This window comes from Xenopus laevis, chromosome 8L (assembly GCF_017654675.1).
Source record: "Xenopus laevis strain J_2021 chromosome 8L, Xenopus_laevis_v10.1, whole genome shotgun sequence".
Taxonomy (NCBI): Eukaryota; Metazoa; Chordata; class Amphibia; order Anura; family Pipidae; genus Xenopus; species Xenopus laevis.
In genome coordinates, this window is record NC_054385.1 from 112,025,990 (window position 1) to 112,098,078 (window position 72,089).

Genomic DNA, 72,089 nt, shown 5'->3' on the forward strand with positions numbered 1-72,089 from the left:
AGATGTAGTATGAGTCAGTGTATGGCCATTGTTAATAATTGGGAAACAAGATCGAAAATGAATGAAAAGGTGGCAAGATAATATGGTACCTGAGGCTATTTTGCACTGCACAATGAGGATGGTGAGGTTAGAGAATACACAATGGAAAAACAGCGGCACAATCCCCTTAAGTTAATTATTTACAACTTTACCGGGTGGCTCACCCTGTACAAAGTAGGACCGTGTGTATAGGCCCTGGGTCTATCGTGTTTGGGTGCATCCTTAACTAGTTTATAGCATATAGTTGAAATTCACGAACTTCTTGCATTAAATAGCTTCCAAACTCACAGAAGGTGCCGGGTGGTTTGGGTGCAGCGCCTTAACCCGTAGCTGGGGGAGCAATGGCAACAATCTGTGAAGAAGCACGCACCCGAGGAGTGATTAAAAAGCCTTTATTCCAAACAGCTAAAACAAATGATTCTTACGCATTTCGTATCCGAAGATACTTACTCATAGGCATAATTTAAAACAGCCGTAACCAAAATTTAAACAAGTAAAAAGGATGTGACTTACAAAGTCAATCACCCTAATGTTAACCCCAAAACCCTTTTGTTTTAGCTAAAGTGAAAAATCTCTTTTTTTTACCTTTTTTAATCTATAAACAATGAACAATGAAATGCTGAAGAATTAGAGGTTAGAGAATGCAGAGACAGATGGCAGATTCCCTTAAAGCCTTTAAGAAAGTCTTCTTGGACAGGTATAACATCAATCTCTACAGTTAATTTTGTATTTGGAGGAGAATATGTATATGTATGTCGGTATGTGCATGTATATGTATTCTATACCAAAAGTATTGGATACTTGGCTTTCCAACATCACAATCCCAAACCAAGATAATTAATATGAAGTCGGGCTAACCTTTACCCTTCTAACAAGGCTACCCACCATATGTTGAAATATTGTTGGTGGGATTTACTACCATTCAACCACAAGAGCATTAGTGAGGTTAGGCACTGATGTTGGGCAGGTGTTTAGTTGTGTTGATGTCAGGGTTCAGTGCCGGCCAGTCAGTTCTTCCGATTCATTTCAGCAATTTTCCACAAGGGAATATACAGTACGTTAAGAATCAGGGAGTATCAAAAACATATTCAAGCACCACCATTAAAATTATTCATTTGGTTTGACATTTACGTCTATCATGTACATGTATTGTTTCTGCACATGTATACACTGTCTGGGGAACTTAACAAGGTGCCCATATAAAATATCCCCTAGTCTGCATTAAATTGTCATTATACCCCTTTGTTCAACTTGAGTTCAATGAATAGGAGTTGTGTTGAACATACTTTTTCCCTTTCGTTTTAATTACAAAAAAATCATCTCTTGAGCTAAACAGGGCAAACAGGGAGACTGAAGCTACTCCATCTTGGTTCTTACATAATTAAAACAAGAGGCACAAAGTATGTTCAGCACATGCCCTGGAAGTATAATACCTGTTTAAGTGTACACTTGGACAGCCTGCAAAAGCATTTTGGACTGAAGGGGGCACTTTACAAAAGTCTAAATACTGTACTCAGTTGGGCACTGTCACTTTTCTCCTCAGCATTGCTGGGAACCACTTCATAACTACCCAAAATAGATTGACAAAGGAGGTATGACATGAATTATTCTGTAGCTCTAGTCTTGCTCTCCATAGACAGATAGTATAGATATCTGCTAGCAGAGTCAGACCCTCAAAACAGCAGTTTGGGGACTTTCATTTCATCCATTTGCCACCTCACGCTTTGTTCCAGTTCAGCTTGCTCCAAAAACTTTTGTCAGCAGTTCAGCTAAGGTAACAGGTGGAACAGTAATAATTTATAATACTAATTAATTTAATGACTTCTCTGTATCTGAGTTGAAAGGAAAACTGGTAGGTGTCCCCATAAAAGTATGGGAAAATTCAGCCCAACGTTGACTCCAATAAATATAGGTCAACGTAAATGGTTGGTTTTTGTGCCAATCTCTTGTGCCTATACAGTCATTCCTACCCTGCAGGCTGCAGAAATATCACCGAAGATGGATGCTGTTAATAACCTCTACAGCTTCCAAACATTTAGGTTTCCATTATTTATTACTAGTTCATCCACCCCTCAGATCTAAAATATATGTTCATAAACAAACAATAATGATGTTTTTGACAAAAAATAGACTAACTGTCATGTATTTTCATTTAGTTATAATTTCTCCCATGGAAAACTGGAGGTGACATTTCAGGAAGCCTGGCGCCTTATGAACTCTTATTACGGACATTTTGTGGTTTTCTAGGACTCTCCTCATTCTATAGAAAGAGAGGACAAGCATCCAGGACTGCCGCAGGCTTATTCACAGTCTGCTGCGCAACTACAACATCCGCGACTGCCTTGAGGAAGAAGTTGACTGAAAACCCTCTCCTTGTCCCTATCCTCCCCTCACTGTCTGTTTAAGTGGAAATAAAGCTTCGGGCAAATCAAACTCCACTATCCCCTTCCTACTCCCGCTCTCCCTCCCCTCCCACTACCCCTCACCCCCGTTACTTTATCTGATATACAGTATTGTACCACGAAACAGAATTCATGTAAATCGTTTGTTTTTTATTCATTTATATTATATATATAATAAAAGTATATTTTTCAATAAATAAAAAAATTGATGCTTACCATATAAGTGTGCATTCTTCCATATACTGTATTTTTCAACATTTTTGAGCAAATAATAAATTCTATCTCTGAACAGCTTGAAAACTAACTTAAATTATTGTTAATGCTTTACAAAGGACTCCATGTTCCATCATTATATACTTTTCATCAATTAGGTTTAAATTTGCTCCAATAACCCATGCATAGCAATTGAACTGAAAAGATTCTGAAAGATTCTGAAAGATCAATTACAGGGTGTGGTGTGAAGTGCAAAAATACAGAAACAAGCAGCCATATTATTTGCCTCTCTATCAGCACCTGTGGTCATGTGGGCATCTCACCTTTGACCCCTACCTGGCTCAGTTCCTAATGGACACCCATGTGCCCCAAAATATATATATATATATATATATATATATATATATATATATATATATATATATATATATATATATATATATATAGCGTTCCGATGAGTATCCGCACTCCAATGCACTCCAATGCAGTTTCTTCAGCTGGGGTGCGCGGTTAAAAGGTATATATATTCAAATTCTGCGAAGAACCAGCACTCCCATATGTAAAAGATAGTTTTTTATTTCTGTTGCATTCCAACGTTTCGGTCCCTATTGGGACCTTTCTCAAGGATAATTCAGAAACATGTGACCAATCTTAAATAGCCTTACAAATTCAAATCTTCCAATCAGTGCTAGTTATCCAAACATGATTAATTACGTGACTTAACCCATTGTGACCATCTTTGCTTTAGTGTCATATAAATACATTTCTTTTTGGTAGTGCTTATTATTGCAAAACACTCATCCCTTGTACATCATAAATATTATAAATATTATAAATAAGTGCATTAAAACGTGCCAAAAAACAATTTCAACTATCGCATGATAACAATCAGTGTAAAATTTCATAAAAATTATGTGTACTTGTAAAATTCATTCTGTCCACTAGATGTCACCGCTGAGTTTCATTTGCTCGTGTTACAGTGATTAGTTAAAATCCATAAGTTACAAAAGTATCCTACAGGAAAGAAAAAAACAAAATTGTAACTGGTAATTGTTTGGATAACTAGCACTGATTGGAAGATTTGAATTTGTAAGGCTATTTAAGATTGGTCACATGTTTCTGAATTATCCTTGAGAAAGGTCCCAATAGGGACCGAAACGTTGGAATGCAACAGAAATAAAAACTATCTTTTACATATGGGAGTGCTGGTTCATCGCAGAATTTGAATATATATATATATATATATATATATATATATATATATATATAGATATATATATATATATATATATATATATATATATATATATATCCACCATTAAGGTCCGCACTCGTCGTTAAGAACTGAACTCGGGTGCTGTGTGTAGATCGTGAAATCCAAAAGTCCAAAGGTTTACACGCACACCGATGTTGATATAAATGTTACTTTATTAGGAAGTCATTAATTATATTGCATCAACGTTTCGGTTCGGAATCTAGAACCTTTCTCAAGATGCTTTTCCCTCTAACAAGATGTGTTCCAGTTACAAAATTTAAAACTTACTTACTCCGCCCAGGTACTGACATGGCAGCTCCTGATAGGAGCAGTATAATATAGCAATAGTTAAAGTGTTCAATACATATATATACATGAAATCAAAATAAGAAAACAAAAAGAAACAAATAATTCACAATAAATAAACACCATGTAACATATTTAGGAGGACAAAAAAATATTAAGGTTGCAGAGAACTATCGTTTATCAAGAAAGCAATTAAATGAACAATATTCATTTAACCCTCGTGGTGCTAGTGTATCTAAAGTTTTAATCCAAAAGCATTCACGCTGCAGCAACAACCGTGAGCGATCTCCTCCCCTACGTGGCATGGGGACATGATCAATCCCCATATACTTAAAGGTGGGCAAACCATGCCCCATTTCAAGGAAATGTTTAGCAACAGGCTTGGAAGTTTTATTGTCCCTGGACGCCGTATTGATGGCCGACCTGTGGCCATCCATACGGAGTCTCAGCGCCATGTCTGTCTTGCCGACATACGACAATCCACAAGGGCAAGTAATCAAATAAATCACGTGAGTAGTGGTACACGTGATATGATGGCGAATCGAGTACCGCCGTCCCGTATGAGGGTGAACAAAACTTTTACCTGGGGTCATATATCGGCAAGACAGACATGTAGGACACTTAAAACAACCTAATGTTTTTGAAGGAAGCCAAGTAGGATCAACATTTTGTGTAGAGTAACATTGTACTGGGTCACTTAAGACTAGCAAGTCTCTCAAATTTTTACCCCTGCGGTAACCAAACATCGGGGGCTTAGGACTTATTTTATCAAGTTTAGGGTCTGCTTTGATTATCTTCCAATTTGAGCGCATAGCACGACAAATTGAAGGTGACAGGCCATTAAATTGAGTAGATAATATTAAACTATTCTTATCCCCTTGATTAGTATTTACTGAGGAAACTCTCTGTCTAGCAAGACTAAGGGCTTTATCCAAATCTTTTTTATTATAGCCCCTTTCCTGGAACCGTTCTGTCATTTGTGACAGTTGTATCTCACATTTGCTGGAATCAGAGTTGTTTCTTAACACTCTACAGTATTGTGATAATGGCAAGGATCGTTTTAGGGCTGGAGCATGACAGCTCGAGGCATGTAGTAAAGTGTTACGATCGTTTTTTTTTCGAAACAACGTGTATTCCAAACGAGATCCGTGTAAGGACAAGAACAGGTCCAGAAATTTCAATTCACTACCACATTTAGATGTAAATTTGATAGTATCTGAACATACATTAAGTTCACTTATCATATTATCAAAACTCTCTGTGTTACCCCTCCAAATCAACACAATATCATCGATAAAACGTTTATACATAACAATATTATGATGAAATTTAGACAAAATGTGGGTCACCTCAAATTGAAACATGAATAAATTTGCATATGCGGGGGCCATTGGGGCCCCCATCGCTGTGCCAGATATTTGTTGAAAAAATTTATCTTCAAATCGAAAATAATTATAATTTAGGCACATATTCAATAATTCAATGACAAACTCTATCGGTGGACCCACATAATTGTCTACCTCTTTCAATGTTTTTTCAACCGCAGCGAGACCCTCTTGATGCGGTATGCTTGTGTACAAGCTGACCACGTCAACAGTGGCCAACAGCAGGGACTCATCATCTGAAAAAGTCAGAGAATTGATATAAGCAAGAAAATGGGGTGTATCCCTTAGATAAGATTGTGTCGACTGTACAATAGGTTGTAACACCTGATCAATGTAAATCCCTAATGGGTGCAGTAAACTATTTCTTGCAGACACTATAGGCCTCCCCGGGGGTGACACCAAACTTTTGTGCACCTTGGGGAGGGCATATAGGATTGGACAAATTGGAAAGTCCTGTTTTAGAAATTCATACAATGGCAAAGTGATCCAACCATTATTGAGAGCAATAGAAAGATAATTATCAATGACCTTCTTAAACAACTTAACAGGATCTGAATCTAGGCGTTTATATATTCGATCATCAGAGAGCTGTTTTAAAAGCTCCTCTCTATTATCATTATAATTAAGGATCACGATTCCTCCGCCTTTATCCGCAGGGCGGATTACTATAGATTTATCTTGACTTAATGTATTAATCGCCAAAGATTCAGCCCTAGTTAGATTGTTATAAGACTTGTTATGCCCAACACTTAATTGATCCACTTCTTGATCAATCGCCTGTTTGAATAATTTAATTGCCACATTCTGTGTAGGCGGACAAAAAGTACTTTTAAGTTTCAATGTATCAATGTTATGAGTTTCATTCGGTTGAACATCACCAAAAAATTCATGCAAATTAAGCTTTCTTATAAATCTAAAAAAGTCTATGTCCCATTCAAATCTGTCGAATTTCGTAGTGGGCACATAAGATAAGCCTTTTTGCAAAAGAGAAAGTTCCGCATCGGTCAAGGTGTGTGCTGACAGGTTAAATACTGATGTTGTTACTGCTGGCCTGATCTCCCTCTTCTTACCCCTCCTCGTGGGGTACCTTTTCCTCGATTTGTGGAGGGTGGAATTGGAGGGCGAGTTTGTATCGTAGCTTGCTCTAAAAAACCTTGAGAGGCTTGTGTCAGGCCACTGACAACCTCATTGCTTCGTGTATCGCTGCCCGTTAATACAGGGTTCTCGTCAGGTTCTGAATCGCCAGAACTGGAATCAACTGTTTGGAGAGTACGTGGCCTCACACGGCGGTCTTTAAACCGTCTAGGTGTATATTTAAACATGTGTGATTTATCTCCACTGAGCCAACGGTAGACCCTATGGGTAGCGTAATCCTCATTAACCTTGTTTAACTTTTCCCTTTTAAAACGCAAGATGTCTGTTTTATACGCATCAACTTGCGCATTGGTAGCGGACAAAATGTCCTTAGAGGATTCCGACATTATCAAAGCCTGATGATCGTGTTCAAAGGATAAAAGGGACTTACGTGCCTTAGTGAGTTCGCCCGACACCTCCTCAATAACCAGCACCATAAGATCTAACGAGCACCGATTCAGGACTCCTGTCCATTTTTTACAGAAGTCTGGATTCCATCGGCCGATTGTCGGCATGTTGCGGATCCGAAAACCTTGCGGTATTTTTTTGGCTCTGTAGTAATCGGAAAGAAATAAGCCGTGTAGATCTAAGTCGATCACGCGTTGTTTCAACCGCGTGAGTTCTTTGCCGACATCTTTGATATTGGTGCTGGTAGGGAGTTCCGTCTGTGTGCCTGCCCATAGAACACGATCCGCATCGGCTTCAGATACATGCCAGGTTTCAGCATAATCTGACAACAAGCCTGCTCGCTCTGCAAAGTCCTCCATTCTCAGCCGAGAAGTATAGAGAAAATTGTAACAGATTAAATTCAAAAAACGAATAAAGAGACGGTGCTGGGCCAATCCATCCAATCTCTGACAGAATAAATATCCACCATTAAGGTCCGCACTCGTCGTTAAGAACTGAACTCGGGTGCTGTGTGTAGATCGTGAAATCCAAAAGTCCAAAGGTTTACACGCACACCGATGTTGATATAAATGTTACTTTATTAGGAAGTCATTAATTATATTGCATCAACGTTTCGGTTCGGAATCTGGAACCTTTCTCAAGATGCTTTTCCCTCTAACAAGATGTGTTCCAGTTACAAAATTTAAAACTTACTTACTCCGCCCAGGTACTGACATGGCAGCTCCTGATAGGAGCAGTATAATATAGCAATAGTTAAAGTGTTCAATACATATATATACATGAAATCAAAATAAGAAAACAAAAAGAAACAAATAATATATATATATATAGAATTGATTATCAGATGCATTTGATACAAGCATCAAATATGCCCAATGTTGGGCCCTCTACAACCAGGGGTTTATTTGACAGGTTCTCACTTTGACTCATGGGACACATTATAAAGAAAGTAACCCCTGGAAACTTCAAGGACAGAGTTTTCTTTTTTTTTTGTGTTGGGAAGTGTGATCCCACTCCACCACCCCATTCTGAGTGCAGGAGAGGTAAGAGTGCTGGTGTGGGGTGGAGGAGGCATCAGATCTACTGCCTCAGAAAACAGAAATCCTAGAAGTGTCTCTGGCTAACATTCCAACATCCTCCATCATGTTCCAGTGTGACAAGAGAAAACGCTCACACTGTATATACAACACTTTTTATTTGTCACAAATAGCATTATCCTACAGACTAAACGTTGCCCACTCATTCTGTTCACAAAGTCATTTGTACAATTACCCAATTCCCCTCTAGTGACTTGCAGCAGCTTCTGAATGACTGTTACGTTCAGTTTTATTGGAGGCTGAAAGACACCTTATCTGTCTAAAGGAAGCCTTTTTCTCATGTTAGCTAGTGCAATGGCCACCTCCATTGCTTGACGTTTTTTTTCTCTTACAACATCATAATTTTCGTTGACATCAAAAACTGATTCACGAGGAATTATTGGTGGAGAGCCTAAAGAAAAAGAAATTATAATTATCATGAAAGTAAGTGTTTTGCAATTGTATAACATCAAAGAAGGTGCTTTATCCGGTTAATTTTATGCAAGTAAAATAAAATATCGCTGTCACGGTATAACAGTAGGGACACAGAGCCTTATGTGGTCCCCTAGTTACTCCACTGTTGAGAATGTTATTGTTCTGAGGGAGGGATAATTAAAAGTCAAATGGAATGGGGGAGAGGAAACAAATATGGAGGAAAGACAGAAAATTAAAGAAATAGATAACAAGGCAGGAATGGAGGATAAAATTAAGGAAGCGTTAAAACGTGATTGAAAATCACCGCAAAAGTTAAAAAAGAGAAATTATTTCATGTGATGGTGGTTGTAGACATTTTTTGTTGGAACCTGGTCCAAGTATATAATTACCACAGTAGTAAATCTGTGCTGCTAATAAATAAAAGCCTACCTGCAGATTGAATAGGTTTTGCAGGTTCCTCATTTGGATTGTGATTAAAATTTGGAATTGCTAAAGAGGAGGAAATACAATGGTTAACATTTGACTGTATATATTTGGAAAAAGATTGCAGAGGTTATTTATGAGACCCAAGGCAAAAGTACAAGAGCACTAAATGGAGCGAGAGTGAGGGGGGTCCCAACAACAACCAGTTATCCCTCCCCATCTGTGTTCCCATGTTCCTTCAGCAGGGGTCCCTAACATTGTTTTACGGGTGAGCCACAATCAACTGTAAAAAGTGTTGGGGAGCAACACAAGTATGAAAAAAGTTCCTGGGGATGCTGAAAATATGGCTGTAATTGGCAATTTGGCTGCCCCTATTTGGATTGGATTGGATTTGATATGGATCTAAAGGAGGCTCTGTTTGGCAGTACACCCAGTATAGTGGAAATGAAGATAAAACCTCAATAATTTGCAAGGAGTTTCCCTATGAGGGGGGGGGATACTAGTTTTAACTCTAAGGGGGGGTCTTTAATAAAACTCAAATGTTTCTCATTTTTTAATAGAATAAAATTCGACCCATCCACGAATTGCCTTCATTTATCAAAAATTCTGGTTGGGAAAAGTCAGTGCAGCAATTCGACATTTTCTAATTTGACGATCAAATAGTATGACTATTCCGAATTGTCGCCCGATAACCTTGATTTTTTGGATTATTGATGAAAACCAGGGCAGATCACAATGGCAAGAAACACCTTTAAATAGTAAAAGGGACATCTGCCATTGACTTCTACATGACTTCAACAGGTTTTAGCTGGAGTATTTTCAGATTTGGATTTTTAGCAGCTTCTGAGTATAATAAATCTCAAAAATGTGAGTTTTCCCTTTAAAACTCACCCAGAAAATTTTGAAGTTTAATAAATAAGCCCCTAAGTGACTGCCCAAGTAGTACCCGAATGGTACTTAGCGATGGTGGATGTTACGCAAGTGTGAGCAATACAATACAGTGATACAAACAATATAGAGCTAGTTATACATTTGAGGGCTAGAAGGACACCAGGGGACAATAGTGTTGCACTGGTGTCTTGCTTCATTTTCCCGTAGTGAGCAGGGTTGGACTGGGTTGGCGGAACACTGGGAAAAAACCCGTTGAGCCCCGACTCTTGTGGGCCCTACCAGACCAGATCCGTATCCTGCACGTCTTCCGCCTGCCACGACCCACCTTCTTCTGGTCTGGTCACGGCAAAAACACAGTGCGTGAGCATATGCACATACAGGGGGGATAGAGGGGGGCCCTGAGACAGAAGCCTCGGTGGGCCCCTGGGCACCCCAGTCTGACCTTGGTGGTGAAGCAGGGATAGAGGTGAAGCTGAGCCCCTCTGACTCTACCTTGCCCCAGATAGCTCAGTTTTTTTTACCAAGGCTTGCTGCAATAATTGCTTTACATATGATTTGTAAAGGATTTTTAACTTATGGGATTTCTGTTTGGTGTACTGGACTGAATAGCTTGTTGTAATTCAGGTCATTAAAAGTTAGATTTTATAGTACTATATTTTGTTTTCTTAATAAGTATCTAGAAATCACTAGAGTGGGGGGTGCTAGTATGGATTTTTCTTTTTCTCTGGCACACCAATATTGTTGAGCTGATTTTTATTCCCTGATCTTGGGGATCTCCTGAGTGCACCCACACAGAAAGAATTTGCTTCAATATGGCACAAATTATGGGTTCAAAGTAAATGCAACAACCAAATGGATGATGTATTTTCCAATAACATTATGATGATAGTGGCTGGGAATTGCTTCTGCACCAATACCAGGCTGACCAAATTATATTGACCAGGGGCAAGCCCTCACATGATTCTTTAATGTTTAAGTGGGCGTAGATCTAGAATCCTTTTTTTTTGGGCCATACCTGGAGGATGTACTGGGTAAACCTAAGAACATTGGGGTATACCGTATATTTCAATTTTCTTTCATTAATGGGCCAAATAAGGGAGTTGCTGTGTCTGTGTTCAAACATATTTTTCACGCAGCCTTGTGTAGCCGATGCCACTCATATGCCTCGTAACATCTGAATAAAAACCATTCTATGGTATACATGCCACAGAACCTACCCTGATTCCATTAGCCAGTCTTCTCTTTCTCCCCTTCTCCCTTCTCCCTGCTACTGAACCTGATCTCTATGCTTTAACCTTGCTGCTTACCATTCAGTTGTGTTGCCACTGTTTCCACTGTAGTCAACAGACCTCCTACAAAGTCTGCAAAAAAAAAAAGACAAGCTCACGATCCAGTCTAAAGAAGCTTTTGGTAGCTACTGGGAATATACTCACTTTGTATCATGTTCACTTGTTCTACCTGCTCATATGAGCGCAGTTGCAGACTGGAAAAAAAAACACATTGTTTTATTTCTCTCAAATTAAATCAAGTACTTTTCTTTTAAATTGTTACTTACTTCTTCAATTGGGCTTCAACACCTGTCAAGAAAAAGAAGTATAGTGCTTAAGACACATTTATAACATTATTCCAGGTCTGATGTCTGTGGTTCAGTTCCATCAGTCTCCTGGTTATTTTCACTGGCCAAGGGACACCAGCTACATGAGTCCCATCACAGACATGTACAGGGCCGTACTGGGCTGGCTTGACTCTGGGAAAAAACCCAGATCTGTTCCCACCTGCCTGACAATCTGCGCTCCTTGACGTCTCCCCACCTTGACCAATGGAAGAAAAGAAGGTACGTGCTGGTCGGGGCAGGAGGTGGCTGGAGGAGGTCTGTGCCTGGTGAGGGGGGGGCCTTGAAGTTGGTGGAGAGGGGGTTGGGGCCCTGAAGTTGGTGGATGGGGGGTCAGGGACTCGTTGCAGGTGTGGAAAGCCCCTGATTTTACAGCCCTGGTGGGCTTACACTGGACATGTATAGATTGGTTAGATATAGTGCAACACTGAGAAATCTTGCTTTTCTGCACTTTACTAACTTTAGCAACATTAGCAATAAACAAGAGAACCCACATCACAGTATACATTTTGCAGTACAATAAAATGAAGACATGAGAAATTAATTGAATGGGAACCAGTGCTGAAATAGTTGGTTGGCTCTGTATATTGACTTCCAAAAGCACCTCATTGACCAAAAAAGTTGAAAAACGTTCTAGATCAGCAATATACACCTTCATCCCTAAAGAAGGCGTGAAACTCATGATATCTTTAACCAATAGTGCAACTAAATGCGACAGTAAAAACAAAAATATTCAGTAATTTTTGTAAATGTAAATGAAACTGGTTAAAATATGGCAGGGGGATCTTTTTTGCACATTCAAAAGAAGAAAGAAGCAGAGGTCACCCCTTTAGACTTGAGGAAGTGAACTTTTATTGGAAGCATTAATGGTTGTTCTTCAAGGTGAGGGCAGTGAGGTTGTGGAATGCCTTCCACAATTTGTGTGTGTGTTTGTATGTATGTATGTATGTATGTGAAATTAATTCAAATGAACACATATCCATGAATCTGATATTGATAGTATTAGAGCATAGGTATGTACTCCACTGAACTACACCTAGGGGGCCGATTCACTAAGGGTCGAATATCGAGGGTTAATTAACCCTCGATATTCGACTAGGAATTAAAGTCGATATTCGAAGTCGAAGGATGATTCCTTCGATCGAACGATAAAATCCTATGAATTGAACGATTCGAAGGATTTTAATCCAACGATCCAAGGAATATCCTTTGATCAAAAAAGCAAGCCTATGGGGACCTTCCCCATAGGCTAACATTGACTTCGGTAGCTTTTAGATGGCGAACTAGGGGGTCGAAGTTTTTTTTTAAAGAGACAGTACTTCGACTATCGAATGGTCGAATAGTTGAACGATTTTTAGTTCGAATCCTTCGATTCGAAGTCGTAGTCGTAGTCGAAGGTCGAAGTAGCCCATTCGATGGTCGAAGTAGCCCCAAAAAAAACTTCAAAATTCGAAGTTTTTTACCTTCGAATCCTTCACTCAAAGTTAGTGAATCGGCCCCTTAATATTTCAATCAGACTTCTCTTCTTCTATTTCTCCCCACTTCTAAACCCAATATCTGTATATTTATCTTGCTGCTTACCTCTCAACTGATTTATCAGCATTGGAACTCCCTTCAACACACTTTCTAGTAGGCCTGCAAAAGAAGGCAAAGTCAGAATGCTGCCTACAGATGCTTCCCTTGTTACCAGGAATATACTCACTTTGTAACTTGTAGTTCATTTGTGCTCCCTGCAGATTTGAGTTCTGTGGCTGACTGCAGAAACAAAAAATGTTTTATTCCCCCTGTCTGCTAAAAGATGACTGTCAAATACTTATCTCATAAATTGTTACCTATTAAAAACAGGTCCAGCTCCTATCAAGAGAAAGAGGTACAGTTCTTGTAAGACAGTTAAAAATGTCCCCTTGGTCCCCTGTAATTTAAATATTTCTATAGTGATTTTGAGAAAAAGAGGCTGTAAAAGGAAGTATGGTTGGGGTCAGTGACCCATTCCCCCACCATAAAAGAATGTATTTGCCCAGTGCAGATAGATGTTGCCTAAGATTTTCTGTGTCCCTCCTCATGCTGATGTAGTACTTACCCATTGGTCTTCCCATGACTAATCTAGAGCTCAGGACAGTGATAATGATGGAGTATAGAATGAAACAGTTGGGAGCCCTCATCTTGCCGTTGGGTTGCTGTCTGCCAGAACATCTAACTCAGATGTATATATATGAGATACAGCCAGGGAGTTGGCCAACTCAACAATAATGCTACTCCCTTTCTGTTAAAGAAAAACTCTTGAATCTGTTATTGAAAATTGATTATTAAGCATATTGTATAATTGAATTCAGAAGTTCCCAGCCCAGAAGCAATGGAACCACCTGTATTGATATTTAGGGAGTTGGCCACAAATTCTCACAAACTGTCCTGGACTTAGGAGTTAAATAATATAAAGTGTGAATGAGATTATGTGAGGTTTTGGCAGGGTGCAAATGTTCTTAACAACATGGAACTAAATATTGCCATCTTGTGCACCAAGTACATTATAGTATTGTTCCCATCAGTCCCCATTTCAGGTAGACATGTCCCATTTTAGTAACTTGGTTCCAGGGGAAAAGTCCTCTTCCTATGCAACTCTTGGCTCAAGCATGTCCCCATTGTTAGGCAACATGAGGCTGGTAGGACTGTAAAATGTCATGCCAGCTGATTCCCTTAAAGGAAAACTTTACCCCTACATTTATACTTAAGCAACAGGTAGTTTATATCATAGTGTCATATTAAAGAATCTTACCAAAATGGAATATATATATTTAAGTAAATATTGCCCTTTTATATCTCTTGCCTTGAACCACTATTTCATAATTGTCTGTGTGCTGCCTCAGAGATCACCTGACCAGAAATCCTACAACTCTAACTGTAACAGGAAGAAGTGTGCAAGCAAAAGACAGAACTCTGCCTGTTAATTGGCTCATGTGACCCAAAAAGTATAGTGTTTGTTTATGTTTGTGTGCACCGTGAATCATACGAACCCAGGGGGCAGCCCTTATTTTTTAAAATGGCAGTTTTCTATTTATGGCACATCCTACTAAAAAAGTATATTATAATGACAACTGTTTATTTTCATGAAGCAGGGTTTTATATATGAGCTACTGGGACCATACATGGTTTTCCCCCTTTCTATTGTAACAGTAGTAAGTACTTTCTCATCTGCCAATGCACTTTATACTAGCTAATATGGTCTATTGGTACATTATGTTTTCCAAAGTGACCAATGTCCACAGTCCATGGATACTGGTTAGGACTTCAGGTCATCATTTACCCCTTGTCTTCCAGAGCCCTCTGCAATGTATTGGACCAGTGCTCTTGTTGCGGTGGATATAAAAGAGACAACAGTTCTCCTCCTGCCTCTGAAACAGACCCAGCCCTTGCTTGAATAAACTCGTGTGTGACTGATTAAAGTAAAAGTGGACAAAACCTTAACCCTCCCAAATTTACTTATGTACACATACTTATGTTTAGTAGTGGGCTGGCACAAACCAGATTTCACTCCAATACTTGATGCAGTTAAAAAGTAATTTATTTAACAAAAAAAATCTCAAAAAGTATCCTTATGCGTTTCGTGCTGTGTGGGCACTTAGTCACAGGCTAAAGATCTTCTGTACATACAGTGGTATTCAAATGAAAACAAGCCAATCAAAAACGTGTTTAGGACAACCAATCAGAAAGGTTGATACAAATGAAATAAGGCTGGCAAAAGATACAAGGTTACACATAAAAGCTTAAAAAGTACATAATAGAGATATTCTTATATTTAAATAGTTGTATACGACTTGTATATAAATTAGGGTGATAAAACTTTGTGTTATACATATTTTTGTTATACATATTGTGTTATAAATATTTTTTAACACAACAGGACACATTAAAGTCTAAATTCATTCCCAATCATTGTCTAGTTCGTAGAAAAAAGATCCATTTGACTTCTCGTTTAAGAAGTTTATCCAATGTATGTCCAATGTATGACCTTTTCTATGGCAATTAAAAAAGTTAAGAGACCTGTTTGTACAATCCGCAAAATGTCTAGCTACAGTGGTTGAACTATTTACATTCTTTATGCTAAGTATATGTTTCCTGATTCTCTTCTTTAAAGTACGACTAGTTTGGCCGACATATTGCTGGGAACATTTTTTACAAGTAATGAGGTAAGCAATAGTGATGGGCGACTTTCTCCCGTTTTGAAAAATTCATGAAACACGAAAAATTATGCCGGCGTTAAAGTCATTGGGCGTCCGAATAGTGTTGCCGCACGACGATTTTGATGTGAGCGACTTTTCAAAATCCAATTTCAAAATTTTTTTACGCCAAATTTTCTCAGGACTTTCGCAAATTTATTCGCCAGCGGCAAAACATAGAAATTCGCAGCAAATTCACGCCAGGCGAATTTATTCACCCATCACAAGTAATCAACACTGCACACATACAACACCTCCTACAAATACTTGACAGGGTGTGAACTAAGGTTAGGCAACAGAAACATGTGTCTAGGGTGCAACATGGGGTAAGTGAGCGGGGATGAATGGTTCGGTTGCAACAGAGCAAGGTGCCAGGCAAAGTTGAAGTGCCTTGGGCAATAATACTACTTGACATGGAAATGATATTTACATGTTTAATGAGTGATATAATTGTGGGCGTTTGCTCCATCTTTCGTCAGTAGCTAGCATTGCCTGGATTGCTGGTGCAGGGGGATTATATAAACTGGTGGCCCATTACTGGAGAGCTGGCAGCACTGTACAGTATATAATGTGTGTGTATGTGTGTGTGTGTGTGTGTGTACTTCTGGGGCCAGTATCAAAAAAGGAGAAAATGCACAGGTTACAAATCACACGTCCAATACAATGTTGTTTTATCTGTAAACTGCTATGTAACCTGTGCCTGTTCTCCTTTTTTTCCAGCTTGAATGACCACCCCCATGGCTACACAGCAGCTTTTTTTATATAAACTATAGTAGTCAGTAGTATGAAACAAACACACAGCTTTTACCAGTGCAGAGCAACAGTACTTTATATTTCAATTACTTTGATACACTTTTGGTTTTTGGTGTTATTGTTCCTTTAAAAACAGAGGAGTCGGAGTCGGAGGTACCATTAACTGAGCAGTCAGAGTTAAAGGATTTATGTACTGACTCCACAGCCCTGTTGGGAAGTCATTTTTCCCCGTTAAACATGTGTATACATTCTAGAAACCAAACCCCTCTGTAGTTTGAATGAAATATGAGATGGTTATGCACACCAGTTCATCCCTAAATATTTAAGTCGGGGTATATCAACCCTAAATGTTTAATTTAATGTAGATCTAGAACACCTTGCCTTGGGCCATGCCTGGAGGATGTACTGGGTAAACCTAAGAAAATTGGGGCATGTTTCAGATTTTTTAGTGGACCAATTGAGAGAGTTGATGTGTCAAGGGACACCAGCTACACGAGTCCCCATCACAGACATGTATAGATTGGTTAGGTATAATGCAAGCCAGAATACCCTTTACCCTTTTAAGCCTGATTTTCTGCATACTACAAATTTTAGTAATATAAGCAAAAAATAAAAATAAATTAAGAGAACCCATATCAAAATATACATTCTGCAGTACAATGAAATTAAGAAATAATAAATAAATTGAATGGGAACTAGTGTTGAAATAGTTGGCTTGCTCTGTATAATGATTTCCAAGAGCACCTCATTGACCAAAAAGTTTGGCAAATGTTCTAGATCAGCAATGTACATCTCCATGCCTAAAGTTGTGAAACACATGCCATCTTTAACTTGTTTCCTCTTCTTCATTCTCTGAATGTTTTCAAATTAAGTTATAAACAAAAATGATCAGAAATGACAGGGAGATTTTTTGACATAGGATAGAAGAAAGGCCACCCCTTTAAATCAGGGGTCCCCAACCTTTTGCACCCATGAGCAACATTCAGATGTAAAAAGGGTTGGGGAGCAATGCAAGCTTGTGGCGCAAAATGAGTGCTGTGATTGGCTATTTGTTAGCCCAATGTAGACTGGCACTCTACAGTAGACTTTTTTGGCAGTAAACCTGGTATTTTTTCAACCAAAACTTGCCTTCAAGCCAGGAATTCAAAAATAAGCACCTGCTTTAAGGGCCACTGGGGAGTTAACTGTTGGTTAGCAACATGTTGCTCACAAGCCATTGGTTGGGGATCACTGGATTAGAGAAACAGGACTTGCATTTGAAGCAGTGTAGGCGTTTTTTCATGAGGACAGTGAGGTTGTCGAATGCACTATTGGGTGATCTTGTAATGGCTGATTCTATAGAGCAAATTTACTTACCTCTGAAATTGCACCAACGACGCCTTCGCTGACGTCGAAACACTTCGCCAGGCATAAATTCGCCAGGACAACGCTAATTCACGAAAATCCAAAGTTGTGTCCAGGGTTCCGAATGCTTGCGAAGTTGCGCTAGCGATAATACGATAAGCAGTTCGAAGTTACGCTAGCAATGCCTAATTAGCATATGGCGTGAAGTTAAAGTACAATGGACGTATATGTTGCAGTACTACACAAGGCCAGGGAACCTTAATAAAATAAAATAAAGTTGTTATATTGCCCTACACATGAGCCCAGTGTATAGTTTATGTGCCATATGTTAGGAAATGTAGGGGGGAAAGAGGGAACCCAAAAATAAAATTTACGATCTTTTTCAGCCTATCACCCTGTAAAAAGTAAAAGACACCAGCGTTTTTGGGACGTAGAAACATTTTCAACTAAATTTTGAGGAACTCCTATCTACTCTATTGCACTTCGCCGGGTCTGAGGTGGTGAAGGCAAGTCTGGCGCAAGAGGTAACGTTCAGTAAAATCCGCATCTTAGTGAATTTGCGTAGTAACGTCCATTGGTCAGGACTGCAGGCCACCATTTGCCCCTTGCCTTCCAGAGCCCTCTGCAATTTATTCCTCTTAGAAAGTCATTGTACCAGCCCTTGTTTCCATGGAAGTAAAAGGGACAATGTTAGGCTATGCTGGTATTTGAACCAGAGATCTTCTGTCTGCTCTTCCCAAACCACTGAGTCAGGAAGGGAGCTGAGAGGGTTCTTGTAAATATGGGGTTACCAGGCTTCCTTGTTACCTTTTTGCAAAAGCCATTTAGGTCCATCCAATCAAAGCAGAATCCTTCTCTATAGAATACTTTCACCTACTTAATAGAGTACTTCCAAAGGCAGGCAGGTCTTTTGCTCCATTTTAAAACTGGACCTGTGCAGGAACGGGTCAGGCCCGGATTTGTGGAAAGGCTACCAAGGCCCGGGCAAAGGGTGGCAGAATTTTAGAGGGGTGGCATGCTGCCAACCACACCCACATTGGTTCAAAAACACTGGAGATGTGCAGGAGATACAATCTCCATGAAAATTTGCATGAATAAAGGGGAGGGGACAGGGGCGAGGAGCGGCAGTGGGCCTAGGGGTACCCGCTATGTAAATCCGGCCCTGGAAAGGGTGCGACTGTTCAAAAAACAAGGAGCTTTGTGCTCTTCTTTCTGCACTGTGTACCCTGCCCTGCACTTTGTGAAATATAAAGCAGCTTCTTAAACCCCCCCCCCACACATGTGCACAAATATTCCCCTTCTTTTTTTCTTATGTGGAATCGTTTGTGGATTATCTATTGCAGCCCTCCAGCTATTGCTACACTACAGCTATCAGAGAGTAGAAGTTCGGCACAAGAAGGAGGTCTACCGTTTACCCCTCCCTTACTTGTGCCCTGATTTCCAATGGTGTTTACAGCACAACGTATGTGAGATCTGCAGAAGAACATGTTGTGTGGTTTGGAGGGGAAACATGGGATGAGCTTGTGGTGGGGGGTCAGTTACATAGTTACATAGTTAAATTGGGTTGAAAAAAGACAAAGTCCATCAAGTTCAACCCCTCCAAATGAAAACCCAGCATCCATACACACACCCCTCACTACTTTTGATTAAATTCTTTATACCCATATCTATACTAACTATAGAGCTTAGTATCACAATAGCCTTTGATATTATGTCTGTCCAAAAAATCATCCAAGCCATTCTTAAAGGCATTAACTGAATCAGCATCACAACATCACCCGGCAGTGCATTCCACAACCTCACTGTCCTGACTGTGAAGAACCCCCTACGTTGCTTCAAATGAAAGTTCTTTTCTTCTAGTCTAAAGGGGTGGCCTCTGGTACGGTGATCCACTTTATGGGTAAAAAGGTCCCCTGCTGTTTGTCTATAATGTCCTCTAATGTACTTGTAAAGTGTAATCATGTCCACTCGCAAGCGCCTTTTTTCCAGAGAAAACAACCCCAACCTTGATAGTCTACCCTCTATAATCTAAGTTGCAGTGAAGCACAACTGATTTCAGCATGTGTATCTTTATTCCCTTTTATTTTATTGATATATTTTTCTGTTTACATCATCTTAGATTATTACAAAAAAGACACATGTCGACCAACTCCAGCCTTTTATCACCATATAACCTGCTTAACTGCTAGTTAATCCAGGGGAACTTGTGACAGTCTTTAACTCTTCATGGCTGTAATGTTGGATATTGAAAGGCACCTTATATAACTATTTTCCCTCTTATGTTGCCCATTGCATTGGCCATGTCCATTAATTGACGACCATATTGAATGACAAGTGCAGGATCGACATATGAGTTATCAGGATTTGATGGTGGAGAGCCTTAAGAAAAACAAATGATAATTATTAGAAAAGTAAGTCTTTTGCAATTGTATCACATCAAAGAGGTGGCTTTATCTGGTTAGTTTTATGCAAGCAACATACAATGTCGCTATCAGAGTATAAGAACGGGGACACAGAGCCTAATGTAGTCCCCTGGTTACTCCACTGTTGAGATTGTTACTATACTAATTAGGGAGGGAGAATTAAAGGTAAAATGGAATGGATGAGAGGAAACAAATAAGGACGAAAGACAGATAATAAAAGGAGAGGACAAGGAAGCAATGGAGGGCAAAATGAAGAAAGAGTAAAAGTATTAATGAAAATCACTGGAGCGTTAAAAAAAGAGAAAATATTTATGTGATGGTGATTACAGACATTCTTTGTTGGAACCTGGTCCCAGTATATAATTATTACAGTTGTACATTTTTGCTGCTAATAAATAAAAGCCTTGCAGAGGTTTTAAGCGGAAGAAGTGTAAACACTATAAGGGAAGCGAGACAAGGCCCAGTGTCAACTGGCTATCCCCCCCACATTCCTGCTTGGACATCCATACTTACCTGGTCCGAGTGTAACAAAAAATTATTATTTTTACTACAGTGAATTATACTGGGGAAAAGCCTTTGTTGTTAAGAAATAAAAGCCTAATAGACTAACCTTGAGACTGTTCACCACTATTGTCTGAAACAGAGAAAATCAAAAAGTGATTATATTTACTGCAGTGTATTATCCTGGGGAAAAGCCTTTGTTGTTAATATATAAAAGACTTTGGGGGAAATGTAATTAAAGTCACAAAGAGAAAAACAATTCGCACCAATAAGAATAAAAATCCACATCTTTCAATGTAATATTGTTCCTTAAACTGTTATTGCATTGCAGATTTTAATTGCGCACTATTAAGAAGTTTTTGGAGGTGTCCTAGTCTTTTGGAGCAAACATAACGACTTTTTCCGTAAGAAGTTTTATTACATTTACTGCGCATTGGTGCAAACGTTAAAATTCGCAAACGGTCTTCCACTGTAATCAGTTTCCATGTTTGCAAAAACGATATTCAATTCGCACAAAGCAAAATTTGTTCACGCAAAGGCATAACTTTTCACATTGCGAATAGTTTTTCCGTTACCGACTTTCATTACATTCCCCCGTAAGTGACCAACCTTGAGACTGTACACCATTTTTAAAGTCTGAAATAGAGAAAATAAAAAAGGTTAACCCTCTGCAGCATACTGTATATTTATATAAAAGCTCTCATATCAAATACATAGATCTGTTTTTCTGTACCAGAAATTAACTAACAGCGATGATCGGAGATCAGTGGAAATGTATATAAAACTTCAATAATTCACAGCAAACAAGCAGGTGATTTGAAAATATCTGAGGCCAACTTTAAGTTGATGTTACTTTTGTTACACACTGTTACCATTTCTTCTCTCTTCAAAACTCCTTCTACTTCGACAAGTTATTGCTAAGGCTAACATTAGATTAAATTCTCACAGTCATATATACATGTGTATGCATTCTAAAAACCTAACTCCTCTTCACATCTGCTGCCTTGCTTATGCCACTCCCATGCCTCCTAAAATTTGAATATTGAAAATTAACAAATTGAGGCACATCTCAGATCCACCCACATTTAGAAGTCGTGCCACCTAAATTAGGACCATTGCATTCCACTAAACCTACCCTTTATAGCTGATTTATCAGCCATTCTCTTCCTCCCCTTCTCCCTGCTACTGAACTCGATCTCTATGCTTTAATCTTGCTACTTACCATTCAGTTGTGTTGCCACTGTTTCCACTTCCTGCAACAGACCCCCTACATGATCTGCAAGAAAAAGATAAACTCAGAATCCTATCTAAAGAAGCTTTTGGTAGCTACCATTAATATACTCACTTTGTATCATGCTCACTAGTTGTGCCTGCTGATTTGAGGTCTGTTCCAGACTGCAAAAAAAAAAAAACCCACATTATTTTACTTCTCTCGAATTAAATCAGATACTTCTCTTATAAATGGTTACTTACTTCTTCAATTGTGTTTTAATACCTGCAAGAATAAGAGGTACAGTGTTTCAGAAACATTTATAACATGATTCCTGTTCTGAGGATCAGTCCCATTAATGTAAATTTTTATTGGCAAAGGGACACCAGCTACAGGAGTCGCCATCACAGAAATGTATAAATTAGTTACAGTTGCAAACCTGAAAAACCTGAAAAAATCTTGCTTTTCTGCCCATTAATAACATGTAAGCAATAAACAAGAGAACTGATATCATAGGCGTATACAGTACATTCTACAGTACAATGGAATGAAGAAACAATAAAATTAATTGAATTAATTGGAACTAGTGTTGAAATAGTTTGTTGGCTCTGTAAAATGATTTGTTTGATTTGCACATCATTGATCAAAAAATTGGCAAATGTTCTAGATCAACAAAGCCTAAAAAAGATGCAAAACCCATGACATTTTTAAACAACAGAGCAACTAAATGCTACAGTAAAAACAAGGAAATGCAAATTCAGACGGCTCGAGTTTAGAAGCCAAAACTTTGAAATAGTCCACTGAATTTTTCATGAAAGACACTTGAGTGCAGTTTCTTCCTTTTTTTGTACCTCTATATATGTATGTGTGTGTATATAAATTAATGGAAATTATGTTTTTAACTACATAACAATATAACTATGAATCTGATATTGGAAGTGCACTCCACTTTTTACAGATAATACCTTGATATCTCTAGCCAGATTTCTATCCCTTCTCCCCACTACTAAACCCAATATCTGTGCATTTATCGCTCTGCTTACCTCTCAACTGATTTATCAGATTTGGGACTCCATTTAACACATTGTCTAGTAAACCTGCAAAAGAAGAAACATCAGAATGTTGCCTACATAATCTTTACCTTGTAACCAGGAATATACATAAGGTGGCCATAGACACACCAATAATATTGGATATATAATATCTAGACGAGCCGACCAATATCGGTAGAAGACTTGGATATCGGTCGGCTCGTCGATCGTCCTGGTCAGAAAATTTTGATCTGCCATCTTTGAAGGCAACCGAACATTGGCTATTGTTAGTGCTGAATCGTCAGATACAGGAAGAATTGTATTGTTTCTACCTATATATCTGACAATTCAGAAATGAACGAGCTTTCTTGGAAAAATCTTTTCCAGGAAAGATCTTAATCGTAACGTTTATGGCCACCTAGTTATTTTGTAGCTTGTTCATTTGTCCTCCCTGCAGATTTGAGTTCTGTTACATAGTTACATAGTTACATAGTTACATAGTTAAATCGGGTTGAAAAAAGACAAAGTCCATCAAGTTCAAGCCCTCCAAATGAAAACCCAGCATCCATACACACACACCCCTCCATACTTTCACATAAATTATATGTACCCATACCTATACTAACTATAGAGTTTAGTATCACAATAGCCTTTGATATTATGTCTGTCCAAGAAACCATCCAAGCCGTTCTTAAAGGCATTAACTGAATCAGCATCACAACATTACCCGGCAGTGCATTCCACAACCTCACTGTCCTGACTGTGAAGAACCCCCTACGTTGCTTCAAATGAAAGTTCTTTTCCTCTAGTTTAAAGGGGTGGCCTCTGGTACGGTGATCCACTTTATGAGTAAAAAGGTCCCCTGCTATTTGTCTATAATGTCCTCTAATGTACTTGTAAAGTGTAATCATGTCCCCTCGCAAGCGCCTTTTTTCCAGAGAAAACAACCCCAACCTTGACAGTCTCCCCTCATAATTTAAATCTTCCATCCCTCTAACCAATTTAGTTGCACTTAGTCTCTGCACTCTCTCCAGCTCATTTATATCCCTCTTAAGGACTGGAGTCCAAAACTGAACTGCATACTCCAGATGAGGCCTCACCAGGGACCTATAAAGAGGCATAATTATGTTTTCATCCCTTGAGTTAATGCCCTTTTTTATGCAAGACAGAACTTTATTTGCTTTAGTAGCCACAGAATGACACTGCCCAGAATTAGACAACTTGTTATCTACAAAAACCCCTAGATCCTTCTCATTTAAGGAAACTCCCAACACACTGCCATTTAGTGTATAACTTGCATTTATATTATTTTTGCCAAAGTGCATAACCTGCATTTATCAACATTGAACCTCATTTTCCAGTTTGATGCCCAGTTTCCCAACTTAGACAAATCACTCTGCAAAGTGGCAGCATCCTGCATGGAACCTATAGTTCTGCACAATTTAGTATCATCTGCAAAAATAGAAACAGTACTCTTTGTAGTCTATCTACAATTTCCCTTTGTCTTATAAGAGATCACTGTCAAATATTTAAATTATAATTTGTTATTAACCTATTGAATTCAGCTTTAGCTCCAGTAAATATAAAGAAGTGCAGTTCTTAAAATGGTCCCTTGTAATTTAAATGTTCTCTTGTGATTTAGAGAAAAATCATTTTTAAAAGACAGTATGGTGGCTAAACGGTTAGCACTATTGTCTTGTACTCATATCACCTCAACTTCCACACTCCCAATTATAGGATAGAAAAACTGACAACTCTGGCAGAGAATGGCACAAGTTACTAATACTGCCCTTCTCTATTACACGATTTTGATTTGGGTGGCAACTACGAGAGATTAGTCGTTGTTGTTTAATTTTGTTGCACCAAAAAAAGGGGGCAATAACTCATAGCAATCAATCGGCAGGTAGCTTTTACTGGTCACCTGTTTAAAAGCAAACATTTTATTGGTTGCTATGGGTTACTGCTCCTGGGCAAACTTAGTGCCTTTTATTACACATGGGGGCATATCATTCAGTTCAGCCTTTCTCTAGCCTGAAATTGAAAATGATATCTTATTTTTGGGGTCAGTGTCCCCCACCATGGTTTAATTTGTCCGGTGCAGAGATATGTTGCTTGAGATCTCCTATGCTGCTCCTCATGATGATGTAGTACTTACCAGCTGGAACTCCCATGACTAATCCAGAGCTGAACAACAGTTCAGTGATAATGATGGAGTATAGAATGAAGCAGTTGGAAGCCCTCATCTTGCCGTTGGGGTACTATCTGCCAGAACTTCTAACTCCGTTGAATATATATATGAGATACAGCCAGGGAGTTGGCCAATACAACAATAATGCTGCTCCCTTTTTGTGTCATGTTAAAGAAAAATTCTCCTGTCCTTGAATATTAAACCATTATTGAATATTCATTATCAAAAATATTGTGTAATTGTATTGTATTCAAATGTGCAGAGCTCAGAAGCAGTGGCGCAACCATCTCTATTGAATTTTGGGGAGTAGGCCATAAATTCTCACAGACTGTCCTAGACTTTGGAGTTAAATAATATAAATTTAGACTGTAAATGAATGTATGTAAGGGTTTTGGCAGTGTTCCATTTTTCTTAACAACATGAAGGTAAAAATGGTCATCTTGTGCACCAAATGCATTATAGCAGGGCTCCAATCAGTCCCCATTTTTAGTAACTTGCTGTCAGGGAGTTGACCAACACAACAATAATGCTACTCCCTTTCTGTGTTATGTTAATGAAAAACTCCCCCGTCCTTGAATATTAATCCACGATTGAATATTCCCTATCAAGCATATTATGTAAATGTATTCAGAAGTGCCCAGCCCAGAAGCAGTGGAGCAATCACCTCTATTGAATTTTGGGGAGTTGGCTGTAAATTCTCACAGACTGTCCTGGACGTTGGAGTTAAATAATATAAATCTGGAGTGTAAATGAGTATTTGTGAGGTTTTGTCAGGGTTCCATTTTTCTTAACAACATGGTTAAGTAAAAATGGCCATGCACCAAATGCACCAAATGCATAATAGTAGGTCTCCCATCCGTCCCCATTTCAGATAGACAGGCCCCTTTTTAGTAACTTGATATCTGGGTAGAAGTGTCTCCGTTCAGAGTCCCCTTCTGCAGCTATTGGCTCAAGCATGTCCTGTTGTTAGGCTCACCTGCCCCATGATTTTGCTGCTTTCGTGTGACAGGAAAACGTATATGTGAACATATAACAGCTAACATATTTATCCTTGTTTTTTATTAAATAGAAATATGTAACCTTGATTGGGGGACTAGCATAACAGCACCCCAAACACCAACCAACACCCTCAAAACAACTTGCTGCCACCACTCTCAGACTTCACACTGGCATTTAGAGAAACCAGGTACTCAGTAGTAAAAAGGGTTAATGCAATTTGAAACACACTTCCTACCAAAACTCAAATGGTTAACAAGCATACACACACACACACTCATACACACACACACGCATACACACACAAAAAAACCAACACACACAGACTAGCATTTCAATTCAGCATGATATGGCTCACAGTTACTCTTTCAGGCTAGGTTCTTTATAGCATCAAAGACAAATTTATTTAATTATATATTTAATAGTACAGGTATGGGACCTGTTATAGAGATTGATCAGGGTTTTCCGGATAAGGGATCTTTCTGTAATTTGGATCTCCATACCCTAAATCTAATACAATATAATTTGAACATTAACTAAAACCAATAGGCTGGTTTTGCTTCCTATAAGGATTAATTATATCTTAGTTAGGCTCAAGTACAAGCTACTGTTTTATTATTACAGAGAAAAAGAAATCATTATAAAAAAAATTTGAATTATTTGATTATAATGGAGTCTATGGGAGACTACCTTTCCATAATTCAATGGGTTCTGGATCACGGGTTTCCGGATAAAAGATCCTATACCTGTATAAAAGGTATAACAGTACATTAATAATACAATTACAAGCAGTTGTAAAGTAAAAAGGGAAAAACATAGAAATGTATACTTTTACCAAAGATATAGAATTCCTGGTCCTGGAGGCGAGGGGTACAAATGGAATAACCCACCATGGAAATGGGTCAGAAGAGCTGACTATCATTGATTTTAGGAGCATCAGATAACTGGCCCCTCCCCTCCCTCAGGAATGTAAGGGGACGTGGCCTAGCAGGACAGATTGAGTTTTTTATGACCTCCTGTGAGTAAGAACTGGACAAAGAACATAATGACCATTTATGACTCCTTATAGGAACGTAGGAGAGAGATGATATTCTATTCATTGGTTATTAATTCCCTCATGGATTCCAAAGATACTAAACATCAAAACTGTGTGACCTGACCCTGCCCAAACGAGTCCAAACATGACTAGGTTTATCAGATTCAGATTCAGATATCTGATCAACATGATAAGCCTAGTCATGTTTGGACTTGTTTGAAAGCTGATATTACCTTGAACCCATCACCAGTTGTTTTTAATGTTGTTACAACAGGTCTGGGTTCTGTGAGAATAAATATGTTTGCCTATATATTATGTGTGACCTTCCCTTCCCCAGTGAGGGGCCCTGCTGTGAACTTTATGTTCTCCCTCCTTGCGCTTTCCCCTCCACATGGAATGGCTCTTATCAGCACGGGCTTAGAGAAGGGCATCCCAGGCTGTGACCCCTTTACACATGGTTGACTCCAGACCTTAGTGAAGTGAGGCCTGTTATGTGTCTGATTTAGGTGAAGAAATGTTTTTTCATGATACCTTGGCCTGTTTTTACATGACACCCACTTTATTATATTCTTTCTCCAGCTTCAGGATGGTCCTATTACAAATATCTTGAAGGAGCCATGCGGACCGTTGTCCTACTGTTTCTCTTGCTTAAAGCTACCTGTCTGCACCTGCTGAGATTGAATCTCAATGTAGGGAAAACAGATGGTCTGGGGTGATGGAAACAAACAAGGACTGGGGCCCACTGGGGTTTCTTCTGGTGCCCTGTGGGCCAGTTTGACACTGCCTGTGAATCTACCAAACTTTTTTTTTTTTTTTGCTTTGATTTCACGCATGTACTGTATGTCAGATCCAAGAAAATTCAAAAGCAATTTAGGTCCACTCATTTAACACGGAGTCCTCCCCTATAGAACCCCTTCACTTACTATAGACAGCACTGCCAATGCAGGCAGGTCTTTTGCTCCATTTTAAATCTGGACTATTACCTGCCGATATTCTGCAAAGTGCATGGTGCAACTGTTTAAATAAACGAAAAGCAAGGTGATTTGTGTCCCTTTTCTACACTGTGCATCCTGCCCTGCACTTTGCGAAAGAGGCTTAGCGGCAAATTCACTAACCTCCGGAAATTCGCCAGTGACGGCTTCACTCACATCGCCACACTTCGCTAGGCGAAAATTCGCCAGGACTACGTTAATTCACTAAAATGCAAAGTTGCGTCCAGAGCGCCGAACGATGGCGAAGTTTCGCTAGCCTTAATTTGGCAAGCAAAGTGAAGCTGCGTTACCATTGGCTAATTTGCATATGGCAGGAAGTTAAATTTCAATGGACGTATATGTTGCAGCAAATACATTACACTACACAAGCCCAGGGAACCTCAATAAAATAAAATAAAGTAGTTATATTGCCCTACACATGAGCCCAGTGTATAGTTTATGTGCCATATGTTAGGAAATGTAGGGGGGAAGCCGGGTACCCTTAAAAAAAGTAAATTGGTGAAGTCCCGAAATGACGTCACGTTAGTCACTTCTCCCTTTAGTAAATTTGCCCCTTAAAGTCTTCATTAAACTCCCCTCTGTGCTTAAAGGGGATGTTCACCTTCCAAACATTTTTTTCAGTTCAGATTGTTCCCCAGAATATTATTTATTTTTTACTGTTTTTTCAATATCTAAGTTTAAAGTTGAATGTTCGTGTCTTTGGTGTTTCAGTCTGGCAGCTCAGTAATTCAGGTGCAGACTCTTAACTGTTACAATTTTGCTACATTTAGTTGATACATTTCCCAGAAGCTGGAATATTAGCAATGATTGTATCAATTCTAACAGCTGCCTGTAATGAAACCCAGAGATTCTGCTCAGTAGGGACAAACACAAGAAATGTATCAACCAAATGTATCAGTTTAGAACAGTTTACAGGGTCGGCGACCCCCCCCTCCCAGAGTTGCTTTAGAAGGTGAAATATTACACTTTACACTTCAGTATTAGAAAAACGGTGACACATACAAAATAGAAAGCAATTGCAAAAAGTTGTTATTTCCGATGTTCTTTCTGAAAACAACTAGTTGAAGGTGAACTAGCCCTTTAAAGTTCTCCTTGCACAGAATGGGTGTATAGCTGGACGTGTAAACCTTACACCACTGTGCACTGATACAAAAAGTTCACAAGATGGCAGTGTTGCTCAACGTTATCATACTAATACATTATTTAAAAAGTTAAAATAGCAGCTTGAGTGAAACCACTTCACAGTGAACAACAACATTGTCATATCCATGCGGGCATCTTGGGGAAAGATCCAGACAATTATGTGTATGATCAGCTTTATTTCTTCCCTCAGCTGAGTGAGTGTGCCAGGCAATAATTTCTATTACCTCCCATGTCATCTACTGACTCTTCTCTCTTGGCTTCCAGCATGTGTGTAGTATGGAAATGTTATTATGTGCAAATCTTTGCTTGCGTCACTGGTCACCCTCAGTCTTCCCTCGCCTCCTGTTTTACCTATGCCTATTCCCACAGTTGCTAATGGCAAGTTATGTTCAGTTGCTTTGTTCCCTGCTGGAGAGGCACTTTTTGTGCAAGTAACAAAATGCCCCATGTACAAAAATTGAGCATCTACACGCAGTGTCAGTTTGACAAAATAAAAATTCAAAAATACAAAAGCAAAAAAAATTTTTTGTTTCTGTTACATGTATAGGATCCGTTATCCGGAAACACTTTATTCAGGAAGTTCTGAATTACAGCAACTCCCATAGATTCCATTTTTATCAAGTAATTTAACGTTTTTTTACATTTTTTCTCTGTTATAGTAGAACAGTCCATTGTATTTGATCCCAGCGAAGATACAATTATTATTTTTGGTGGCAAAACAATCCAATTGTGATTATTTAATAGTTTATTGATTCTTTAGCAGACTTAAAGGGATACTGTCATGGGAAAAAAAAAATTCAAAATGAATCAGTTAATAGTGCTGCTCCAGCAAAATTCTGCACTGAAATCCATTTCTCAAAAGTGCAAACAGATTTTTTTATATTCAAATCTGACATGGGGGTAGACATATTGTCAATTTCCCAGCTGCCCCAAGTCATGCGACTTGTGCTCTGATAAACTTTAATCACTCTTTACTGCTGTACTGCAAGTTGGAGTGATATCACCCCCTCCCTTTCCCCCCAGCAGCCAAACAAAAGAACAATAGGAAGGTAACCAGATAGCAGCTCCCTAACACAAGATAACAGCTGCCTCGTAGATCTAAGAACAACACTCAATAGTAAAAACCCATGTTTAACTGAGACACATTCAGTTACATTGAGAAGGAAAAACAGCAGCCTGCCAGAAAGCATTTCTCTCCTAAAGTGCAGGCACAAGTCACATGACCAGGGGCAGCTGGGAAATTGACAAAATGTCTAGCCCGATGTCAGATTTCAAAATTGAATATAAAAAAATCTGTTTGCTCTTTTGAGAAATAGATTTTCGTGCAGAATTCTGATGGAGTAGCACTATTAACTGTTGCATTTTGTAAAAAACATGTTTTCTGATGACAGGATCCCTTTAAGGTATGGAACTTCAAATAATGGAAATATCCCTTATTCAAAAAAAACCCCAGATCCTAAGCATTCTGGATAACAGATCCCATACCTGATCTATGTTTATATGATGTTAGTTTTACGAAGAGTCAGGATCACATTGGTGACAGGTGTATTATTAATCATAGAGCCAGGTAACCTCCAGCAGTAAACAGTAGAATGTAGAATGAAGAGCTCAGTGACAACACGGCACCATCGTAGGATATCACCATTTCAGCAAGTCAGTTTGTCTCATTTATACCCTGCTAAAATGGCCTCAGGCAGCTGTAAGGCAAGTGAGTGTAAAGTACAAAGATCTAGGCGCAACAAGCAGTAGGCCAGACAAACTTAAAGGAAGGGCCAGATGGATATTGAAGCATGATAGAACTATTGTCCGGAGCAAGTTATGTGGGTGGGAGCAGCACACAAGCTTAACATCACCATGTGCAATGCCAAATGCTACAAGGTTTGTTGCAAAGGTCCCTGCCATTGGGCTCAAGAGCAATGACTAGTGATGGGCGACTTTGTGCCGTTTCGCTTCGAAACTAGTGGAAAATTTGCAAAACGGCAATTTTGACGTCACTGACAACTCGCCAGCATCAAAATGGACGACGGCATCAAAGAACCGTAGCTGGCTGTGTTTTTCACAGAAGCGTGAAAATGCAGTAGGCCATTGTGAGGCATCTGCCTGCATCCAACCATCTCCTCACGCAGGATCAGTGGCGTAACTGAGGCCGCGGGCAAATCTTGAAGGTCTTTGCATTGCAGGGAGGCACACCGGGTGTCTTCTTTATTCCAGGGAGAGATACAGGGATGGGCGGGACCCCCACACAGTGCTAGGCCCCCTGACAGCTGCCATAAACTAGGACACAGTGAACAGCCGGCATGATTGCTCCACTCACTCACGGCCAGTATGTTCCAACCAGGGGCTTGTGGGGCAGCCATAACTCTTTCCTTGTTGTCTGCCTACCTCAGTGGGTATCATTTGTGAATCTGCCACTGTGCCATCCTATTATGAATTCTGGGGTGTATTATACATGGAATTGCCTCTACCATTCTACTATGAATTCTGGGGGGTATTTATACATGAAATTGCCATTCTGCTATGAGATCTAGGGGTATTTAAACATGAAATTTCTACTGGGCCATCCTGCTTTCTGGGTGTGGAGTATACAGAAAATACAGGGTTAATGATCTTAATACAAAATTAATCCAGAAAATGGTCCAATTACATCTTGGAGAAGCTTTAGAAGGGGTTTTTCTCCTTCCTTTGTATCAGCTAGAAATTAGGCAGGTTTTACTTAGGCCAAAAGGCTAGAAGTGTATTTTTTCAACCTAAATTACTATGTTTATATATAATTATTATGTTGATGCAGTGGGATTGGAGAATTTGAAGAACTGTCCCATTATAATATAACATTGCTGTCTAACTAGCAGAAAAGGGATCCATGTAGTAAGAGATATTTGAATTTTTCACATTACTAATGCAGTCTCTGCATGGCTTTCCCTACTACAGATTACATAGTGCTCCAGGCCTGCAGTTCCTCATACCTTGCATATTGGCAGAGCATCGGGAGGTGCTAGAACTTATAATAGGCTTGGAGTGCCTGTGCTCACTGATTCTTGCTATATAATATATTCTTGTACTTATACCCACTTTGTTTTATTGTATATTGTGCTTGGCCTGCCAGTATTCTCTATACTTACTGCTCTTGGTGCCATTGTCCATTGCTCTCTATGTATGTATTTGGTGTACCAGTGCCCTCTGCTTCTTACTATACAATGTGCTGTATAGTGCTGTAAAGTGTTTGTGGTGCCTTCTCCATAATATGTTCTTGGGAGTTCAGTACCTACTGCTTCTTTGTATGTCTTGAGTATCTCACAGTCTCTGCATGTAATGTACTTTAGGTGCCAGAATTTTTTCCCCCTTTTCCCTATAATGTTCTTGTAGTGCAGCATTCACAACTCTCAGTTACAATTGTACATGTAATGTTAATACCCCCTTCCTGCAGTCCCAGACTTTAAGCTAATTTTGCCCCCACTGCTATGGTTTGATTTTCCTGAAAATTCAGTGAGAGCACACTGGAAAGTGGGTGGAGTCCAAAGGGAGTGGCCAAAAGGGAGCATGGCCAAAATTTTGCCGCGTCGCACGCCGCCTGTGCTCTTCTTCCCAGCCCCCCCTGCCTGAACCATCTTCTGCTGCCTATGGTTGATGGTCTCATTACTACAGCACCAGTACCTGCCACACAGCCAGTGTCTAAAATTTCACCACAAAGCAAAACTTCACTGGGCTGTGCAAAGAAAGTTGTACACAAAGTGAAGTTGAGACCAAATGTAAAACCAGTACGCCAGAAGTTGAGGCCATTGCCCTACTCTATAAGGGAGACTGTCTCACAGGAGCTAAAGAAACGGGTAGAGCAAGATGTGATTGAAAAATCAGAATCCTCTGAATGGGTTCATCTCCGTGAACCTAATAAAGCAGTTGTTATGGAGAATCATCCCTTGCCACACAAGGGAAATATTTTCAGAACTCCGAGGAGCAAAATTCTTTTCTACCCTGGATCTTCAGAGTGCTTATCATCAAGTATTACTGCATGAGGAAAGCAGAGACCTCACTGCATTTATCACCCATGATGGTTTGTTTCGGTTCAAGCTTGTACCTTATGGACTGGCTTTAGCAACGAGTTGTATTCAAAGACTGATGTCTTCTATACTCCATGGCATACCTGGTGTACAATGCTACTTGGATGATAGTATTGCCTATGCTTCAACTATGGATCTTCATGACAAGTACCTAAAAAAAATTATGAAATGCATTGATTCTGCAGGATTGAACCTGAACCTTTCCAAATGCCACTTCAGACAAACTCAGCTGTCATTTCTGGGTCATATAATTTCACAGGATGGATTACTGCCTGACCCTGACCATTTCAACGCTGTTACACAAGCACCTATTCCATCTGATTTCCAGACTTTACGAGCTTTCTTAGATCTTACTTCATGGTATTCTAAGTTTATTCCCAACTATGCTTCAGCTATGGAGCCACTTAGAGCACTACTACATGGAACTTCAAGTCTGGTGTGGTCAGAGTCTGCTCAACATAGCTTTGAAATAGTGAAACAGCTAATTGTGAACAGTACAGCACTAGCTTTATTTAATCCTGCACTACCCACTATGCAGGCCCAGATTGGCAATCTGGAAAATGCCAGAGGGGCTGCTATAAGGTGCCATAGAAAGTCAGTATTTAGTGGAATGGTGGGGGCTGTTTGGGCTTCTGTGTGGGCTGATTGGGACTCTGTGTACCTGAAATGCCAGGGCCTATTTTAATTCTCAGTCCAGACCTGCCACTATGTTTACTACAGATGCTTCAGACTATGGCGTTGGTGCAGTTCTCACACAGATCCATGCTGATCATACAGAGAAAACTGTTGCATTTTCATCCAGAACACTTACAGAGGCAGAGTGTACATATTCAACTGTTGAAAAGGAAACTCTGGCATGAGTTTGGGCAACAGAAAAATGGAGAGCCTACCTGTGAGGTAGAGAATTTACCTTATGCACTGATCATAGCCCTTACACTGCTTACAACAAAGGGACTAGGAAGAGCTGGAATGCGTATAGCTAGATGGTCAGCAAGGCTACTGAATTTCAACTACAAAATACAATACAAACAAGGTTTGAAAAATTTTACTGCTGATCGTTTGTCACGTTTACCTTTACCTGCAGCTTCTGATACAGTGGATGAGGACATAAAAGTTTTAGCATTGCCTGATTTACTATCATCTACAGTTACAGCTGCTGATTTTAAGCAAGCTTGTCTCACATGTCCAATTCAAGAAAAACTACAGGACATCTTACAAAACAAATGGGAGAAGAAACTCAGTCCTGATCTTCAACCTTACTACAGGATTAGACATGAACTGTCCTTAGTAGATGGCTATGTTGCCCATGGAGCTCACCGTTTTCCGGTACCTTGCGAGAAAAGCTCATACCACTTGCACATGAGAGTCATCAAGGAATTGTACGATACAAAGACTAGGAGAACTATACTGGTGGGCAGCAATGGATGCCAATGTGGTAACTGCCATTCATTTTTGTGTTACTTTTCAGAATCATGACAAAACAGCTATCACACATACACCACCACTTCAGCCAGTACCATTTCCTGATTCAGCATGGGAAAAACTTGCTATTGATATTGTGGGTACAGATGCTCCTATAGATTGTAGATTTTCTATAACCTTGATAGACTATTACAGTAAATGTCCTGAATTGCATTTGTTTCTCATATAACACAAGCTATAGTGAAAACTGTCTACAGTCTTCAGCAGAGAAGGCAATCCGATGGAGTTAATATCAGACAACGGACCACAGTTTTCTTTCTGAGAGAGAAAAATATTGTGCATCTGAAATCTTCCATGTATTACCCAAGCAAGCAAATGGAGAAATTGAGCGATTCAACAGAAGTCTGAAAGAAACACTACAGACAGCAAATCTTACTGGGAGAAAGTATTTACAACAGAGTTCCTACATAACTACAGAGCAACGTGCCATGCAACAACCCAATCATCTCCAGCTGAATTATTACGTGGCAGACAGATGCGCAATAAGTTAGATGTCACAGACATAAAACTTCCACAAAATACTGTTCCAAAATCGTCTACTGCTGACATTGTAATAGCTGCATGAACCTGTTAATAAAGCACTGTTATACTCTACTCATCCTCGGTTACCAAAACATAACAATATTCTTAGCAGTTTTTCTACAATTGTTTAAAATAATTTTTTACTTGCTTTCAAATTGAGGTCACTGACCTCGGAAGCAGAAAAACCTATTACTCTGTGAGGCCACAATTTTGTTGTAAGGGCTACTTTTTATTACTTCTCTTTCTTTTATTCTTTTCTGTGTTTTGATTACTTAATTATCATAGTAGGAGCTGACCCACTGGCTTATAAAATGAAGGGGATATGTTACATTCAGTCTCTTAGAGAGTCACTCTTTCAAAAGAAGGTGGAAAGTGTGTCCATCAGTAAAGTCAGGGCAAGGCACATTTTGCGCAAGGCAGTGCCAGTGTTAGTGTTGGGGGATAAAGAATTTTTTTTAAGTGAGCCCCAAGGTAAGTGTAATTGGGGTTATCCACCAGCCTAGGAACCTTTACATTGAACATAGTGGTAGTTACGTTGACAGTGCAAAAAATAGCACCTAGTGTGAACATGCCAACCCAATCCCGACCCAGTTTAATGGTGCTGCTTGGAACTTGTTTATTGAAATCTACTATATCACTCTATTTGCCAAAAAAATTTAAAATCTTACTTTTCATTTCGTTGTATTCTTTAGTACAGGCCTTCATAGGGCAGAACATTTGATGCATGCAAATAATCACGCACATTATAAATAAGGAAATGGGAAACACTGTCAAATTATAGCTTGTTTGGAACTTGGTATGTAAATATAGTGTACCTAATTGGTTTTCAGTGAATCTCATCCCACACACACCCATGTCTGAGACCTTCCTGCTGACTTTTCACTTTAGGAACAGCAAAAAAAGTGTAATTTCCTGATATATGCTCAGAATAAATTCCCTGAACAACTTAAATTTAAATTGAATAATTTCAGGAATGGTATCATTAAGTCAATAGCAGATAGTGCTTATAAAATCCCACCTGATTGGTGCCTGTTGAGTGCAGGAGTGCTGAGGAGTGCAACACTTCCTTCAGGTTGGACTTGTGGCAGGGACAGTGTTCCATTCTGCACATATGGTAAGTGGTAAGTACCGGGCACCATTTTAAATTGCGCCCACAGGCACTCCTGAAGTGCAAGTTCAGGGACCACAAAGGGGTAGAGGGTATTTTAATGGTCAAAAGAGGTCAAATGTAATATCCATTAGGATAATGTTTCATTCCAGCCACAAAACACATTTTTATTTTTTTTCATGTGAAAGGGTTCCTTCGGCATCACTGAACGATGTCCTTAGATCTTTTTACCTGACAATGTTAAAAACGAATTGATGATGCAAGCAGTGTCGGACTGGCCCACCGGGAAACCAGGAAAAGTCCAGGTGGGCCCAGGTGTCAGTGGGCCCTCATGCTGCTAAACATTTGGCCTATTTTATGGCCATTCCCTATTTCTATGAGAACAAAAAGACTAAATAGATGGAATAATAGATTATAGTATATAAAAAAATAGACTAGGAGAATAGAGGTTGAGTGAATAGAGGTAGAATAATAGTGGGCCCCTTGTCTAAGATTAATTGGTTGGCCCCTGGTCAAAGGTTTTTGGGTGGGCCCCTGGTGTCCCAGTCTGACACTGGATGCAAGTGGAGAGGTTTCCTGTGTTAGCTATTAAATGCCAGTTTATTAAAGAAAGGGAAAAGAAAAGAGCAGCAATCCCCACCTACATGAGATTCCTTCTTATTCAGTTGAATGGCACATTTTGTAATGATAACTGCTGGATGCAGACCCGTTGACTGTGCAAATTAGGAGTGTGAATAAATTTGCTATTTGTTATTTGGCTAAAAATATCCATAATTATGTTTTTATAAAACAGTACTTCATGTCCCTGGTGGGGCAAAATGATGCTTCCCCTCTCAGGGCTCATCCAGTGGCAACGTTTTAAAAGATTTTACATTTCCATAAGGAAATATATCTACTCTTTAGTTAACCTCAAACCCCGTTCACGGCCTTATTTGCTGTACTGAATATATAGTAATGTCCAACATAAATTGAGAAAAAGCACTGTTGCCATTCTGCTTAAGAGATGGGATAACCAGTAGCTCAATCGCATGTGAGCTGCAGCTTTCTTTTAGACAGAGGAGAAACTGCACACAGACACCATGCTTCTCTTCCTTCAAGATGACAAAACTTTATTAACACTTCTGCATTAGCAGACAAGGATCATGTCACATGACACTGTATCAGATCAGTATGGGATCTGTATGAGAGCACACACATTAATACATATCTTAACCAACACCCTATTTGTTACTCAAATTAACATTGTTTGCTTAAAGGGGGAACTAAACTCTAAAGTTTCAGTTTGTCAATAGCAGCAATGATCCAGGACTTCAAACTTGTCACAGGGGGTCACCATCTTGGAAAGTGTCTGTGACACTCACATGCTCAGTGGGCTCTGAGCAGCTGTTGAGAAGCTAAGCTTAGGGGTCGTCACTAATTATCCATCAGAAAATGAGGTTCCCCTGTAATATAAGCTGATGCTACAGGGCTGGTTATTAAATACTGATGCTAATTGTGATGGTTTCTGTGCTGCCATGTAGTAATTATGTGTATTAATCAGCCTTATATTGTGACATTTCTATTCTATGTGTACTGTATATTGTGAGTGGGTCCCTAAGCTCAGTAAGTGACAGCAGCACAGAGCATGTGAAGTGAATAAGCTGAAAAGAAGATGTGGAGCTACTGGGGCATCTTTGGAGACACAGATCTTTACTGCTAAAGGGCTGTGATTGCCTTGGGCTGGTACAGAAACCCAAAACAGAATGTACAACATTTCTAGCTACTTCTTTAGTTAAATTTTAGTTCTCTTTTAACTTATATGTAAATGTCTCCAATAATCATGTTCATAAAATATCTAATTAGGATCAATTAATGGCAATGTTAATACTCCACCTGTTGTAACATGGTAGTAACCTGTACATACCTGTACCTGTAACATATCTTGACTTTACAGTAATTTTCAAGGACATTAAAATGCCCCACACCCTGAGTGTATCACCTTTAGAATAAACCTTGCTAACCTCTTTTCCAGTTAGGGCGTTATATACTCAACAGGGTTAAAAAAAAACAAGGAGAAAGAGGAAGTACCCCGCTTAAACAATCTTACTTGGCAGTTACTTAATTATATGAGCACTTTCAATACCTGTAAATTGAAAACTTAATATATTTAAGTGCAATCCCTCTGATTGTCGTTAGACCAATCACATGAATTATAAATTATAAAGTGCAGTGCTAAAAAATTAATTGTACAATTAATATGAATTAGACGATTAAAGTTAATTCGAGATAAAGTGCAATGCAATAGAATTCATTCAATTTAATAGATTTAAAAAGTCACATGAGTGGGGGCAGCTGGAAACTGACAATATGTCTAGCCCCATTTCAGATTTCAAAATTGAATATAAAAAAATAAGTTTGCTCTTTTGAGAAATGGATTTTACTGCACAATTCTGCTGGAGCAGCACTATTAACTGATGCATTTTGGAAAAAACATGTTTTCCCATGACAGTATCCCTTTAATAAGTAAGGAGCCAAGCAAGAGTTCTGGACGAGCAAAGGGGAACGATTGTTATCTAGGTTTTAGGTTGGAAGGCACAGTTCTTGGAATAGACAACACATAGTCAGGCAGGCCGGGGTCGGTGTAGGCAGAGTTCAAGCAAGGTCAGACAGGCAAGGGTCAATAACGGTAGAATCGTCAGGCAGGCAGGAGTCAGGATCAGCAGAGTTCAGGACAGTCAGGCAGGCAAGGGTCAATATTGGCAGAGTTAAGAGTAAGCAGACAGGCAGGAATCAAAACCAGGAATCAAACACGATATAAGCACACCCAGGACATTAGCAAGTAGAATCTACAACGGGCAATGAATTTGAGCCAGAAGCCCCTTTAAATTTAAATTTCGCGCCACTCGGCTTTGTTGTTGTTGGTAAAGCTAACGAGGTCTTTTAAAGAAAAAATGGCTTTTATTTCAGCCGGGAGCAAACTGGTACAAATAAAGGAAGTTTTTCTTTCCAAACCAACAAATAGCTTTCAGCAGCAAGATAAGTTCAATAACAACAAAAAGGCAGAATTACAGACCTCCATGCACAAGCACATAGGATCCTTATAGGGATACTGTCATGGGAAAATGTTTTTTTCAAACCGCATCTCCAGCAGAATTCTGCACTGAAATCCATTTTTCAAAAGAGCAAACCGATTTTGTTATATTCAGTTTTGAAATCTGACATGGGATGGAGCTAGACATATTGTCAAATTCCCAGCTGCCCCCAGTCATGTGGCTTGTGCTCTGATAATCTTCAGTCACTCTTTACTGCTATACTGCAAGTTGGAGTGATATCACCCACTCCCCAGCAGCCCATCAGATGAACAATGGAAAGGTAACCAGATAACAGCTCCCTGGAAGATCCAAGAACATCACTTAATAGTAAAAGTCCCCATCCTAAAGTGCATGCACAAGTCACATGACTGGGGCAGCTGGGAAAAAAATGTCTAGCCCCATGACAGTTTTCAAAATTGAATATAAAAAAATCTGTTTGCTCTTTTGATAAATGGATTTCAGAGCAGAATTCTGCTTGAACAGCACTATTAACTGATGTGTTTTGGAAAAAACATGTTTTTCCATGACAGTATCCCTTTAATGTCAGGATCCCAGACTCTGTGTGTGTGTCTCTCCCAGGCAGAGATTCCGAGAGACTGACCAGCCTGGGATTTAAGGGCTCCTGATTTGCCACTTGAGGCTAATTAGACCCAGCTGGTCAGCTTGTAGCACCTCACTCTGCTACAGTAATAAATATTCATTTTCAGAAAAAATTGTTTGGAGTACAGCATTAGAAAATTTAAAAATAAGGGATAGGCTGTTGGGCATGGTTCCCTTTCACACACAAGATACAATCCTTTTGAACAAATATGCTTCCCTGTTTACTGCAACTTCTCTCCTACTATATCCCATTGCCCCACCCTGCCTTATAGATGTATTCATGTTTAACATGTAGCACGAGAATATAATTAATGTAATGAAGACATACATTGCCTATAAGACCGCAAAAAAGTGGTATTTAGTTATGGGCGAATTGGCGTCTTTTAGCTTCGCAAAAAAAAATTTTTGGCGAGAATGCACCGGTGTCCAAAAAACGGACGCCGGCGAATTTTCGCGGCCGTTTAGCAAATTTATTCGTCTGCGGCGAATCGCGCAAATTTGCGCCTACCGAATTAATTCGCCCATCACTAGTGGTACTCCCATTTTTTTAAAGAAATACTTTAAACCCAAAATGCAGATACTTTGTGAGTTCCCTGATGGGGATGGTCTCTTGAAGCAACCACAAAGGGTTCCACATTTAGAATGTAGCCATTACTGTAACAGTGTACTATTGGCATTGTAAATAATAACCGTAAGCATTGGTGACCCAGTGGAATATTCAAGGAGAAAATGAATGTTCTATACGTGGGTTGGATTGAGAGCATTTCCAGGACGCCCGCTACTTGTTGCACAGACAATTATGCTGTTTGTACAGCTGAACTGTATATAAATCAATGCACGTAGCCAGTAACCAAATGTTTATCACAGCAGTAGGCTAAGGCTTAGAATGAATCCCAACTTGATATAGGGCACTGTATGGGGCAACTGAATAAGGCACTACTGGTATTGCATCTATTTTGTCTATCTTGCACACAGAGAAAAAACTATACTGACTCTTCAGACTCAGGTAGGACCTTGCTCAATATATGGTAAATTATATGGTTAATTTCCCATGTATCGCTCATGTGCTGCAATTTCATGTCAAATTATAATAATACTATAGTAATAATACTATAGATCTGGGGTCCCCATCCCCAACTGTTTTTCATCTCGTGAGCCACAATTAAATGTAAACAAGTGCTGCCAAGTGACTAATGGGGCTTCTTCGAGTCTCAGTGATTCAGTGTAGGAGTAGGAGGTTTGGGGTCTACCAGGGCTGCCACTCAAAGCCCCCCAGGGCCCCCATATCCAGTCATGAAGACCACTTGATGCTACAACTCCCTATCCCCCTCGACACGTACCTTGTATTCTCCCTTATGGCTACGATCGGGAGGGAACGTCAGGGGTGAGCACCCAGGTGGGGAGCTGTTCTGGGTCAGTGGGCCAACTGGATTTTTTATTGGTGTCCCACCAGCCCAGTCGGACCATATATGGGTTTCAGGCCAATCCGCACATCAATATTGCATTGTACCTTTTTCTGAACCTCAAGCTGGTCTCATAATGCTGGGTGTGAGTGAGACTTTCTTAGAATATGGCTTTAGTTTGGGGAGAGGCTGGGGGTGCATGATTGTGTATAATTGGATACTGAACTAAGGGAACCCATCAGCTTCCAGTTGGAAATCCTTTGTTTATATTGTTAGTAGAAGGTATGTTTATTGTGTTTATATCACTTACCATAAAGTCTCTTATGTTCTGGCTCAGTCTTCCCATTGATTGGTTCATATGCCTTGTATGACAAGCTGTCCTGCTTCTAAATTTCCCCATATGCCTCCTATATAAACTTTTATTAACCATCAAAGATTTATGAAATAGTGGCTGAATTTTTTTTCATATAACTACTATAGTGGACTTTTTGATCTTTATACTAGTTGCAGCTTGGATAGCCATATAAATGACAGTTTACTTCTTGTTAAATATTTTTTTTTAAAAGATGCTAAAATGTAAAGAATGAAAAATACCCCCTATTATATGTTATTTTAAAAAAAACGTTCTATTTACTAAGCAGAGTTGTTGAGTGTTGTATTTGGAAAGTATATAGTATATGTGTGTGTATAGCTATTATTTCAGATTGGTGCAATGTATTTAATGCATAGAACACATAAAACAACTCATTTGCAGATTCATTTATTTGTGAAGTCTAACAAACCCATCCTAAGTTCTTCTTATCCATTATTCAGAAATGAGCAGGCTACGCAGCAGAAACCTGTTTCCATTCAGGAATATCTTGGAGGTATTAATGGGACAGGGGGCATCTGTGTCAGAGCAATGTTACAGTTCTAATGGTTGAACGGAGGTCCAAAGATATGATAAATTGGGTACGGTAGTGCATTAGCTGGCGGATTTACATAGGTGTCACCTGTAAAATGAAACATTAAGAAGATAGAAGTTAGTCTGAGGAAAGACCCTCATAATCCCTGAAGCTTGATCTATAATATAACTATTCAGTTATATTGGATAAATGGTATCACATTGATGACATTCATATGCAGTATTTTTGGCATTGTCTCTTGTTCATGGTTTTCACACACGTTCCAGGTTGGAGTATGTAGTTAGCAAAGACTAAAGAAGCTTTTATTATTAAAGGGGAACTCCACAAAAACATAACTTAAGCTCTTTGGAATTAAACATAATTTCAAGCAACTTTGCAATATACATCAATTAAAAAATATGCAGACTTTTTATGATTTGTAATGGTTTCTGACAGTTTCCTAAGCCAAGCTCCCTGCTCTTCTGCTGATCTGTCTGACTACTTTGCAGAGCTGGCTGACTACTGTTACTTTGTATCAACTGCCGTCTGTCCTCAATCTGCATCCTCCAAACCCCACAATTCCCTGCACACGTCATTTCAATAAGGAATGGAACGCATGCAATGCATTGTGGGTTATAACGTTCCTGCATGCTGTCTGTAAGCTGCAAAGAAGTTGTTACAATTTGTAACATCAGTGTTTAGTCCCTCCTTCCCTGCCAGGATTTCAAATAATGCAGAAAGAGAAGAATTGTTAAACAGCTGGATTGCAGCATAGAAAACAGCATTTTTTCATAAATAACTGTCATGGGTATATTAGGGGTTTCTGTGTTATGCTGGCCTCTTTATCAAATTTTGGTTTGGAGTTCTCCTTTAAAAAAAACCTGGTTAAATGATGCATATAAAGTGAGCACCCTGATGTCTACAAGATCTACTTATGGATTAAATTAAATAAATACTTGTTGGAATGCCCAGTTTAGAACAATGTAGAACATCAGTGGGAACAGCACCATAATGGTTTCCTACCACTGAGTTGTATAAGACCTTAGGGATCAGGTCTTCATATAAGAGGTAGAAGAAGAGAAGGTGCTGGAACAATTTTGGCAGTGAGGGAGCACAAGAAAAGCTCTGTTGGAGTTAGACAATAGGTCTCGTGTTCTACCTACATGGGACAGGTCCTCACTAATCCATACTGTATCCCAATGGAAAACCTGCATGATGGACAGTGTTGCCTTGTTCCCAAATACACTACAATCTCAATTTCAATCCCACATGTGCAGAGTGCAGCCCCACCCAGGACAAAAGTTTTTTTATCAATAAGCACCAAGGGGCTTGAACTTGTGTCCAGGATCTCAGTAAACAAACCCCAGCATTTTTTTCATTATTGAATTCGAAATGGAAAACCATGCCCATTGCCATCAAATGATCTTACCATGGTAGACATTCGTACATGTCCAGATGCACCCATTATTGCAGCACTTTTGCCAATATTTGCAGTCACTATCTTTTCCACATTTGTTCTTTCGATGGCCCCAGCAGCGAGCATTTGAAGGGGCTGGTGGACATCTCCCTATAAATAAAAAATGGCATTATATTGAGTGTATGAATAAGATAGCATCTTACTGGAAAGCACACAATACTAGACAAAACAATGATGCTGATATTCTTATTCTTTCATGAGTCTGCTCAGTAAAGACAGATTATACTGAGCTGGAGAGCTGGAGAGAATACCTCTGATACCGCAGATGTAGAATAGGATGCTAATGAAATTAAAATATGATTAAGATATGATTTTTATTTAAGGATTAGTTTTATTGTAAACCAACCAAAATGCATTTAGACAAGGTCACCCAGATGTTCAATGAAATAAATGGCTTAATATTTGTTCATAGTCATAGGTTGTTGGGATATTTCAGGATTTGTATTTTAGCATCAATAATCATTGGGCAGACCACATCTCCCAAGTGTCCCTATTTAGGCAGTACAATATAAGAAATCCAGCAGCACACACTAATTGATGCAAAAATCCGTAGTGTTTTATTAGCCCATATATGAACCGAAAAGGGGGAACGTTTCGGGCCCTACAGGACCCTTTATCAAGCCTAATGTGATTACTTTCACCAAACAATTATATACAATATCATGGGGGGGGGCAGGGCTGGAACTAGGCAGGGTAGGCACGTGCCTAGGGCGCAAAGCTGGGGGGTGCCAGGCACGTACCTGCTCTTTTGCCTGCCCCATGTCCGGACGCTCTCCCCTTGTATTTGCGCATTCAATTCGCACTTCAGCGCATGCGCGAACGCCAATTCCCGCTTCAGCGCATGCGTGCACACGCCAATTCGCTCATGCACGCACAGTGATGCAAAAAGTACCGGCTCGAGCTCAGTCAGCGCCAGCATGGAGAAGTTGCCTAGGGCGCCTGTTGGTGTTGGCCCAGCCCTGTGTGTGGGGGGGGGGGTAGTCACAATCTCCTCCCCTTCCTCAGTGACATCATTAATTGACATGCTATATTGTGTATTCACACATTAACCATTCGTGATTATTAGTCCGTATGTTGAGTCCATTATAATCTTCTTCAAATATAGTTATATAAACATATTCTGATCTTATATTACCTGAGACGCTGTCACGATTTACATTGCACTGGGTCTCATACCTTTGTGCACATTACGCAGTCAGCACTCAGTATTCTTTGTAGATCAGTTAGTAACCTTAAAGATTCATGATGTTGTATGATGTTGTATATAACTGTTTGGTGAAAGTAATCACATTAGGCTTGATAAAGGGTCCAGTAGGATTTTTGCATCAATTAGAGTGTGCTGCTGGATTTCTTACTTTGGATGCTAAATTGACCCAAAAAGCAGACGAGGGTCTTCCAGTTCAGCACCTGAAACCCACACGGGTTTAATGAAGGTAGAGCACTCCCAATTACCATTATTGACTATTTAGGCAGTACAGTCATGATTCACATACTCAAAAAGAGGAGTGACTTATGAAAAGTTGTGATGGTTTAGGGTGGAGAGGGGGTTCTCTGAGTGTGACCAGGGCAGATGAGGGAATAACTTTCATGATTTAATCTGAAAAAACATATTTATTTGCTTCATCTTGTGCTGTTGGGAATTCTGTTGTCCTTCAAGTCCAGAACTTAGCTGTTGTGCTGCCTCCGAGCACAATGTATATGATGTTCAAAAACTTTAGCAGGGTCGGACTGGGCTGGCGGGACACTGGGAAAAAAATCAGTTGAACCTAGGCTCTAAGCCCTGCTGGTCCAGACCTGCTCCATGCCTTTGTTGCTCCAACCACCCACTCCAATCCCAGTTGTGGCAAAAGAAATGCGTGGGTGGGCTAAAGGGGAGTTGTGACTGTGGTGGGAGTCCAGAGCGGGCTTTGCGGCTGCTCCAGTGGACCCCCCAATCCGACTTTGAATGTTAGTACCTTTTCTCCGGGGAAGCACAAAGCACAGATGCAATGCCAAGTTGATTACAGAACCTATCAGTATATTTCATATGAGTAGGATGAAACTAAGGTACCCTGGGAAACCTTTCAAAAAGGGAGACCAAACAAAGCCAAAATGTTCCATTTATCTTAATATCATATAAATATCAAATTGATATCCTATATCAAATATAAAAAGTGAATTCTACAAAACACTACAAAACATCTTTGAAGCATTTCTGTCTGTCTTACTTTTTGGTCTTGGTGCGGTGCAAGAGTCTAGCCAAATCGCTATCACAATGAGCAGAAGGAAGATGTACAGAGGTCGGGCACTCATGGTTCCTACTGATGTTCCCAAGTCAGTAGCTCTGCAAGCTGATTTATATATAGGACAGCTTAGGGTGTTAGGGTGTTGGCCAATAAATATTCCTCAATTTATCTGTGCTCATTAGTCTGCTCACTCCCTTTCTAAATGTTGCAATACTGGATTCTGTCATGATTTTTATGAGGTTGTTTTTATTTCTAAATCACACTGTTTATACTGCAAATTATTCTCTGCACCATGTAACATTTTATTCCGCAACCAAGTGCATTTTTTTCGTAACATTGGTGTGTAGGCAGCCATCTTAGGTCATGTGCTTTCAGAAAGAGCCAGCACTTTAGGATGGAACTGCTTTCTGGCAGGCTGTTGTTTCTCCTACTCAGTGTAACTGAATGTGTCACAGTAGGACCTGGGTTTTACCACTGAGTGCTGTTCTTAGATCTAACAGGCAGCTGTTATCTGGTTACCTTCCCATTGTTCATTTGGCTGCTGGGGGGTGGGTGATATCAGTCCAACTTGAAGTACAGCAGTGAAGAGTGACTGAAGTTTATCAGAGCACAAGTCACATGACTGGGGGCAGCTGGGAAACTGACAATATGTCTAGCCCCATGTCAGTTTTCAAAATAAATATAAAAAAATCTGTTTGCTCTTTTGAGAAACGGATTTCAGTGCAGAATTCTGCTGGAGCAGCACTATTAACTGATGCATTTTGAAAAATGTTTTTTTCCCATGAAAATATCCCTTTAAGCACAAGACAAACTGGACCAATTAACTGAGGTGTAACTTGTACAAGGAATGGCAACAGGGAGGAAACTTATCATTTATTTGCCATAGGCAGAATTTACTAAAGGAAGCCTCATGTTTCCCTGATAATATGCTTTCATGCACAATGTATGTGAATAAGTGATATTCAGACATTTAACAGGTTACAAATGCAGAAGAAGATTCAGTTGAGTTTCACTCACAAGTGTAATTCACACGCTGAGCGCGGGAAATTATACCAGTGAACACATTCAGCACAATTGCACCTGACAAAATGCACTTGATGTTTTGGCGATTTTAAAGCAATTTTGGTTGGTGCATCACAACTGCCTCTTTGTCAGAGCAATGACATAGGAATTGTGGGAAGACAACATGGCGATTTTGTTCGAAATTAAAATTTTCTCACTGCGTTTGTGGATTCCCTGGGATCAGAAGTGGATCTCTGTGTAAAAGACACTGGTGGAAGTAAAATACTGTTAAAGGTGAAATATCTATGTACATCTGAGAGCAATCATGGTGTCATGATGTTGAATTGGGAGTGCTGGAATGCTTATCCAGCTTTGGAAAAGTAAGTTACTGCTTCAATTTCAGTCAAAGACTTCAGATTTGGTACATAATAAGTAGGCTTATCTATCATATCTATCTAATAACCACCTATTCTCGGTTTCCAAAGTGTGCTGCAGAGTAACTTTTGACTCTTGCTATCTCTTTTACTCCCCATATCTAAATCTTGCACCCTTAACCTTAGGAACAATGTCACAATTAGCCCCTTCCTCACGCAACGAAAATTATCATCGATACTCCCATCATTTCTGGATAGACTATTATTTAGCGGGATGGGTGGGCTCACCACCCATAACCCCATTAGCTAACTATCAGATGCAGAATTCACTTCAAGATTCTTGTACTCAACAATATATACTTTGTGGATGAGGTAGTCCTTTGTTATCAAATAGTATATGGTTCACCATCAGAGTAAGACCTTTCACTTTCACAAATCGTAGATATCACTCTGGAGAGCCAATTTCTTTGATCAGTAATCACTTTATTCAGAAATGCACAACATGTTTCGGACCCAGAGATCCTTCCTCACGTAGAAGCACCTGAGAAAGGATCTTGGGATCGAAACATGTCGTGCATTTCTGAATAAAGTGATTACTGATCAAAGAAATTGGCTCTCCAGTGTGATATCTACGATTTGTACTCAACAATGTTGTACCACCATACATTACATAATCTATAGTACAGGCCTTTATAAGGCAGAATGTTTGAAGCATGCAAATAATCACGCACATTATAAATAAGTATCTGGGAATGGGAAACACTGTGAAATGATAGCTTGGTTAATAAATATTGTGTACCTAATTACACAACTGCTTTTCATTGAATCTCATCCCACACACACCCATGTCTGAGACCTTTCTGCTGACTTTCCATTTTAGAAATAAAAAAAGATCTTCACATCTTTGAGCGCAGGAGTGCTAAGGAGTAGGGATGTCGCGGACTGTTCGCCGGCGAACTTGTTCGCGCGAACATCGGCTGTTCGCGTCCGCCGCAAGTTCGCGAACGTCGCGCGACGTTCGCGTCAAAATCGTTCGACCATTCGACCATTCGATCGCTAAAATCGAAGGATTTTCGTTCGAATCGAACGATCGAAGCCATTGGATTGAATGAAATCCTTCAATCGAATGGCTTCGATCGTTCGATTCGAACGAAAATCGTTCGATCGAACGATTAAAATCCTTCGATCGTTCGAATCGAACGATTTTCGGATGTTCGAAGTTCGCGAACTGTTCGCATTTTTTGCCGGTGTTCGCGAACGGCGTTCGCGAACACATTATCGGCGGTTCGCTACATCCCTACTAAGGAGTGCAAAACTTCCTTCAGGTTGGACTTGTGGCAGGGACAGTGTTCCATTCTGCACCTATGACAAGTGGTAAGTACAGGGCACCATTGAAAATTGCGCCCACAGGCACTCCTTGTATTTTACTAAATGAAGTGCAAGTTCAGGGACCAGAAGGGGGGTAAAGGGTATTTTAATGGTCAAAGGAGGTCAAATGTAATACCCATTAGGATCATGTTTCATTCCAGCCACAAAACACATTTTTATTTTTTTTCATCTGAAAGGGTTTCTTTGCCCTCACTGAACATTGTCCTTAGACCTCATTATACCTGACAATATTAAAAACGAATTGATGTTGCAAGTGGAGAGGTTTCCTGTGTTAGTTATTAAAAGCCAGTTTAGAACTGGAAGGGAAAAGAAAAGGGCAGCAATCCCCACCTACATGAGATTGCTTCTTATTCAGTTGAATGGCACATTCTCTAATGATAACTGCTGGATGCAGACCCGTTGACTGTGCAAATTAGGAGTGTGAAGAAATTTGCTATTTGTTATTTGGCTAAAAATGTCCATAATTATGTTTTTTTAAAAATGTACTTGATGTCCCTGGTGGGGCAAGATGATGCTTCCCTCTCAGTGACAAAGGTTTAAAAGATTAAAAATGTTCATAAGGAAATATATCTACTCTTTAGTTAACCTCAACCCCTTCTCACTGCGCTATTTGCTGTACTGAATATATAGTAATGTCCTACTTAAATTGAGAAAAAACACCTTATTTGGTACTCCAAATTGCAGAGGCTCTATAATAAACATTGTTTACTTAACCGAGATGTAAATGTCTCCAATAATTATGCTCATAATTATATCTCATTAGGATCAATCAATGGCAAGGTTAATACTCCACCTGTTGTAACATGGTAGTAACCTGTTGTAACATATCTTGACATTACAATAACTTGAAACCCACACCCTGAGTGTATTACCTCTAGAATGAACTAACCTCTTTTTCAGTTAAGGTGTTTTATACTCAACAGGTTATTTAATATTCCTTCCGTATGCATAAACGATTCCGATTTTTTTTTACAGCCTTCCTCCAAGATTCTAGTTTCTTGTTTTAGAACAGTAAATACCTTTTAGATTCTGTTGAACTAAGTTTGGTAAATCCTTTATGGAGACAGACCTATTGCTAGTCAGCAGTTTCAAGGACTAGCAAGAAGTTGTCATGTTTTAAAAGGGATATAGATTCCTAGGAGATGAGGGTATTCAATCCCCTTTACAAGGCCCCACCTAAAATATGCAGTGTTATTTGGGTCTCCAGAACCTAAGGTTGGCCATATAGGGATTAATTACAATAGAGAAGAGGAACCTGGGAGGGGGCTGATATTATAATATATAAAAGGGGACAATACAATAAATTCTCAAATGCTTTATTAACCAGTAGGTCACGACAAAAGCCACAATGACAGGCACTTAGATTAGAATAAAAAAGGTTCCATGTTAAATGCAAAAGGGTATATTTACAGAGAGATATTTAGCAAGTCTGCGGATACAAAGTTCTTAAAATTACTTTAGTAGAACAAACTGACCTGGAGCTGATCCTATTGGAGCTTCATTGAGGATAACTACAAGTGGTGTAAAATTTTTGTTTTTCATTTCTCTGAATCAACTAAATGTTATATGGACTTCTCGTGGAGAAACAGTTGAACTTGATGGATAAGTGTCTTTTTCATACTCATGACGTAACTATGTTAAAGGAAATGTAAACTCTCAAAACAAATTCATGTAAAATTGCTCAGAGCATTCTTCTGAATACTTTTGCTATTCACATTAATTTTTTGTTCTAGTGTTCAAGATATCAGTTCTTAAACTACTATTTAGTCCTTAGACTATTCAGTTATCCGATAGAGGAAAAATGATGTCAGTAAGCAGACAAGAGTCATTTGATATTTCTCTGCCTGGTTCTAAGCAGACCAACATCCAAATCGTTTCCAAATAAACTGCAATCAATTATACATATATTTAACAAAGTTAGAAATATATATTTATTTTCAGAAAAAAATTATTTGGAGGACAGCTTTAGAAATTTAGAAAATGTTGGGCTTGTTTCACTTTCACACACCACCAGAATTGATTTGAAAGAATATGCTTCCCTGCTTACTGCAACAGACAGGAATGGCTGCCACTGTATCCCATTGCCCCACCCTGCCTTATATATTTATGTTTAACATGTAACAGGAGAATATAATTAATGTAATGAAGATATACATTGCCTATAAGCCTGCAAATAAGTGGTACTCTCATTTTTTTAAAGATATACTTTAAACCTTTAAATATGGATACTTTACTAGGTCCCCGAAGAATTGGGGGGGTGGTCTCTTGAAGCAACCACAAAGGGTTCCACATTTAGAATGTAGCCGTTACTTTTACAGTGTACTATTGGCATTCTAGATAGTAAAAAAAAAGTTGAAAAATCATTTAACACTTTATTGCGGCAACATTTTCCCAAGCCCAGAAACTTTTTTTTAATAAAAACTACATTGGAGTCTATCAGCATTTTTGTGGCAAAACTTGGCAACAGGTCCATTAGTGTGAGGACTAGCAATCATTTGTTCCAGTCTGCCACACTCCCCTATTAAGGCAAACTGGGCAACATTTGGTTTATCTCCTTGTATTAATTGCTTGGCAGACTAGATAAACAAGAAACAAGCTCAGACTGGCGTTATGAATGCATCGTGCTGAGAATCACGCAGGTACAGGAACATCTGGGCGTAACTGGGATGAGCCAGGGTGGATAAGAGGACTACATTGTCCCAAGTATTGACTTTGAAATATTGTAAGGTGTGTTCAAAATATGTTTAGCAGCTAATGATTGTCATTGTCATTGTGGGGTGGGCAGAGAAAGATCTGTATGAATGAGTGTGTAGAGATGACATCCCTAGTCCACATTGAAATAAGCAAAAAACAACAAAAGAAATGAGGCAGCAGATACAATGGCAGCTTGGACTGGGTGGCATAGGATTTTATTGGGCATAGTGGCCTAACAAGTCATATAAATACTCTAATATTTGATAATAGTAGCCAAGGGTGGGAATGTTGGGTCTTAATTTGTTGCTATGGGCCACAAAACGTAATAGTTACACCACAGATAGAAACAGGCTCAAACTAAACAACTACGGCCGAATGAAAAGGCCAAGGTACAAACTGAGGTTAGTCCAGCAGGCAGCATCTGTGAAGGTCAAGGTTCCTGCAAAGATCTGACCATTTTGGAGGAAAACCAGCAGAATTGTATCAGTGGGCAGTTCTGGTGACATATTGGGGGATGAAGTGTATTGTATGGAATCGCTACATGTTTAAAGCTATGAAACCTTAGGAAATGAATTGATACTTTTTAATAAGTAATTGTGTCCGTTCTGGCATTTAATATTGTAACCTTTTTTGATGTAATGTATCTACAATAATATCAATTTGAACGGTAGTACTTTAACATAAGGGATTTGAATGTAATTTGTAATTATGGTATTTTGAGACATGGAATTCTGGATTTTCGTATTGAAATAGATGAATTTACATACGGAGAGAGATAAAATATATATCTAATGAATTTATATATAATTAATGAACTGTTTGTTTTTAAGGGCACATTTGAATTGTATTTTTAACATCATGCGTTTAAAGGGTTAATCATGAAAATAAACGGGAGGGGTTGAGTGGGGTTAAAAGAGGGATTTGCCAGTAGGAAGTGAAGGTCTCTGATGAAGTGCAGTGACATGAAACGTGTCAGACCTCATGGCGCAGGGTTTAACATTTTGTGAAGATGTTTAACATTTAAATCCAATGATTTGATGGCCAAGTGATTCCTTGATGTGATCCGAAGAGTGCGCTGTCCAGGAATTTGGTGTGTGCAGTTCTGGTGACAGACACAATGGAACAAATAGAAATCAGTCTTGACAACAATACTGAGGTCAGTTCAGGCTACAGGAGGCTCTGTTTGGCCACAAACCAGTTTTATGCAACTAAAACTTGCCCCCAAGCCAGGAATTGAAAAATAAGCACCTGTCGTGAGGCCACTGGGAGCAACATCCAGGGGGTTGGTGAGTAACATGTAGCTTACAAGCCACTAGTTGGGGACCACTGAGGTATAGGTTAGCAATAGAAGGCACCATACTATTGTTCCTGTAGCTCAGAAGAACATAAGGAAATCACTTTTAGGCTAGGCAGTCCCAGACTGACCTGTAAGGACATCACTTAAGTGATAGCATGAATGCATTTAGGGACAAGCATTTGCTCTCAGGAGACAAATATACATTTTTAAGAAAGAATTTATTGACACATAGTGGCACTATCAGATTATTTCACCTAATATTTCCCATCTTTATATGCAGGCTTGTACAATGTAAATCCACAAGCCCTTCAGGCAATACATGCCATTACTTTCCTTTGTCTTGCATCCCATATTTTATCACAATTCTGTTTTCCCAGATGTTACCACAAGAGGACAGCAATAAGCCATCAATGAATTTCCATAGTTGAGTTTAAGGAGCCTTTTTTATTAAAAGTAGCACCTAATCGCTGCCAATCACGCAAGCACAAGGAATAAGCATTTTACAGGAGGCTTCTGTGCAGTATGGCTATTGCTGCCCTTGGTGGCGCATCTGAATCAAAAAGGCCACGCTACATTTTCTCAATTTTATGTGGAAATAGATTTGTGTTTATTAAAATATCATATTTTATGTTGCCCTTTTGATATGTATTTTCCACAGATTTGTTTTTAAATCAGCCCAAATCCTCTCAGGCACCTTATCCCTAGACATCAGCCTGTTTCCGAATATTGTGTCATCTTTATTGCCTGTTCCATAATAACTGGGTGTTTATGTCTCTCATAATATTGTTATTATTATGTGACCTTTGCTCGACTGTGTGTTAGTATCCACTTCTGTTCTGCTCATTTGTTCTGCTCTTCTTGCTGTACATCCCTGTGGACAAATAGTGGAGTACAAAGGGAAAAACACAAGAAAAGTGTCAATAAATGGCTGGGGGAAGCATTTTACCCCAATCATTTAATACCCCACCACTGGAATTATATCAGGAATGTTGACAAAAGGCAACAAATTGGCAATTGGTCGGTCACCACGTTAATCTAATAGAGATGGAAAACTGAGCAGGAAGTTTTGATCCGGGCAACCCTCCCAAAGACTGGGCTGTCTGGGACAAAACCAGGCAGGTGGCAACCCTAACTTAAAGGGAGTAGTATGGAGTTAGAACTCTTACAGGAGAAGGAAAGGCTAAAATGAAGTAAGCTTTATCAGAAAGGTCTTTATAAATACACCAGTAAACCCTCAAAGTAATGCTTCCCCGAGTCCTTGGTCAAAAGAAACACCACATTTCTTTCCTTCTACTGTGTACACATGGGCTTCCTGTTTTCAGCTTAAACCTCCAGAGCTAGGGCTTGAGCATGCTCAGTTTGCTTCTCTCTCTCTCTCTCTCTCTCTCTCTCTCTCTCTCTCTCTCTCTCTCTCTCTCTCTCTCTCTCTCTCTCTCTCCCTTCCTCCTCCCCTCCCTGCTGTAATCTGAGCCCAGAGCAATGACTGAGCAGGGAAACTCAGGCCGGATGTGATGTCACACCAAGTGAATATGGCAGCTGCTATCCTAAACAAACAGAGAGGTTCTAGAGCTGTTTATTCAGGTATGTTAAAGTACAGAATAAATAGTGTTTTAGTTTGCACTATTGTGGCTAATCTACTGACAATAAACTGCTTCAGTACCTTTCCTTCTCCTTTAAGTGAGGTGATATACAATTGGAATGGGTTTTCCACTGGAGGAGATCCATCCAGAAATCTATCCAGAAATATATGTGACCTGGCCTGCAAGTATAGTAGGAGGGTTTTATCAGCACCAGGGGCATAATCAGGCAAACAGGCCCATAACGTTTATGCACTTATAAAAAATGTAATATAAGGGGTCCTGGGAAGGGAGCTGTGATGTAGCCACAAAAATTAGCTGCTACTAGTAGCTCTGTGTGTCTCACCCTTAGGGGCAGATTTATCATGGGTTGAAATGAATTCAAGGGAATTTTTGAAGTTAAAAAATTCGAAATTCGAAGTAATTTTTTGGATACTTCGACCATCGAATAGGCTACTACAACTTTGAATTCGATTTGAAATAAAAATACTTCGAATATTTGACCATTCGATAATCAAATACTGTTTCTTTAAAAAACTTCAACTTACTTTGCCAAATTATGTTAGCCTATGGGGACCTTCTAGAGCATTTTTCGAAGTTTTTTGAAGTCGAAGAAAAATCCTTCGATCGATGGATGAAATACTTTGAATCGTTCAATTCGAAGGATTTCATTGTTCGATCAAACAATTTTACTTCGACCGCAAAATGGTCAAATTTGGTGAAGAAAACTTCGACTTTCGATATTCGAAGTCGAAGTAAAGCCATTCGATGGTCGATTTTCGAAGTATTTATCACTTCGAAATTCGACCCTTGATAAATCTGCCCCTTAGTGTAAGAAGATAGATCTTATCACTTCCTAAAATATGGTTTTAAGCTACAGGTTATCCTCACACTTAACAGATCCCAGTAGTCTACCCTACAGTGTTTCAGGCACTCCAAGCGATCACGCCTGAACCAGACTATCTTTTCCCCAAAAAATAACAGCATAAACTGAGTTTTGAGATGTACCTAGAATTTATTCATTGGCAAAAGGTCTAAAAGCACATCGATTTTAAAGCAACCCTGCCTGCCAGTATTCAATCAGTCAAGAAAGATACAACATCACATACAGTTAGGCCCATAAATATTTGGACAGAGACAACTTTTTTCTAATTTTGGTTCTGTACATTACCACAATGAATTTTAAATGAAACAACTCACATGCAGTTGAACTGCAGACTTTCAGCTTTAATTCAGTGGGTTGAACAAAAAGATTGCATAAAAATGTGAGGAACTAAAGCCTTTTTTAAACACAATCACTTCATTCCAAAATTTTTATTTTTTTGTATTTTTTATTTCTTTGCGCTCTCCAAGAGCACTAGAGTTTTAATATGAGTTCTAACAACTGTAATATTCCATAACAACTTTTTCTGTGTCATGTGGATTATGTGTGAATGTCAAATAACTTTTATTACTGCGTCTGGAATGGCGTCTGCCATCTAATGGTTACTACAGTATCTGTGTTGTTTTGCTTCTCTCTCCCGGTGTCTGCAGTGCCACACTCCCTGCATGCTCCTGGAGCCTGCAAAGCCAGCCAAAGTTTGTTCTTTCTAGCGCCACAGCCCTCTCTCACCGCCCAGTAATCCAGTGACCTCAGGAAACTCTGGAATTTCCTCTGCCCTGTGGTGAAACCTTACACTGGCCAAGCTGCAGGACACTCGAAGAGGTGAAGGCATAAGAATAAGCAGTTTATACATGTATACGCAGAGACAAACATAAGAGCTGAATTAACAAATAAGTCCACCAATACAAACCTTTATTTCTTCCAATATTCTAATACCTTTCCTGTAAGTCTTTGAAAACCTTAAAGGGAAAGATGTATCCTCTTTAGAATTTGACATTCTGTTTGCTTTTATGTTTTAGAAAACTTTACTAAAACCTGTTGGAATAGGTTATTCTGTACAGAGTCTTATTTATGTGTCTGTTCGTCTTTATTTTTATGTATGGGAGCAGCCATGATTGCTCTGACAAACCAACGGTATTCAATTACTGTGTTGTAACAGTGACCTCTGTTGGCCAGATACTTTCTTGTGTTTTAACGTGAAACATGTCACAATAACACTATGACCACCCAATAATTTCTTGCATGCAAAGGGCTAATGCTTTTTGTTCTGAAGTATGTATCCAGGCAAGGGGTGGTCCCATATAACCTTGTATTTGTTAGTTATAACTGGGGAACCAAATCTGGTTATGGTGAGAAGGGCTGAAAGGAGCCAAAAAGCCCTTAGCTGGTAATTAAATGCAAAGTGATGCCTTCTGGAATCAGAAGGTATTTACTTGTCTCATGTAGGGATGGGTGAATTTTTTCCCCTTGATTCGCCGCAAAAATGACGCCCATAGACTTGTATGGCGTTGTGCGTCGTTCGCCGCGCAACAGATTTTTTTGACGCCCATAGACTTTAATGGGCGTCTGCAACATTTCACCGGCGGCAAATTTTTGGCAAAACGAAACGGGTCATATTCGCCCATCTAATGCCATACACATCACCGCCTAGATACCAAAAATGAGAGTTTTGATTCTCCCATTAGGCCTCATAGGTGGAGACATGCAAAATCACTCCTTTGTGTCCCTTTGGCCAACTATGCATCCAGAACGGCTGGTTTATAGCACAGATACAGCCTAATGGTTCAGAGCCATATATCCAAACTTGCAGACAGCCTATTTCTATCTTGTTAGATCTCATCAGTGCAAGATATTGTTACATAGTTTCTGAGTGGGTAGGACTTGGAGAGTTATAACTGAAATTCAACATATACACACAAACTTGGGGTTTTTGTGTCCCTGTAACCCTAGGGTGCTCCTTATCAGCTGCAGCATTGATACAATTCAGAATTCAGGAGAGAAGATCCGATAATTTCCTATAGACTAAAAAAAGATTTTTAGAAATAATAACTCCCTTTGGATAACAGGTACTGGGGACATATTTAGTCACTTCACCCTTACTAAAGGGCGAAGTGACTAAATATTTTTAAGCACTTCGCCGATTTACTAACGGGCGCAGGCTTGACTTCTCAAGCGAAAAAGATAGACGATAGCGCTCATTCGCACTCTATCGCCAGGCGACTTTTCGCTCTGTCGAATGGACGATGCTTCGCAAATTCACTAAGATGCAGATTTTACTGAAAGTTATCTCTATTGCCAGACTTGCCTTCGTCACCTCAGACCAGGCGAAGTGCATTGGAGTGCATAGATCAGCCTCAATCTTTTAGTGGAAAACTTTTCCCAAAAAAGTCCCAAAAAACCCTGGAGTCTTTTCCATTTTTCAGAGTGATTGCCTGCAAAAGTGCTTAAATTTTTTTTGGGTAACCCGGTTCCCGCATACATTTTCTAACATATGCAACATTAGCTATACAGTTAGAGCATTATAAAAACTATATTTTCTTAATTAAGTTTCCCTGGACTTGTGTCATGTAATATATTTGATGCAACATATATGTCTATTAAACTTTATCATTTCCTGCCGTATGCAAATTAGCCTGAGCAAAAACCTCTAACGAAGTTGCGCTAGGCATAATTGAAAACTAGTGCATCTTCTCTTTGATTGCCCACGTAATGCTAGCGAAAATTCTGCACTGGACGCAACTTTGCATTTTAGTAAATTAGCGTTCTAATTTTTGCCTGTTGAGTGTATCGATGGGTGTGAAGCTGTCACTGGCAAATTTTCGCAGGTTAGTAAATTTCCCCCAGTGTGAGAACAACTAAAGAAATTGTTAATTTAAAATATGTTTTTATTATGATATTGGTATTGTAAGACAACCTGTAAATGTTTTTCAATAGTTAGTTTTTATGTTTTTTTGACAACTAAATATTTTTGTTCCTCAGCACTCTAGATTAGAATTTAGATCCAGTGGCAGACTGCCTTGGCCTTAGAGGGGAACTAAAAGTGTATTATATTAAATATGCAGTAACTGATCCCCTTAGCACTTTGAAGCTGGAGGCCATATGCTGGGTAATGGCAGTAGAAGGTTCCATAGACCGTTTCCTCATATGGCAAAGTGAAATTACTGCTCAGGTGCAGAACAATAACTAGTCCTATAACTGGCCATAGTCTGGGCAGGCAGCAAGCAAATGGAGTCCAATAAACAGGCCAGAGGTCAGAACCAGAAATCATAGCACACAAGAAATGGGAAGGACTCAGGAACTGATAGGGACTATAGGAACTAAGCAGGGGATCAGGAAAACACTAGGGGGCAGATTCACTAACGGCGAATTTTCGACAGCTTCAGCTTCACACCCCTCTCACCACTTCCCCATGCACAAATGCAATACGAATACGCTAATTCACTAAAATTTGTAGCGGTTGATGAACGCTGGCGACTTTCCTCTATCGTTACTTGTAAGGGGGTGAACAAGTTAATGTTACTGAGTGATGCGCAAAAGTCAGTTAATTAATGTGTGAGTGTATTCAATTCTTCTCTAGCTTTTGGAACCTTCCCTTCTCCTTTCAAACAGGCCTGTGTAAAGCCTATTCTTAAAAAGGCCACACTTGACCCAGCCTGTCTTTCAAATTACCGTCCTGTCTGCCTTCTACCACTTGCCTCTAAACTCCTAGAGCGTATTGTTTTTTCCCGTATTACTAACTTTCTACACACCCATGATCTGTTGGACCCTCTGCAATCTGGTTTCCGGCCTGGTCACTCTACTGAGACTGCTTTGTGCAGAGTTACAAATGATCTTCAGGTTGCCAAAGCCAAAGGTGGTCACTTCTCCACCCTTCTCCTCCTTGACCAATCATCTGCATTTGATACAGTTCATCACTCTCTCCTGATGCAGATTCTCTATTCGCTTGGCATCCGTAAACAAGCTGCATCTTTCTAACCGATCATTCACTGTCTCCTATGATAACAAAACCACATCTCCAGTTCCACTTAATGTGGGGGTGCCGCAAGGCTCTGTACTTGGTCCGCTGTTTTTCTCCCGGTACACTCCTTTGGGAGATCTCATCCATTCATTTGGCTTTAATTATCATCTGTATGCTGATGATACCAAATATATTTATCCACCCCTTCATTAACAGCTGAAACAGAGGCTCAAATCTCTAACTGCCTCCTGGCTATCGCAAATTGGATAAACCAGCGCCACCTCAAACTCAACCTAACAAAAACTGAACTAATCGTTTTTCCACCTAAGCCTGGTCCTACTCCCCTATTTACTATCTCTATTGATAGCTCATTAATCCTGTCAACTCAGCTCGCTGTCTGGGGGTAATCTTTGACTCACCTTCTCTGATCATATTACCAGCACTGTCAAAACCTGTCACTTTTTCTTACGTAATATTGACAAAATCCGTTCCTTCCTTTCACCTGATACATCCAAGAAGCTCATGCATGCTCTCATCCTATCCAGACTAGATTACTGTAACCTTCTACTAACTGGCCTCCCTAACTCCCATCTCTCCCCCCTACAGTCTGTATTAAACACTACTGCAAGAATTATCCTCCTCTCATCCAAAAGGGTACAGGCCCCTCCACTGCTGAAGTCCTTATCATGGCTTCCTATAAAACAAAGAATAACTTATAAACTCCTCCTCATAACCTTCAAAGCACTTCATTCCTCTGCACCTAACTACATCTCTTGTTTCTCTATATGTTCCTGCTCGAAACCTCCGCACCTCTCAGAGCAACTGCTTGGTTGTACCCCCCACTACTACTGCTGTTTCCCGTATCAAACCCTTCTCTCTTGCGACTCCTTACATTTAGAATGCCATTCCTGAATCTCTCAGGAGAGAATCCTCCTTCAGTGTTTTTAAAACAAAACTCAAAGACAACCTTTAATTTAAAGTTGTGTGGAGGTCTTTATTATAAATGTTGGTGCAAATGCTTCAAGTTGCCACTTTTTCTTATACAAGTCCAGGGAACCTTAGTAAAGACAAGAGATTTAATGTAATGCCCTACACATGAGCCCACTGTAAAATTAATGTTCCGTATGTTATGAAATGTCTGGAGAAAACCGGTTACCCAAAAAAGTTTAAGTCAGCCAAAAAAAGTTCAAGTCAGGACTTTTACACACAATTGCGCTTCAAAAATGGAAAACTTTGGAACTTTAATGCATTTTTGGCACACAGGATATGATGTAAGTGCCAGAAGATTGAGAGAGATCTAGCTGCTTTATTGCACTTGGCCTGGTCTGAGGTGGCGAAGTCAACTCTGGCAAAAGAGGTAACGATTGTTCGCCAGAGTGAAAAATCGCCTGGCGATAGATTTTGAATGACCTCTAGCACTGGTCTGTTTCACCAGTGAATTGGGCCTGCACTTGTTGGTAAATTGGCAATTTGTCTCTAGCGTTAGCCACTTCACACCTTAGTAAATCTGCCCCTAGGGCTAGAATCAGGCAACTGGCTAGATTTTAGCAAATTAACTATTAACCAAGCACCAATGCTAGGTAGGGGCAGGTTTATATAGGTCCTTAATTACTACTTTACTGGTATCTGGTCTTAAATCAGTTACAGATTGAGGCCAAAAACTTAAAAGGAAGAGGGGAACACTTATAAGCATTACTTGTGACTTCAAAAGCCTCCAGTGTCTTAAAAGAGTAACACATCACAACATTGTCACACAGGGCAGGGTATACTATAAACAGATTGATTGGTGGTTAAAATGGATGGTGCTATATAAGGCATGAGATATCCTGTGACCTCACCCCTGATGAAGTGCCAGAATGCGGCATGAAACGCATCAGGTGCCCACACATGTCATAGAATGGGAAGTATATCTTTAATCAATGCCTGTTCGTTGTTTTAAATAGCCTGGAATAAAGTTTTTTGAATTTTAAACTTCTGCCTGCGGAACACCTTCCTAACAATTTGTGACTTTGTGGATATATTACTGACTGGCCGGAGACCAGTGTGTGGAGGTGCCTGCACAACAATAAGTATGCTCAGTTTTAGGGCACTTGCCGGATACAGACTTGTAAGTTTCTCTTACTTTGACTATATACTATGAATAAGTCCTAGAAGATGGTTTCCATTTACCCACCCCCAATGTACAAGCATACAAAAGTAATAATACTCCTAGTAGCCCGTAGCCTCCTAGTTTCTACTGGTAACCTGCAACTATCCATCTTTTTTCCTAAATACTGTACATACAGTACATAACTGTAAGTGAACTTCCCTAATGTCTAAATACAGTATAGCATTTTTTACATCTACCCTGTAAATGCTCAGAATATTTGTGCTCCTTTTAATGTTGTAAACACCTTCATCCTGAAGGACCAGGTCTGACCAGAATTCTTATTGGAGCTGTTGGTCAGTGTCCAATGACTCTTTATCTCACAAGGGGTATGAAAAAAGGACCCTATGTGGCAAGCAGGTTGTAGAAGCCCTTATGTGCAACTATCCATCTTTTTCCCTAACTACTTTTTGCCAGAAGTCTGCATCATGCAGCACAAGGAACACCAGTGTGGCATCAGTAGGGGTATGAGGGAGCAAGGAAGAGTAGCTGGTGGCAAGATGGGATAGGCATGAGCAGCAAAGCAAGAGTAGAATGATCGGCTAGGCCTGGCACAATATTCATAACGACAAATGACCAATCTATACCAATTCCCCACAAGTGTTCTGTCAGTTTACTCTCAACTGATCCCAAAGCCCCAAAGCCTGCAGTTATAAAAAGTAAGATGATGCATTTCAAATGGCCATTCAGTAGGTCTTCAAGAAGCTGAAGCCAATCATCAACATAGAATTGCAATTACCAGTTGATATACTGTATTTAAGGTATATAACTGTAAGTGAACTTTCCTAGTGTCTAAATACAGTTTAGCATTTTTTACACCTGCAAATGCTCAAAATATTTGTGCTTCTTTTAGTGTTGTAAACACCTTCATCCTGAAGGACCAGGCCTGTAGGCTGCTTTTTTGACTGATATCTCAGAATTCTAATTGGAGCTGTTGGTTATTGTTCAATGACTCTTTATCTCACCAGGTAAGAATAGTTCTTGTACACGTGTGTTCTTATCCACTGCCACTGAAACAGAAGAGAATAACATTAAACACGTGTTTCTATGTGAAAGTCTACTCTGAAACATTCATAAATATTTACGCTTCTTCTGCAGGAGGGTATTTGACATCAATGGTCTCTTTTTTCCAGGCCGTGTGGGATCAGCCTTCTTTGGCTCTGGCTGTAATTTCTTAGCGTTAAGTCCTGCTGTGTTTTATGATGGCATTAAAAATGTGGTCAATTGGCAACTTCTGTAAAAGAGAAAATACAATACAAAACATTATACGATATGCTAATTTATGGGAAAACAAGTCACTAATGCCAAATGTACATTAAAACCCTTATGAATATGACTAACTCCCCAAGCTTCTCAGACAAAGCAATCACTAGCACTTGGTTTCACTCAGACACTCAGACAGGCCTTCTTCAGCTAAGAGACACAGGCAGGTAGGCTACACATTTTAACAAGATATTCTTAAATTCTTTATTCAGCAAGCAAATAGCAGTACATTAACTAGTTAGAATTTCTAGACAAGTACAATGACACAAATCTTCACACTGGCTATTTAATACAGAGGTAGGCTGCCCATTATAAAATCCCGATAAAACCTATATGTATCCAACATGCAGAACCTACTAAGATACTCCATGCTATAAAGTATTGCCTTTCTATGTGCTATCAATCTAGCTATGGCAAGCCTGCAAATAGATTCTCACCTACAGTATGGCAGCCTACTTTGGCTACATATCAATGTCAAGAAAAAACTTCCTTCATTACACAGATTTATATACAATAGATATTTGGCCCATTTGTCCCCAGGGTCGGACTGGGCTGATGGAAACTTCGAAAGAGCCCAGTGGGCTCCGGTCCTCATAGGTCCTGCCAGCCTAGGCCCACTCCCCTGTTTGGCCTCCCGATTAGGAGAAGGTTGGTGAAATGGGACTTGATGTGACCACAGCATGACATGACACTCAAGTGCCTCCCGGAGGGTAGACCCGGGTGGAAGGCTCCGTCGGTTGCAAAGAAGATTCTTGCTTTTGCAATACGAGTGCCTCCCCAATGCCCCAGTCCAACACTGACACACCTTATTATAGTTAAAAAGGGCAGTAGATAACCATTTAACTTAAATGTATTCCATACATCACCAATAATAAACTTTAATTCCAATAGGCTGCTTTACAAAGCAAAAGTTAGGAGAGACATGGTGCTCCAGAATAATTTGTAAATGACTCACCAAATAGGGAATGTGGTCGGGGTACTCCAGCCCCAGACCCCCAGCTTTAGGGAGCGGTACAGCAAATGATAAGTAGGAACAGGGCCGACTGGCACTCAAATGGATCCACAGGACCAGAAAGGATTAGTTAAAAAATATTTTTATTTATACAAAGTTAAAAAATGTGTATCATCTCCATCCGCCCTACGCGTTTCGCACCCACGTAGGGCACTTAGGCATGGGCCCTAAGTGGGTGCGAAATGCGTAGGGCGGATGGAGATGATACACATTTTTTAACTTTGTATAAATAAAAATATTTTTTAACTAATCCTTTCTGGTCCTGTGGATCCGTTTGAGTGCCGGTCGGCCCTGTTCCTGCTCTACAAAGCCCAGCCTACATTATATAATCAGAAGTGGCAGGTATAGTATTGACTGGAGATGATCTATTAAGGCAAAGGCCCATCAGGCTTCTCCCCTCCAGTGTTCATGTGGAGAGTTGTTTGGGAGCACAGATGGGTTAGTTACTTATAATGAAGAATCAGCAGGTTGATATTAGAATGTGTATGTAATGTTATCAGTCTATAATGTTATTTTTTTTCTCTGTTTAAGCAGGGGTTCTTCTGGCCTTCATGCTGCTCAAATTGGCCATCCCTGGTCCAAATGCAGAAGAAGTCCACTGCATGGAGGAACATCTAAATATAGACACATCACTAGCTGGGAATAGCGCTGGGAAATTTTGCGGACGGTGTGGTGAAACACTTTTGTATCCCCTGCTCATTGTGACCCATGAGTACAGTGGTCCTGTAGGCAGAAACTGGGATTTGGACAAGGTTTCCCTAAACCCAAAGTCAAGGTGAAACATTGTGCTGAAGACAAAGGTATGCCTTTCTTAGTAAGTACACCCCTGTATCTTCCCATTAGTGATTATATAAGCCTAGAGGAAGAGGCCACTGGGTATTGATGAAAAAAGGACCCTATGTGGAAAACATGTTGTAGAAGCAAGGAAAAGTCTGACCTTATGCCCTTATGTGCTAGCCTACAACCATTAACTCTATTTGCAAATACCTAGAGGGGATTTTCATATACACTCCACATTTTTTTCCATATTACAACGCCTTTTATACCTTTGATGTTCAATATTATCATTATGGAAAAATGTTCCCCAGATCTATAATTTCCTCCTTGGAGTATAGTGTTTATTGCCTTGCATAACATTATATCCTCGACTGGAATGAAGGAGGTGGTCAATAGTCATCAGATGTGATTGTTAATATATTATTCCAGGGTGTTTTGAAAACTGTCAAAACTCAAAAACAGTCTGAGACTCTTTCCACAATTACACAGTCCAGAATACTCAGGACTTTTTTTTTCTTTTGGAATACAGTAGTTAGGGCTGAAGGCTTTGTTCAGCTCTCCCTTTCCATGTACCAAAACACTGGATTTGCTCCAATCAAAACAAAGCCCAGTAGCTATTATTTTCTCTTTGGATTTCAGTGTTTTCCGGAGCAGCTGTTTTGCCGAGCCCAGGAATTAAGTCTCGGCACGAGACCATTAAATCTCTGATGGGTTTAGCATGGAGTTTCCTTTTATACATCTTCCTTCTAAATATGGCATCGCAGGGGACTCGGTGTAAATATAGTTACTCTCATTTCAGTTTCCATCACATTTATGATCTTCTGTCTACATTTTTTGAATTCATATTCACAGGGTGTGTTTGCGTGAGGAGATGTTACCTAATTTTCAGAGACAAACAGTAAATGAAAAATCCTTAAGAAATATCATAAAATTTAATATCTTCAAAGCAAGGACCTAATTCCTACTGTGTAACAAATTTTTAGTTCTTATGTACTACATTATTCTCATTTATATTAACCACATTATTGTAGGTTTATACATTGTAAAGCATTTCACTCACATCCACTTTGCACTCCTTCACTCCTGCAACACTAGATGAAGTTAGCAAACTTCTAGCCTGCTCAAAACCCACAACCCTTGACCCCATACCCTCTTGCCTCCTTTAGCCAATCTCTGATACACTCTCTCCTGCACTTACCCACCTATGCAACCTTTAACTCTCTACTGGTACTTTTCAACGTTATACAAACAAGCACTAATCACTCCCATCCTCAAAAACCTTCCCTTGATCCCAGCTCTCCTGCAAACTGTTGTCCAGTTTCCCTTCTTCCATTTGCATCCTGATCCAGCATCCATTTGGACGCCTGATCCAGCATCTCACCCACAACTCCCTTCACCAACCCCTACAATCTGGCTAGGGGGTTATACTAGACTCACATCTGTCATTTTCACAACACTTGAAAAATCTTGTCGTATTCAACTGTGCAACATTGCCCAAATACGACCATATCTCAGTTTAGAATAAAAAAAAACACTTATATATTAATAAAGGGGTGATTACTGATTTTATTAAGAAGCGTTGGCTGTGAGTCTCAAGAGTATTGGTGAAGGGTTCAAAGGTAAGGAAGCAGGAGATGAAAAGAAGGGGAAGATTGGGAGGGTACAGTAGGTTATATGGAGAAGGGAAAAGGAAAGCACTGGCCTTATCCTGTGGTGAACAGGTACAACCAACATCCCACCCACCTTCTTTGTGTTAGCATTACCAGCAGGGTGGTGGTTCCTGAAGAGGACCAGGGTGCCAGGATGGAGGTTCAGGTATGGGATCTGTTATCCTGAAATCTGTTATACAGGGAATTGTGAATTATGTGAAGGCTGTCTCCCTTAGACTCCATTTTTATCAAATAATTCACATTTCTTAAAAATGATTTCCTTTTTCTTTCTAATAAAACAGAACTTTGCACTTGATCCCAGCTAAGATATAATTAATCTTTAGTGGAGGTAAAACACTGTTTTCAGGTTTAAGTAATGTTTGATTAACTTTTTAGTAGACTTAAGGTATGGAGATCCAATTTACAGAAATACCCCTTATCCGGCAAATCCCTGATCCCAAGTATTCTGGATAAAAGGTCCCATACCTGTATAATGTTTGCCTGCTCCTATTTGCCGACCTGTCGCTCTTTTGAGAGGTAGTTGACATGGCAGGTGGCCCAGCTTGTGGCAGTTTCCGGTGGGCAGCCAATCGGTTAGGTTGCTGTTTATGCTAATATTGCTATTTATTTAAATGTTAACAGTTAACAGTTAACAGTTTTGTTAATAAAAGCTGTGGCCTATTTTATCCCAACCTGGTTGTCCTCTTTTTCTCTATATGTCGGTTAAAGTGGGGTGGGTTTGGGAAAGGTCCACAGAAAGTAGCCTGTCAGCTTGATGCTCATAGTCATGCCATGCACTTAATCTACCACCTGCACATCTTACTGCTTCTGCTACACAACATTTTTAAGCATAAGTTGTCATTAAGCATATTTACACAATATGGCCAAAATGATCCAGACACCAGACTGTTCAAAATCTCATGAAACTGATCCACCCTTTGCTGGTATTACAGCCTCATCTCATCTGGTAGGGCTTTTTGCTAGACCATGGAACCTCATTATGGTGGATTTGATTCCACACAGTGACAAGCACATTACGGAGGTTGCACACTAATGTTTGAGGTTTAGCTGTTGGTTTAAAATTCATTCCACATTTGTTTGCTTGTATTGAGGTCAGCATGGATTGTTAAGATGGTAATGGAACCAGTGGTCATAGGAAAAAATGAAAACTCCACTGTAGCCATTATGCATTCAGTTAGGTAGGGTTCTCTATGCTGCTTCTCCAAATTTTTCAATCAGAGTCCAATGTCAGTGACCTTCACATCACATCAACCGATGCTAGGCATTGCATGTGGTTATGGTACAAATAGTTCTTGTGCTGACACTGCTTCCAGATTCAAGCATTTTAGACAGATGTGTTTGTATACTATTGGAGACAAACCTCACCAGTGATGTTGCCCATAGAAATCAGATTTTTGTAGGTGACTGTTCGGATTGGTTGCTATGGGCAACATCACCAGTGATGATTGTCTCCATCGTTTTACACAGCATGATAAATAGGTCCCTTAGTGTCTACTTAGCACTGAAGAAGACTTAAAGGGATACTGTAATTTTTTTTTTCAAGACACATCAGTTAATAGTGCTGCTCCAGAAATATTCTGCACTGAAATCCATTTCTCAAAACACCAAACTGATTCTTTTATATTTAATTTTGAAATCTGACATGGGGCTAGACATATTGTCAGTTTCCCAGCTACCCCCAGTCATGTGACTTGTGCTCTGCTAAACTTCAGTCACTCTTTACTGCTGTACTGCAAGTTTGATTGATATCACCCCCCTCCCTTTCCTCCCAGCAGCCAGTGGCGGAACTACCGGGGGAGCAGGGGGTGCGAGCGGGCCAGGGCCCGCACCCCCTCAGGGCCCCCTGGCAGCCCGTGTGCCGCTGAAAATGCGGCCGTACGGAGGGGGCGGGGCCTGGCTGTGCGTCACGCACCAGGGCCCGCCCCCCTCTAGTGACGCTTCTGCCAGCAGCCTAACAACAGAACAATGGGAAGGTAACCAGATAACAGCTCCCTAACACAAGATAACAGCTGTCTGGTAGATCTAAGAACAGCAATTAATAGTAAAACCCAGGTCCCACTGCGACACATTCAGTTACATTGAGTAGGAGAAACCACAGCTTGCCAGAAAGCAGTACCATCCTAATGTGCTGGCTCATTCTGAAATCACATGACCAGGCAAAATGACCTGAGATCGCGCCTATACACCAATATTACAACTTGAAAAATACACTTGCTGGTTCAGGAATGACATTTTATATTGTAGAGTGAATTATTTGCAGCGTAAACAGTGTAATTTAGAAATAAAAACTACATTATAAAAATCATGACAGAATCCCTTTAACTGCTCCAGGAAGAGAGAAAGGTGAAAACTCTAGATTGCTTTTACACTAGATACGGTTTTACAGAAGTGCTCATTAGTGTAGTAAGTAGTTAGTGTAGTTAGTTAAAACAAGGGAAACATATGAACATATATTGAAATAGTCACTATTTTAATTGAAGGTGGCACTTGGCTCTGCAAATATTTAAATCTTAAGACGCTGATTCCATTTATTGACTAAGTTTTTCTTTTGCTCGTATGACTAATGATTACACAGTAGCTGCCTAAACCCAAGTTAAACCAAAACCAAAGCGGATATCCCCACTGTTCAAACGAACACAATGGAATAAATGTATTTGTTCCACGTTCTCAGCATCCTAATAAAAAAAAACAATTTGGCAGTATGTACTGTAGTTGAGTGAATGCATCCTGTGAGCTCAGGTTTTTGGTTTCATTTGCAGAACTTGGTTTGGACAACAATAGACATACGATACACAAGCCTTAATGGGCCTGGATCTTTTTAGAGCAGATACATGGGAAGGCCTGTCCAGTTCCTGTCTGGATTCAAATCTTAAAAGTAGATTACGGGGTTAGAAATAAATATTTAGTGTAAGAAAACATTGGTTTGATACTTTGCCTTCTGCTACATAAAACATGATCTAATCTGTCTGCATTGGGTTAAGGTTAATTACAGATATAGAATATGAATAGCTGATTTTTTATTCTCCTGAATGAGGATAAAGTTCACCGAAACCACTGCAGCCTTGTGTATTGTTGCCATTTTTGAATTGTGACATCATCATCACTCCCTTGCATTAAGGGGCCCATTTACTAAGGGTCGAAGTGAATTCGAAGTCAATTTTCGAATTCATAAAGTAATTTTTGGTACTTCGACCAACGAATAGACCAAAATTTGATTATAACTGAAAAAACATAGAATTTTTCGACCATTCCAAAATCGAAGTACTGTCTCTTTAAGAAAACTTCGACTTAGACACTTCACCACCTATGTTAGCCAATGGGGACCTCCTAGAACCTATAGCCAGTAGAAGCTTTTTTTTTGAAAATCGTTCGATCGATCGGTTAAATCATTCGAAACGATTTGAATTAGAGCGAAAACGGTTAAATTCAATCAAAAAAAACCTTAGACTATCAAATTTCTATAATTCGATGGTGGAATTTTGAAGTTTTACCACTTTGAAATTCGACCCTTAGCAAATGTGCCCCTTAGGGTCAGATTTATCAAGGGTCGAATTCAAACTTTTTTCATCGAATTTGTTTATTCTGCGGTTGTAGTAAAATCGTTTCGATTGAGCGATTAAATACACAGAATCGAACGATTCGAACGATTATAACGTATGATCGAACGATTTTACTTTGACTTCAAAAAACTTACAAAAATGCTGTAGAAGGTCCCCATAGGCTAACATAGCACTTCGGCAGGTATAATTTGGCGAAGTATTGAAGTCGAAGTTTTTTTTAAAGAGACAGTACCTAGATTATCCAATCGTCCAATATTTGAACTATTTTACTTCGAATCTACTTCGAAGTAAATTCGAAGTCGTAGTATCCTATTCAGTGGTCGAAGTATCCATAAAATTACTTCGAATTTCGAATTTTTTTACTTCGAAAATTCCCTCGAATTCACTTTGACCCTTGATAAATCTGCCCCTTAGTGTCTGGAATTGCACCAACATATACCAATATGCTACCGACAGTGATCTAAATACAAATGTGCCCAGTGAATATCAAGTGTCTCTGATGCATCTTCCAGATTGTCACAGGGCGACTGTAAGTAAAACGAATCTCAACAGGGTATTTATGAAGAAGAGTAAAGCTGGAGAAGCATCTGTTAGTGCTTACGGCTGCCCTTTCAGACGATTCACAAATGTAGTTTAATTATTAAAACAGCATTTGCGGTAAACAAAATAAATTGTCTCACTTTCACATCTGTTCAGCTTTGGGTATTTTGAAAGGAAGCAGGTTCGGCCGGACTGTACGGGAAGAGAAACTCTGCAATAAGTAATTTAATAGCATTTATGGATGGAAAAGTCATTACTGCTTATAAAACAAAATGATGGAGATGTGCAAGTGATGTGCAAATGAGACTAAGGAAGCACAGCCTCGTGGAGGTGCTAGGTAAATACCATTTGGCTAATTTATAAACGTTGGTGCTGTTTGCACCAGTGAAGTTAACCATAGCAAAAATAAGACTTCTACAATCAAAAAAAGTCTTCTACAAGTTAGGAAGTGGACGCACTTGATTGGCATGGGTTGGCATGGGAAATTGCAGTGGTGCACTTTAGCACCTACAGTATGTTCTTAAATCAGCCCCAGTATGTATAGGATAATGAAACTCTGTTTTAGGGTCTGTGGTCTAAACACTGTGGGAATTACTTATGGCCTATTGGTCAGTATGTAATGTGCAGAAATGGGCGTAATGCACCTGCTTTTTGCTATTGCAGAATTGCCGCTGGTCTCTGCAAACCATTTCAAATCGCACAGACCTGAGGCCTCCCTCCTTGAATTGAGCACTATATTCAATAGGGAAGGGCTGGGACCGGCAGATAGGCGCTGTCCCTCCCACAACTTACTTGTCCCCTAAATGTGGCCATAGGGGCACAGATAATATTGTACGAAACAAATTTTCGTGCGGTATTCGGTGCGTGTGTGGTGGGAAAAGAGCCGACCGATTTCAGCAGAAGACTTGGATATCGGTTGGCTCATCGATCGGGCTGGACGGCAAATTTTGAGCGGGTGCCTTTGAAGGGACCCAAACATTGTTAGTGCTGAATCGTCAGATACAGGTAGAATTCTATTGTTTCTACCGGTATATCTACCTGTATATCTGATGATTCAGCTCTACACGTGTGTTGAAATGAACGATCTTTCTTGGAAAGCTCTTTTCCAAGAAAGATCATAATTGTTATGTCTATGGCCACATTAACTTACATTAGAACACCCTCTGCTGTATACCTCTTGCTGGATTTTTCAATCTGACACACAAAACAAAATGTAGTAAGTCCCCTCTGGTAGAAATGCTCGAATGAGCACTAAGGAATCAACTTCTGCACTTGTTTTAGGTTGCAAACGTTGGAATTAGTTATATTTTGTAAAGCAGAGTCTTACTCTGAAACAAATGGAGTCTTGTCTGGCATATTATAAATATGGTGAAGAGTTTTACAACCTACAGTATAAATATGGAAAATTACAAATATATGAATAGAGAAATAGCTCATGTACTATTGCCCTGGGCACAAGTGCTTAAGCACAAAAGGATGTACAATTACACTAAGGGCAACAGTCTGGGATGGCTGCATTTTGTGCTTTGCACTGAATTGAAAATCTAGCACAAGGTGCAGTGCTGGCAGGAACAAGATCTCTCTTTAAGTACAGGGCTCTCCTGCCCCCGATGCAACTTAGACAGTATGTCTGAACTATCAACAAATTAGGGGGCATTTAAGGGGAATCTCACCTGCCGCCGACCACCACTTACCCCCTTTGAAATTAGG

At 39.6% G+C, this 72,089-nt stretch overlaps 1 protein-coding gene across 1 annotated transcript; it reads right to left on the bottom strand.

Annotated features, from left to right (window-relative positions):
- Window positions 1-42,395: 42,395 nt before the first annotated feature.
- Window positions 42,396-46,335, bottom strand: LOC121396903 (waprin-Phi2-like). Its single transcript, XM_041572529.1, has 3 exons — window positions 46,220-46,335; window positions 43,965-44,102; window positions 42,396-42,643 (listed from the first exon to the last, which is right to left on the bottom strand). The coding sequence occupies exons 1-3, from the start codon at window positions 46,302-46,304 to the stop codon at window positions 42,564-42,566; spliced, it is 303 nt and encodes a 100-aa protein (XP_041428463.1). The 5' UTR covers window positions 46,305-46,335; the 3' UTR covers window positions 42,396-42,563.
- Window positions 46,336-72,089: the final 25,754 nt, after the last annotated feature.

Excerpts from the sequence above, each read along its gene's own strand:
- LOC121396903 (XM_041572529.1), bottom strand. The coding sequence starts at position 46,304 with ATGAGTGCCCGACCTCTGTACATCTTCCTTCTGCTCATTGTGATAGCG. Across the intron at positions 44,103-46,219 it reads CACCGCACCAAGACCAAAAA|GGAGATGTCCACCAGCCCCT; the intron begins GTAAGACAGACA and ends TTTTATTTATAG. Across the intron at positions 42,644-43,964 it reads ATGTACGAATGTCTACCATG|GTGACACCTATGTAAATCCG; the intron begins GTAAGATCATTT and ends TTCATTTTACAG.